This window comes from Engraulis encrasicolus, unplaced genomic scaffold (assembly GCF_034702125.1).
Source record: "Engraulis encrasicolus isolate BLACKSEA-1 unplaced genomic scaffold, IST_EnEncr_1.0 scaffold_133_np1212, whole genome shotgun sequence".
In the NCBI taxonomy this organism is placed as follows: Eukaryota; Metazoa; Chordata; class Actinopteri; order Clupeiformes; family Engraulidae; genus Engraulis; species Engraulis encrasicolus.
The window spans coordinates 63389-127528 of NW_026944834.1; the positions used below are offsets into that span (position 1 = coordinate 63389).

Here is a 64140-nt window from a genome sequence, read left to right on the forward strand (position 1 = left end):
ATTCAGATTCTTGAGGTTGGTTGGAGAAGCCTTTAAATAGTGTTCAAATTCATACAATACCTTGGTAAAAACTTAAAGCAACACTAGATGGGAAAAGTCCAGATATTGCAGATTGAGTGTGACCTTATAATATGCACCATATGCATTTTTTGCCTGCCTGAATTTGATACATATTATTATGGTTACCCCACCCTCTGGAAGATGAGGGCCCACAACTTTCAAGCTATAAGTGAGCTTATTCCTGGTAATGAATGGGCATTTAATCGCTAGAACCTCATCTCCATGGCATACTGCTGTATGTATAGGTGCTGTGTGTATATGATGTGTATTACAGAACAGTATGTGTGTGGTTGTGTGAAATGCCTTATGGCTAAATGTGTGTTACATGTTAAATATGTTGTGCAATAATATGTATCATGTTTTGCATATCTATTTATTTATGCTGCTAGAGACCTTAATTTCCCTCAGGAGTGATAGTTATGTACTCTACTCAACAGTACACACAGTGTATCTTTCAGAATTTTGAGAGTAGTCTAGGCTTTCCTCTGGGTTACTGTGCCTGCAGATGGCAGAAGGTGTTGAATGGTAGTAATTCTGTGGTCTCCCCCTTCAGTGAAAATAGCTCACTGTCACATCCACAAAGTATGTACAGAGTGTACGGGTGATGTACTGTACGTAGTAGTACATACGTTGTGGGGGGTGTCACCTGGGATGCAAATCATTGTAGAATCCCCAGATTACTTGTGTGCGTGTGTGTGTTAGAGGATGTATGTCATTGCTAAGTATACAGTGTGCTTTTCAGCATTTTGATTGTAGCCGGAAATCCTATTGAGTTTCCGGGCCTATTGATCACCAACTGGAGGTGAAATCGCACAGATCCATTGATTTTGGTTGTATTTTTTTTTTTTTTAAATTGCGGTGGAATCAGCATACTGCTTAATAAAAAGAAGGGCATATTGTTTGATGTCAAAACATGAAGAAAAACTTGATTGCCAATGAAGAAAAAAAAAAGTGAAACAACGCCTAATTTTAGGTCATAAAATTGAGCCAAAATCATGTACAAATGTGGTTTAACAATATTTTCTTTATTGGATATCATCAGTAGATGTGTCCTTTGCACATGGAAAGCCTTTATTGACAGCTTACCCAAGCCACCAAGGATTTCAGGTCATTTTTCATTTTTCAGAAATTTCTCTCTAAAAATGAAGGGTACATACACTACAGTCATCACAGATCCATTGATTTTGGTTGTATTTTCATAATTTTTGTTGTGGTATCACTATACTTCTTAATAAAAAGAATGGCATATTGTTTTATGTCAAAACATGAAGAAAAACTTGACTGCTAATGAGTCAAAACCCTATTGAAATGTGATATAAAAATATTTTTTCAAGTGAATGTTGTCAGCATGTATGTCCTGTGCACCTGGAAAGCCTTTATTGACAGCTTACCCAAGCCACCAAGGATTTCAGGTCATTTTTCATTTTTCTGAAATTTATCTCGAAAAGTGAAGGGTACATACATTAAAATAGGCACAACTTTTTTTCGCGATATTTCCGCCCGAGCAGACCCTCCAATTATTTGTCCTAAGGGATAGAACTAACAAAAAAATCACGAATAAAAAGTATGGCAGGCCATGTCAGGTTCCTCCCATTTTAAAGCACTTTTGAGAGTTTGGCTCCCCGGCTATTACAGACCCAGCCAAATTTTTTGGGCTATATATCACATCACAGAACAAGGGTAAATAAATAGCCCATTCAACCATTCTCTATCCCCTTTAAGGAAACTATCAACGAACTCCTCACTTGTTAAAAAAATACTACTGTTAATAAAAGATGTCATGACAGCGGCCGGGCAGTGACAGTTTGCTTTCTTGAAATAACAACACTCGGACAATAGTGTAGACTTGTGCGCTACACGCTGGGGTGGGGCAGGGCTGCTGAGCTGTCTGCTGCAAGCTGTCGTGCCGGGACGTGGACTGTATCCATTGCGTGCGGCCGGTCGCTTTGGGAACTGTGGGTAAGTTGCATTTGGGTAGGCTATTGCGCGTGTTATAGTTGAATTAAGTAATTGACGAGCCAACGTCCGGCAGCAGTGGCTGAGTGTGTAACTTAACTTAACTTTTGTAGGCTACTATCGTCCGAGTGTCTCCAGATTGTGATTATTTATTCATTTATTCAAAGACGATAACAGTTTACAGACGTTGCTGGCTGCATGGATATTGTGGTGGTTTTCCCTCCTAATTGTATTTTATGAAATTGTAAAAATAAAACTACCATAACATTTACTCCTGTTGTCTGTCGTTCCTGAATCGTGGTCTAAATTTCACCTCTTACAATAGTGTCAAGTCCAGTGAAGGATCCTGAATCCATGGATAATTGGATAAAGCATACTAAGTGGACATGAAAGAAATGCGAAATTAAAACAACAGCGTGTCAATGCAAGCACTTTATTTATCACATGTGAAACGAGAAGGCAAAAAGTGCAATTAGTTAATAAATGAAACAGTGTACAGGTCAGTGCTGGTAAAAAAAAAGAGTTTTAATGACTTGCACAAAGTTGATGCTCGTTTGGTGAACTTCAAAACCTGCGCTGTATTCAATAAAAGCTGGGCATAATGCACATAAAGGACTGAAAATGAAAATGAATCAAATCCCAGGAAAAAACAAACCGTATCCCGGGAATCCCGGGAAATAAGTGATTCAAAGTCGTAGTTGGCCTATTGAAATTTGTCCTCAAATTGCACCAAATCTGGGTGGTAATCCCCTATATGTGGTACATATTCTATGTTGTAGCCCAGTGGCGTAGCTAGAAAAGAAAATCTAGGTGTTCCCAAGAAAATACAGGTGTTCCTTATTTATTTATTTATTTTTTCTAACACAGAGTAAACACATCATAATACGTTCGTACGGATCGGCCTACTATCACGGTGCCATACTATTACGCATACTATTACGAATGAATCATGATTGGCAAACCCAACCTAACTTATTTGTTGCTATATTTGCGCTGCAACTGAATTCAAAGGGATGTATATTGGCTTTAAATATACATCAATTATCTCATCAGAGTCCATTCCTCGGCAAACTCCTTTTCAAACATTGACTGGAAGTGTTGCCAATTCTTGAAAACACGTATTGCTGTAACGGTGGCTCTGGTGTGTAGGGCTACAAAATATTATTAAGGAAATGTTGAAACTAACAGAAAACCAATCCACCAGTTGGGCTGCGTTTGAAACGTTATTTAGTGTTCAATTTATATCCCGAAATTGGGAAACAACAAGGACAGCCTCCAACGCAAGGAAGGCAAAACACAGCCATTCTGGCTAGTAGCAGAAGTTTTCACAAACCCAAAAGGCCGACCGGCTTAACCAAAACAAAGGAGAAAAGAAAAGGATGGGAAGAGGGGTACAGACAGGGCTGGCTGGAAGAGGCGCGTGTGTGTGTGTGTGTCTGTGTGTGTGAATGTGACGTGGGTAATCACAGTTAGCACGAGCAGCAGTCAGCTTACCGGTAGAGACAATCAGAAAGTGAAGGAAATGTCTTCACGGTACCTGACCTGTTCCGAGCGTCCCAGCGTTTCACAACTCCAAACGAAATACACAATTCACACTTGGTAGCAGTCCGAGTTGGTAGTCAGTCGGCGTGTTACTCTCTCCGCAACTAATGCTACTCCTCCACCAAGAACACACCGTTTACAGGCATCTCCATACTGGCATTCTTAATGAGAAATCTCCCCTAAAGATCATAATGTGATGTTGTTTAATCCATTTCGTGTTAGTTATGCTAGCGACTGGGCTTCTTTATGGAGCGTTCATGCTGGGTATCAGCTGCATCAAAATCTTCAAACTTGTTTTTAAAACTACCGCGTCTGTACTGTCTGTGTCTGCGCGCGCGTTATCGTTCACGCATGGTCTTCTCTATGGGATGTACTATATTTATTTTAGGAGCAACGTAAGAATGAAAGGGTTGAAATCCATACTCGTCGCCTACATGTGCGGCCTTTTTATCATTTCGTGTCCATAATAATTTTAGGCACATAACGCTCACGCCCTCCGCAATTTAATATTGCACTCCAACCAACTGTATCGGGCAAAATCATTTAGCTATCCACTGACTGCTTCAGGCATGGCGAAAGCTTTCAGATCGCTCTGGCATTTAGGCACGTCTACAGAAGAGAGATCTGGGATCCCCAAGCTAACTGTATTTTGGTTCATCTATAGCTGCATCATCCTCTACTCGCGCAGACCCTTAGTGCTTCGTGCATCTTCGTTACACTTCCTGAATATACATCTGCGTGAGAACCAGGTTATCATCCTCTCGGATGGTGTGGGTAATAAGGCTAACTGTGGGCTCACTTGGTGGTGTCGTGGACCTGCTTTTTGAAGGGAGAACCTCTGCGATTCTGGAACCTGAAGTCTGTTGGACCTAAAGCCGTGGCTTTTTAAAATAATAACTGCGGAATGGAATCAGAAAAATTAATTGCATCGCGCTCACCATTCACCGGCCTGAAGTCATTTGGGAGCGATTATGCTTCAGTGATATGTAGACCGACAGTTGGTTATTGCCTTTAATGTAGGCGGATTTCGGGGGCATGATTTTGTTGACAAGTACTTATTTAACGACTTTAATGAAGATGTCATGTAGACTGTTTGACGGCCCCTTCCATAGGACAGCATCCATCCATCTATCCATCCCTTCCTCATCTTAACGCGCAACGGTATTACCATTACTTTTCTTGTAGACGTTGCGCGTAATATTTTATTCATTATCGACTTATTTCAAGCAGCATTCCACTGTCCACTCTGTGTGGCCCTGTTGAAAGGGTTGCCTTGTCTATGCGGGAGGGGGGATGGCTTCCACTGAACACGGCAGGTCATTTGCATGACAAGACTTCATGCCCATTAGCGAACACTTTGTTCTCAACAACTTCCCATTAAGAAATGTGTATTCTGAATGTGTTTGTCACCGTTTTCAGCAAGCCTGGCGTCGCCATGAGGACCCGATGTTTTACACAGAAAACATGCATGGTTGCAACCACTTAAAAAAATAAAAAATAAAACCTTCTCACCGTTTCACTGAATTTAAAGACTCACTGCTCTGATGTAGCCTACTCTTTATTATTTGGTGTTGGAACTGTCTATGCATCGCGTGGCATGGGCAGACGTTGGTAGGCTTTACGCATGCATACACGCACACAAAACGGTTCAGTTCAACGTTTATTGACCAGCAAGCAAGCGGCGCAGTACCAGCTGATTTGCTCCACACTCGCCTCCAATAGAGTTGTCGCCTATCCATCTGTTTGGAATAACAGCTAATAACCTGACTAATGACCTGAAGAATTTGGAAAAAAATACATGGTGCCTAAAGTCAAACATGGGAGGGATACAGCTCTTATGTGGAGCTGCATGCATGCTGCTGGTGTGTGAGGGCTTTTATCATTGATTACATCATGAAGTTAAACATTTATTGCTCTACGAATAGCAAATATGTCACCATCTCTCATTGAACTCCATTGATTTTCATTGTGTTGCTTTCCATGATTACAATGACCCTAAACATACACCTAAGGCCAAAGTTGATTTTCTGGAGAGGTGTGAGTGAACCAGTGATTAAGTATGACACCCGATCTGCGTATTTGAAGTGTTTTGAAGTGACTTATCTGCTCATTTTCACATTATGTTCGATAGGCGACAAAACTTTTGTCTTGTCAAAATCTGCCCTGTCTGTGTTCATTAAAGGGTCAATCTTTCTTTGGTGCATGAAATGTATTTTTATACATACATTTTCATTCGAGAGGGTTGTAGCTTTCATATGAGTGACTTCTGAAGCCAAGTGATTAATTGAAAGTCAGGTTATTAGCTGTTATTCCAAACAGATGGGTAGGCGACAACTATTTTGGAGGCGAGTGTAGAGTCGCAAAGTGAAAACTGACTTTCAAACCCACATCGCAATCACCTTCAAGCGAGAGCGCACGCTAGGAAGAATGTTCCATTCATGTTGATGTGGGCAGGGGGAAAGTGTTGCAAGAACATTGGACTCATTCAATATCATTGTGCAAAGTGTGTGTTGCAATATTGTGCTGGGGATATGTGTTGGGGATTTCTCGTGTGTCTATTTTGTTTGCGTAAAACGATTCCACCAATAGTGCAAATTACAAGTAGTTCTAGGCTATGTCTGACAAGTACAACTATGGAGGAATTCTAACGAAACCTAAAACAAAATAGGCAGTTAGCTTATTTAATAACGAGGCCAAAATAGGTAGCTACCAGCTTATTTAATAAAGAGGCCTAATACAAATAAAATAATTGCTCAAGACTATTGCCTTTACAGTTAAAATGAGCGTGAAAAATAGCTGAATTACATTTTTAAATCAACAAAAAACGTTAAAAACAGCTGATTTAGGCCTACATTTTAAAACATTTACAAAATAGGCAGCTTGAAGGGATTGGAGGACGATTTCCAACAAAAAAATATAGCAGCCTGAAGGGACGTTCTCTCTCTCTCTCTCTCTCTCTCTCTCTCTCTCTTTAAACCGTAGCATGGATTTAACATGGGTGCATTCTGTAGGCTATGTTTTCCGACACTGTTGTATCTTTTCTGGCTCATGCGCGAACTATTTGTTGTCATTCAGAATCAGAAACATCAAAGTGTCGGCAGACAGCTTTCTCTCGGGCGCGCACGGGCGCGCGCACATACACATACACACACACACACACACACACTCTCTCTCTTTCTCTCTCTCAGTCTCTCTCTCTCTTGTTCATATCAGATAACCATAGCACAGAGTGGTGAAGAAGCGCAAATGTATAGGCAACATTTATTACCATATGGAATATTTTAGACGATGTTGACAGCATATTAATATAGGCCTATGCTCATATTCACCAGCACGCACCGATTCAGCGGATAACAACATGCCTAATTAAATTGTGTGAGAACACCTCCAGGAAGTAGGAAGAGTCATAAAAAGAATAAATAGCCTAATGAATTTTCTTTTCTTTTTTTAATGATGATCGGATGAATTGCCATTAATGTGCAAGCTCTATGTGTAGACCTAAATTGAGTGTAGCCACAAGCCCCTATACCGATTCTCGCATCGCAAGATTTGAAACGTCTAATATTGCAACTTCAAACTTGTTTTCTGGATGTGGATACTTTTTTCGTTTGGTAAAAATTACGGAGAGTGCAATAGGGGGCCTAAACCTCACTGCAGTAACCTACAGCGCCGCGTTTGAGCGTTTAAGCGTTGGCTATTTATCTTACATCGCCAACAGCTGGGGCGATAACCTAACCTACACTTCCGTAATGAATTTAATGTTGTCACATTGGCAAAAATTAGCAAGCGATTGATATTGCTGTTTTCGTGCTCAAATTAAGTGTAAGCAACTGTCGGGGTACAGGCGCACACATGCGGAACTCTGGTAGCCATAACCAACAGAACAGATGTCACGTGTCAGATGTCACATCCCCACCTGCATTTTTTGCTGTTTGCTATGACTAATCAATGCACCGAGTGTAGTGTAGGCCTATGCCATTAAATTATGCCCAAAAAGTATGCCTATGCCAAAACATTTTTAAACTAAACAATGTCTGCGCAGCCAGGGATTCTCTCTCTCTCTCTTTCTCTCTCTCTCTCTCTCTCTCTCTCTCTCTCTCTCTCTCTCTCTCTCTCTCTCTCATTCACTCACACACACACCCGCGTGTTCATATAGGCTAGGAGAGGACGTTAATTTGGCAACTGCAAGAGACTACTAATTTGTGACTTGACGTGATGTGTGAATAATTAGCCTACGCTATGCAACAGGCATATTTAGCCGCCCATTGAAAGGCGCGTACTCAGTCATTTTTGTGCTCATCTTATTGTGGTAGCCTGAATGTGACTGTCATGCCGAAAAGCGAGTCCCTGCCAGAACAAGAGTGCCCTCATTGAAACCAATGTCATTTTTTGAGAGAAAAATATTTTTGCAGAATGAATTACATAATATATTAACTAAAATATGCTTATGAAATATTACTCGTCCTCCACTTAATATGAGCTATTTGACTGAAACCGCAACATTTGTTATGACAATTATTCGATTCCTTTATGGAAATAATAGCCTACTGAAATTGTAACCAGCTCTTTGTAGCCTAATTCTTCCAGAAGGAATGCAGATGCTTTATGGATATGCTTTCCATCCATGCACTCTCCGTGCAGGGGTGGTGGAAAGACACCAAACGTGCCATCACCATCCCCCCGGACCCACGAAACCCACTGCGCTCCGAAGTTGAATTCCTTTTACTACTTTATTGCTATGTGTGCATAAAGCGCATGTTCGATTTGCTGTAATAGGCTACGACCAGTAGCCTCGACGTGTCTGTCTTTTCTTTTCATTCTTTCAATATTTAGTAGGCTAACATATGTTTAAGCCGAAAAATATAATAAATAAATAGAAATAATTTGGTATCCATGTCTGGTTAGCGTCTGGGCATTTGTGGTCTTTACCTGGTTCTCCGCACCATCTTATGACAATGTTGAACAATGTTGAACAAAAAAAACGGATGCACACACGTCATACTCTTTTATTACCTCATATTGTTTTTACCTCATATTGTTTTATTTTTGTATTGATTTTTAATTCTGTGTATAAACAAATAAACGTAGGCTAAACTTGAAATTTCAGTAAGAGTGTAAATTTATTTTACAAGTAGGCCTACAGAGTTTTAGTAGACAATGCCTACACAGCAGCCTTTACAAGTTGCCTAATGTAGGCTACACTGCAGATAAAGACAGCAGAAAACATCCTTTCTGCCCGGCTTAACCAGAATTGCGTTCCGTCCCTTTCGCTGTGTCTCCTGCGACTCGGCCTGTTGTTTGTGCAGTAGTGCGCTGTTTCCCTTCACCTACCAGTGGGCTCACCACCTAGATCGATGATTTGGTCGATGACTGTAGGCCTATCCAGGTGACTGGACACTTAAAAGACTTTGTAAGGATTTATTTTTAGGCATAGCCTACTTAGATTTTGTTGAATGCCGCCTTTGTCCTGGGTGAATTCTGAATCAAGACCAGACTGCGTTGCTGCACCCTTGTTGAGTCACTAGCCAACTGCACTTTTTGCACCATGGGATTTACAGTATGGACACGGGAGTAAGGACATAAGTAGGCTAGGCTAGGCCTACACCTGGACACTTAAAAGACTTTGTAAGGATTTATGTTTAGGCATAGTTAAATAAACATTCAAACAAACATTCTAACTTTTGAAACAATATCCATACTCTGCCTTGCATCTCTCGTGTGTGTGTGTGTGCGCGCACGCGCTCGTGAAAAAAACTCTTGGCCGCAAACTGTTAAACTCACACGGCTTGGAGGGGCGCTTACATAAATGTCAACTGACTACAGTCTTCAACTGTGTGACGCTATGAATGTTTGTCTGTGGGGGAGGGGGTGATTAAACCCCCACGCGCACACAAAAGAGCTCGTGGTGTGACAGGTTATCCAGCCTCCGAAGAAGGAGTCATAGTTCAGAAGTGTTCACAAGCACTAATAATAGCCTAATAATAATTAAAAAAAAACCCGTCTTTTTTATTTTATTTAATTGTAGGTAGGCCTATGCAAACTTGATTGGGAGACGGTGAATGCAAGACAGAAAAAAGTGAGTTTAAATTCACATGGTCTTGTTTAGGGCGCACACTTCTGTTATTATCAAATGCCCTATCAAATGCCCAATGCTAAATAAAACATGCAATTTGCTGACTGTATTTCTACTACTACTAAAACTGGGGGATGGACAAGCACGGAAGCACAAACAGACGCACACAGGCAGACGCTTGGAGGGGCGCTTACATAGATGTTAACTGACTACAGTCTTCAACTGTGTGACGGTATTGTGGTCAGATTTTTTATCTTATATGATTCATATGCAGATTATTATATGTACATGTATATGCAGGAATATTGAGATATGTGTATATGACTATATGTATAGATCTGTGACTGTATCTACAGAGTTCCAGTTGTGTTAAAGGCTGTCTGTGGGTTGAGGTGTGAGTGAGCTAATTAACATCTGTAAAGGGCCTGGCAGGGCCAGGCTGGGTGTGCTCACAGTATAAATGCGCTGAGAGGACACAGCCGAGCGCGCATCCCACCTAGGTAGATCAGCAAGACTGGTGTATCATTAGGATGTTGCCCTGTTCCATATTTTCTATGGGGCAGTAATGAATAAAGAAATCTGCAGAAACTCACCGAACCCAAAGTGCTTGTCTGACAGTAATAGAGAAAAAACCCACATTTAATGGTGTCAGAAGTGGGATGATGATGGAGCTGCAGACAGGGGAAAGATGGACTATTCCAGGAAGGACAACATCTCAAAAAACTTGGCCAAGTAAGAAGTGGAAGGAACCTACTGGAAGAAGTTCATCAAAGACCTGCCGACGGCAAAAGTCGGACCGCATTCTGGGCCCGGTGAGTAGATTCCAATAACGTTAATTATTTCAAATAATTGTATTATGTTAGCTAAGGAAGTGGGAAGTTAAGCTGAAATGTACAGTTGTTTGAAATGATGAGGTTGGGGAACATAAAGAAACCAAAAATGGATGATCCAGATATTACCGAGAATGAGGGAGTGTTTGAGTTATACAAATGGCGGACACTGCACACTTTTATGTGGCCTATTAGAAGCGGTGTACAATATGAACGGCGTATGTGGTAGGTGGTCGATTTCAAGGTCTTAGGTTGGACAGGCTCATTTGTGGATATGAATTGGACGGTCAGCAAATTTAGATGCTCAAAATATTGTTCTTTGGGTGAGGGAGAAAAGGTGGTCGATCCCAAAGACGTATGATGGGCAGTCGTATGTTTGTGAGAATCGGCCAAATGGAGCGCTGAGTGATGGATGGATGATCTTATGTAAGGATATGATTGAAGGGTGTGTGGCGAATGACAAGGTGGCTAGATCATGTATTTTATGACAAGAAGCTATGATTTATGAACGAGGTTTGAATTGGTAGAAGGACTTTCATAATATCTTGGATGTAAGACAGGCACAGTTCATTACGAGAGATCTCGGTGTGTATGAGTGTAGGCCTACTGTGTGTGTGGTATTACTCAAGGAGCAGAGGAATAATTGTATGGACAAATTTAAATACTAGGTGAAGATGTTTAGCTTTTTCCCCGTCGGAAGATGAAAAATAATTTTAATTATGGATCAACCTCTGGTGTAATTTTAATAGTGGAAGTTAATAATTTTTGCTGTATGTGAATTTGGGCATAGAGGAAGAGAGAGAGAGAGAGAGAGAGAGAGAGAGAGAGAGAGTATGCCAATGTGTGTGAAGTGTTAGTGTGTGTGTGTGTGTGTGGATCCACAGAATGTATGTGTGTGTGATTTTGTGTGGCTCTGTATATGGTGTGATATCAGAGAGAAGAAAAGAAAAAGAGAAAGAAAGGAGAAAGAAAAAAGAGAGAAAACATTGATTGGCTTGTAGGTAATGATTGGATTGAAAGATGAGAAGAAAGTACAGAGAATTAAAAGGTTTTTGAAAGTGTGAAAATAGATGGAAAGAATTATTTCTTTTGGATGGAGATCTCTAGTGTAGAAGGAACAGGTCAGGTAGGGATGAAAAGCAAAGGGCTGAGAGGCCATATAGACTGTGTTGGCTGGAATTATTTCAGTGTATAATATACATGGCAAGATAGAAAGATAGCCTACTTTGAAACATAGAATAAGAATGGAAGAAGGAATGAAGTGGAGCAACAAGGTAACTAAAGAGTGGGAGCTAACAGAGTGGTGACATGGCGAGTAAATTGGTTGGTGGTTGCGGCTGTATGACATCTGTTCAATAAGCTTTGACTGGGTTGAATGTGAAATCATATAGGCTAGCAGGAAGTGTGGAAGTTAGAATTGCTATGCAGAAATTTGAATTGGGGTGAAAATACATGCATGTGAACTGATAAGGTATTTCAACATCATACGAGGAGAAAAGGTAAATTTCTGTGGATGTGTGTTACTCTGTTTGGCCACTAGGGGTTAATTACCATGGCAATGGGGAGAGAGATGGAAGCTGAAGTGACTGTTTGGAAGCTGGAAGCCGGAACTAGCTTTTAAATTTTCATTTGAGAAGAGCGGAATGGAATGGAATATTCCTTGTGGGAAAAATAAAATAAAATAAAATAAAAAAGGAGAAACATGGGAACAGAAGTCGCTGAAAATTAAGGGTACTTGGCTTGGTGACAGAGAGCTGCTCTGCCCCAACATGGAGGGGGTAGAGATGTCTTTAAGATTTAAATGAATGTGTCAAAGAGAGGTGCCGAGGAGGCTGGAAGGAAAACATTAACATGTCTGATCTTGAAGAATTAAAGAAAGCAATGGATGTTAATGTGCTGGCAACTGGAAGTTGAGAATGCTTAACATATATTTGCAATGCATTGATGACCAGAGGGCAAGGAGTGGTTGACAGCCTATGAGGAGTGGAGACCCAGTGTGATTTCAAAGGCGGTGGGGGAACTCCCAGACTGCCTGGGCCCTGTGGGCAATTGGGTTGTCACTGGTTTGAAGTGGTTCTTAGACTTTTAAGTTGGCTTATAAACATTTGAAAGGAAGAAGGAACTAAAACAGCTCAAAGTTAACAAACAATTTAGCATGGAGTGAATGAAGAAGACAGGAAGGTCTTAGCCTAGATAGGATTATGATAATAATAATAATAATAATAATAATAACATGGTGGGCTGCGATGAACAAAGGGTGGAAGTGTTTGTCTGCTGGAGAAGAAAGAATGGGCCAACTTCAAGGCTATGGTCATGGTCAATGCACCAGTGTAGACAAAAGGTAATTAACAGAGTCAGCATTCCTTGGCAAGAAGAAAAGATCAAATAGGCTAGTGACACATTGGTAATGGGCGTAACAGCATTTGGTGGTTTTAAGGTGCAAAGACATGGAGTGATAGAGCAAAATACTATAGAGTTTCATGGGTAGCATAGAGGTGCATTAGGTAGCACAAATTCAGGATACAATGCTCAAAATTCAAAGTACTTATTGTCTAATAGGTTAACATGTTAGATAATGGTCTGAGATAAGAAGCTTGTATGTATGAGAGTGGGTCAAATGCAATGAGTGAAAGAGTGAGAATGACTGTGGTGTGTCAGCAGAGAGAGATGGATATTTCTGTGTATGGTTGTATTAGATATGCCAAGTTTAAAGATATCAGGAACAGAGGAGTGTAATGGCATTTGTATATCAATCGGTAGCATAGAAATTCTATGGAGAGAATGTGTGGAATAGGTGGCTGAGAGAAATTTGGTTTAGAAAATGGAATGCAAATATGAAAGTGAGTGAGATTGAATGTATGAAGTACAATTTGAATTGCTCAATGGAGTATTTGGAATTAGCGGATATTTATCTGGAAGAAGTGGAGGACAGATTGGTGAAGAGATTGGTGAAGAGGAGTTGACATTTTAGCTAAGAGCGGAAGAGCTTCCCCCAGGGAAGAGGGGTTTGCAATTGAATATTGAATGGCCACAATGTTAATTGAGAACCCTGATTAACTGGAAGAAGTCACAGAAGTGGTGTGAAGTGGGGCTCCAAGAGGAGGTAAAACCAGTTTGAACTAATAAATTATGCGAGCAGCCAGGAGGGTTTCAACTGGTGGACTATTCAGACAGACAGAGGGATCTCAGAGGGATCTCAGAGGGATCTCAGAGTGAACAAAACCTTGCAAAGGGAATAGTTGATCTGATATAATTGGTGAAAAATAAAAATAAAAATCTGAACGGTGCAGGAAACTTTGGCAACTTCAAAAAGGAAGCAAATTTGATTGGGGAAAACGAAAAGAACAAAGGGGAAAACATTTTGGAAATACAGGGGTGTGTTTGCATAGGAAAAGGGGGTTGGAATCATTTCAATGGAATCAATTCAAGCAAGCAATGCAGTTGGAAACGCCCTAGTGCATGTCATCTCTTTGCATGAAGCTATGAAAATATCTAACACTGATTAACCCCAACTAACATCTAAAATTAACATACTGATGTTTCCCCACTGAAACTAACAATGGGTCTGTTTCCAACCGCTGAAAGAGAATCATATGAACCGTATTCCAGTGAGAAGGCTGGAGAATTGGGAGTTACAAATGTAGTTTTCACAATTGTAGCTTAGGCTACAAAAGTGAAAAAAGGGGGGTGCATAGGTTGATTAAACATGGAAAGATAGGTTGATTAAACATGGAAAGAAAAAATAGAAGATTAGAAAATTGGCAAAGAAAAGTGGGAAAATTTACAGGATTTAGAGAAAAAATTAGAAGAAATTTGAAATTTATAGTTGAAAGAGGTTTTCATAATTCAGGAGGTAAGTTAAAGGAGAGAATTTAAGAAAATTGCTATAGAATTTGACTGGAGAGTAGAGAACAAATTGTTTAGATTGATGATAAAAATGAGTAGATGAGATAGGAATTAAAATTGTTTAGAGATTGAATTGTGTAATTAATTTGATTGTACAGTTAGATTGTGTATGTCTGAGTTTGCTAATGAATGAGAGTGTGAAATTGAAATAGTCTATCCAAAGAAGAAACTTCACACCTGAGGCAAACTAGGATGGATGCAAAGTGAATTAACAAAGCATCAAATAGACTGGGCACATCTACTGTCGAAATGGGGGAGCTGTCTTCGAAGTGGAAACGAAGGAACACAACATCAGACAATGCATACATTTCAAAGGACTTCAGAAATCCTTACACATGAAAGCAACCGAAACACAACACTTTGGAACACAAATGTTCAACCTCGAAAGGAGCTAAGACAGGATTAAAAGTCATTAACATCTTGATAACAAAAGACGCAACAAACAACAGCAAGCCAAATTGCATACATCACAGAGAACCAGAGCCGGTTCTGACCTCCATGGGGCCCTAGGCAAAAATATGCCAAGGGGCCCTCATAAAGCGCGCAACCACCCCACCGACCCCCACACACAGCTTCAAATCTTAAGCGCAAAACCAAAATCAATGTCTGTGTATGTTGATATTTGTTTCTAAACAATCGAGAGGCAGCCACGCATACAACAGCGCGCGCTCAAACTCACACACACACACACAGAAAGGGCACCGCTTCTCTCACACTCCCTCCGTTGCTTCGACTGCACTGACGTTTCATGGGCTAAACGAACGGCTCGTCAGATTATGATTCAACTAGTACACCTTTCGAAACAACAGTAAAACGTTGACAACACCACCCTTTCCTCTCACATTCTCTCTAGCCTAGGCTACATGTGTTGATTCAGTTGAACTAATTGCAAAAGCTAAACGAAACGCTACTCAGCTTGTGGTTCTTAACAACTTCTACCTTTTAAAACAACTAAAACGTGAATCCCCATTTTTACAACATGTGACTGTATCGAAGACCTGGGCACTTTTTAACACGGCATTGTTGTGCAATCCAAAGGCCCATTGACACTTCTGCTCCATACGAAATTAGCCACAGAAGAAGGATCACAATGAGTGGAAGCATACGGAGTTACGTTGCCTACCTGAGGGAGTTACGTTGCCTACATTGATGGTTGCCTACCCTACCCTACCCCGAGTTACGTTGCCTACCTGACTGCTGTTCTCGTCGCTCATTGTCATGAATTTTCTTTTTCTTTTTGTCGTTTCCGCAGGGAAAATGTCGTTTCAAGTTGGACGTTTCACGTTTTGAGTGACGGAATCAATAATAAACAATGAAATCAGTTCGCGGCTTTTTTTTTTTAAACTGTCAACGTCAGTAACGTAACGGGTCGCGCGAGGCCTTACGCTGAGAGCGTAGTGAGCGTATTGGGCGCGCCGGCTCTGCAATAGACTCTTTGCGACTGAGCCATGGAGGATGGCGCAGTGAGAGAAAGCAAGAACATGGACATACAGTATCAGTGAATGAAATTGAATAACTGTGTTTGAATTTTGAAATGAGCACAATGAATCAGCTAGGAATGTTATGATGAGAAAGTTGATTAAGGTCTGACAACAAGACAAATTGCCATATCATTCAGAGTAAAGGTACAGAATGTCAGATTCTTGCCACTTACACAACTTGAATAGTTAGCAATGTAAACATGAATCATATAACAACAGAATAATTCATTAGAGGTCAAATCACGGCAATAGCTGAGTGGAAACAGTGTGATATTTCATATTCATTGATAGGATGACAAAGTGTGTGCAATGTATTTGTGAAATGATATGATTGGATATTCCGGGTAGTCTGAAGACAGTAAATTGATAAGCAAATAGCGAAGAAACATATAACTAATCAAATATTTAGTGTAACTCAAGACAATGTAGAATGGTCAACAGAATCATGGGTTAATCATAGATACATAAACCATAATGTAATGTGTAACACTGTAACACGGTTAAGGGTTGCAGATGGCCTACAGTACCCAGTTAAAATTTAATGCAGAATGGTTACAAAGTCATGTTAAATCAATTCTTAACTGAACATGCAGGGCTGTCATATTGAAATGAAGCCATCGTTGGAATTTTCCCTTCACGTCTTGTTTTTCCCTTAAATTGGCAGAATGGGGTTTTTGCAAGATGTAAGGTTTTCGCCAATGATTTAAGAATTGAAATTTGAAGATTGAAGATTGAAGGCATATAAGATAAAAAATTGTAACCCTTGTGAGTCTTTTTGAGACTCAAAATGGGGGAATATGTGGTCAGATTTTTTATCTTATATGATTCATATGCAGATTATTATATGTACATGTATATGCAGGAATATTGAGATATGTGTATATGACTATATGTATAGATCTGTGACTGTATCTACAGAGTTCCAGTTGTGTTAACACTAGAACTACCACGGAGGGGTCAATTGACCTTTTTACCTAAAAGCCCCACAAGAGGGTCATTTGACCCTTTGGACCCCCTGCGGACACTCATTTTGTTGTGGAAATGTGGCTGTTAGCACCTCACAGCTGTCACTTGAGACACAGTGTGTGTGTGTGTGTGTGTGTGTGTGTGTGTGTGTGTGTGTGTGTGTGTGTGTGTGTGCGCGCGCGCGGCGGATCATTTCCAATGCCTGTTGAGTGCTGTGTTTCTGCATCTTCGTTCCTTGGAGAGGAGCTTCTTTCACCACAAAAGTGAAGCAGTAGTCCACATGCACTGGTGTTTATCCATCTAACAATTGCCAGGTTGCATTCACATGAGTCGTTATGGTCACATGGCATGGGAGATTCACACGTTACAGTTTTTCTCGATTGGTTTGGCTAATTTCTCGAAACTGAGATGACATTCTCAAAACAACACGGACAAATCCCCAAACAAACTTGCAATTTCATTGCTTTCATCAGATACCAAATGCTTTGTACATGTCTCAAATGTTTAGTACATCTCTGCAGATGGATATGTAGAAATACCTTTCAGTTGACACATTCAGCATAGATTTAGCACATTTTCCAAATAAATTGACCTTGCTTATCTAAACGAATTAGACAATTCTCAGTCTAATGGTTGCCCTCTCCAAAACACGTCAGCATTATTTCATTGTGTAAGTCATCATATGCAAAGTGGTCTACGCAATTCCCAAAACAGTCAAGGACATCATATTTTAAGAATTTCATTACATAGTAAATGTTCAACAGGTCAGATGGTATTGTAACTTTACTAGTTAGTAGAAAATAATTTTACAACCGTGTATACTACAGTTTCCTCTGTTATTTGGCTAATTTCATGAAATTTTTTCAAACGACATTCTGTTTTGAACAATTGCTAGTTGCTTTGGCATTTTTCCATGTTATTTTGTGAATGCTATCTCTGTTTTGAGAAATGAGCCAAACCCACGAGAAACCTGTGATATATGGGCATTACTTTCTCTATATGAATTTACAGTAAAGAAAGTTACTGATAAATGTCCTTGGTAAATTATCTGTGTTGTCAAACTTCAATGGTTTCACTCACTTTTTAATTTTTATACATAGTCGAAATCCGTTAGCTGAACATAGATAAAACACCTAACCATTTTGACTGGCAGTGCTTACACAATGGCAAAGGGACCATTTATTTTGGGGGTACTGATATATGTGGGGAAGAAATTTAGTTTTGACACATGGGTAAACTGTTTTTGGGGTGATATGAGCGAGAGTAGAGTAGAGTAGAGTAGTAGAGTAGAGTATCGTTTATTGATCCCAGAGGGAAATTAAGGTGCCAAGTAGCATACACACATAAATAAAGACATTACCCACAAGACATAATACACATATTTACACATAAAATAATCATATATAGCTTACTGTTGCATACATTTTGCCAAGGCATCTCTCTCTAACACACACACACACACACACACACACACACACACACACACACACACACACACACACACACACACACACACACACACACACATGATGTGAGTGATGAGGATCCATGTAGTTATGCTGAACCATCCAGTTTATTTTGACAGAAGGACTAAATGAATGCAAATGAGCCAAAGCAATTGAGAAGGATCTATGCCATTTTGATGGTACTGACTATTTATATGTGAGACGGTTTAGTGCTGATGCAAGAATGAGGTGTTTTGGGAGGTATATGACATTTTGCTAGTTATCTGAACTGTTGTGCAGAGGAACATTTGGTCAAGTGACCCTCGTTATAGGAACGTTATCTCAGTGTCAAGAAATGAGCCAAACCAATTGAGAAAAACTGCAATTCAACCATTATCTGGTTGCAGTCATATGATACGTCATGATCACATGGGACATTCACAAGTTCATTGATGACTTATATGAAGAAAATGTGCTGACATGTTTTCAGGACAACCATTACACTGAGAATCAATTGAGATAGATCAGCAAGGTACATTCATTTGAAAATTCTACTAAATGTAAGCTGATTGTGTTAACTGTAGGATACTTGTACATAGCCATTTGCAAGGATGTACTAAATGATTGAGACATGTACAAAAACATTTGAAATTTGATGAAAGCAATGATAAATGCCATTCTGTTGTGAGGAACTGCAAATTAGTTTTGGGATTTGTCCATGTTTTGAGAATGACATCTCAGTTTCAAGAAATGAGCCAAACCAATGGAGAAAAACTGTAACACACTGTCCGCCAAACTGTGCTATCTGTCTTTGCTGCTGATATCTTCATGCAAGTTGCTATTTACCTGTGGTGATTTTGGAGGCTGACAGCCCTTGAGAAGAAGCTGTCTGTCCCTGTTTGTCTTGGCTGTTAGCACTGTAAGGTGTGAGCCCCTCACCCCTCACCCCACACACGGCCCCTAACAGCCTCATTACCATAACAAAATGAGTGATTAGTGTATTAGGTAAAAGCCGCCGGGTCAAATGACCCCTCTCTGGTACTTCTACAACCCCTGGCAAAAAGTATGGAATCACCTGTCGTGGAGGATGTTCATTGAGTCGTTTTATTTTATAAAAAATAGAGGGATGAAAGATGCAACACAAACCTCAAGTCATTTCAAAGTGCAACTGTCTGGCTTTAAGAAACACCAAAAGAAATTTAAAAAAACATTTGTGTTAGTAAGTAATGGTTACTTTTTTAGATCATGCACAGAGAAAAAAATATGGAATCACTCAACTCTGAGGAAAAAAATATGGAATCATGAAAAACAAACAAACAAAAAAGCACTCCAAAAGCTTTTTTGAATCACTTTTGGATTTTAGAACAACTTACAGTCTCTGAGGCATGGCATTTACGAGGAAAAAAACATTCCCTTCATTTTTGCTCCATTTTATCTCTGATTACAGTGCCAGATCATCTTAACGGATTGGAGCCTTGCCATTGACCATGTTTTTTCAAATTTCCACCACAGATATCGTCTTGGATTTGAGTTCAAGGCTTTTTGTAGGCCTTGACACTTGACCTTGTGTTTTTATCTTTAAGAATGTATTCACAGGTTTTGCCAATGGACAGGTACATTACCATTTCGAGAAATGATTTCATCATTCCGAAGCATCCTTTCAACTGATTGGATCAGAAAATTGTCAACATTTCAATATAAACTTGAGTATTTATTGAAAAGGCATTGGCAACCATCTCCAATCACCTAAAGCAAATGGGCTTTACATACAGAGACATTCACGGATATCTGAACTTACACATGCACCCAAATTGGAAAAACAACAATGCAATGGCCCAAAAAAAGCATTCAGACAGTTTGACTGGATGGAAGTCTAATTAATTGACAAATTGTGAATCCTCTTTGAACAATTTGATGCTGGAAGTGTTGTCTGGTGCACTTATTACATGGGGTTGATGAAAAATGAAAATGAGGATGACTGACTAATGAAAACGTACAAATGTCCACTGTCATTGACAATAGCCTATGGGGCTGCATGTCAGGTGAAGGCACTGGGGGGAACATGACTGCATTACATTTTCAATAAATGCACAAGTTAACGTTGTTGTTTTGGACACTTTTCTTATCCAATCAATTGAAGAGATGCTTGGAGATGATGAAATCTCTTCTTGGGATGTTAACGGATCTTTACTTGTCATACTGTAAAATCAGTGATGTCATCCATTGAAGAAAAACATATCGTCAGCTTACAAACAGTTTGGACCTCAACCAAATGAAAATCTGAGGTAGACGTTTAAGAAAATGGTCCATGACAAGGCTCCAACCTGTAAAGCCAATGTGGTAACTGCAATCAGAGAAAGAGTGAGTAAAATTGATGAAGGGTATTGTTTTTCATCCATTAATGCCATTCCTCAGAAGCTGTGGGTTGTTAAGAAGCCCAGAGGTGGTGCAAAAAAGTCTTGAAGCGTTCTTTTGTCTGTTTGTTTTTCATGATTCCATATTTTTTTCCTCCGAGTTGAGTGATTCCATATTTTTTTCTCTATGCATGCTCTAAAAAAGTAACAATTACTTACTAACTTAATTGTTTTTCTTGATTTCTTTTGGTGTTTCTTAAAGCCAGACAGTTCCCCTTTGAAAATTACTTGAGGTTTGTGTCGTACCATTCATCCTTCTATTTTTTATCAATTGAAACAACTCAATGAACATCCTCCACGACAGGTGATTCCATAGCCTACTTTTTGCCAGGGGTTGTAGGTAGGCAGAAAAATCCTGGTAGTTCTAGTGTGGCTGTCTGTGGGTTGAGGTGTGAGTGAGCTAATTAACACCTGTAAAGGGCCTGGCAGGGCCAGGCTGGGTGTGCTCACAGTATAAATGCTCTGAGAGGACACAGCCGAATGTGCATCCCACCTAGGTAGATCAGCAAGACTGGTGTATCATTAGGATGTTGCCCTGTTCCATATTTTCTATGGGGCAGTAATGAATAAAGAAATCTGCAGAAACTCACCGAACCCAAAGTGCTTGTCTGACAGTAATAGAGAAAAAACCCACAGTATGAATGTTTGTCTGTGGGGGAGGGGGTGATTAAACCCCCACACGCACACAAAATAGCTCGCTCGCTCGCTCGCTCTCTCTCTCTCTCTCTCTCTCTCTCTCTCTCTCTCTCATGCTTGGTTGCCATATTAAAATCAGGTTTTAAGAAGAGCACACACAATCGAATCGAAAGTAGCCTATAGCCAAATATTTTAATTAAATTCGGGCGGTTGGTTGAATCATTCAAATAGCCTAATTAAAAATAGCCTATAAAGTAGCCTATATAGTAGCCTATATAGGCCTACCACCAACAAAAATTATGAAATAATGAAAACAAATTATACTCTGTAGCCGCCTTAACAATTATTAATTAATGAATTCGTTTGCCAAAAAAAAAATAGGCCTAAGCAAAAAAAAAAGAATTTCCCACGGCACTAGTGTGCCATGGCACAGTGGTTGGTAAACACTTATCATACGACTGCTGTGTTTAAAAAAAAGAAAAGGCAGTGCACAGCCTTTTGTGACACATCGTGGTGTGACAGATTATCCAGCCTCCGAAGAAGGAGTCATAGTTCACAAGTGTTCACAAGCACTAATAATAATAATAAAAAAACCCGTCTTCAACCTATTAGGCCTATCCTGAGGATATCTGTTCCTGGCATGAATGCAGAATAATAAAAACAAAACACCGTCGACTGGCGGTCTTGTTTAGGGCTCACGCGTGTGTTATTATCAAATGCCCAATGTTACTTGCAACAGAATGTCGTCGCCAAATTTAAAATTCGATCTCTCTCATGCTGGCGTTACGGGACACACTTAATTACAATGGTGTTCCTGTCTGATTGAGTCGGTTTTAATTGTCTTTACCGATTCAAATTGTAGGTATGCAAACTCTGTATCCTGAGGATACCCGTTCCTGACTTGAATAATGCCGAATAAGTTAGGGACGGATTGGGAGACGGTGAATGAAAGACATAAAAAAGTCGAGTTTAAATTCACATGGTGGTCTTGTTTAGGGCGCACACTTCTGTTATTATCAAATGCCCAATGTTACGTGCAACAGAATGTCGCCGCCAAATTTAAAATTCGATCTCTCTCATGCTGGCGTTACGGGACACACTTAATTACAATGGTGTTCCTGTCTGATTGAGTCGGTTTTAATTGTCTTTACCGGTTCAAATTGTAGGTATGCAAACTCTGTATCCTGAGGATACCCGTTCCTGACATGAATAGTGCCGAAATAAGTTAGGGACGGATTGGGAGACGGTGAATGCAAGACAGAAAAAAGTCGAGTTTAAATTCACATGGTGGTCTTGTTTAGGGCTCACACTTGTGTTATTATCAAATGCCCAATGCTAAATAAAACATGCAATTTGCCGACTGTATTTCTACTACTACTAAAACTGGGTGATGGACAAGCACGGAAACACAGACAGACGCACAAGCACAGGCAGACACTGCTCTGCAAAAGCAGTGCTATACTGCCCCCCGCATTCCGAATGGCCACAGGGTGTAATGATCACGGTGCGCTGCCGCGGCACGGCACGGTAATGAGCAGATTGAAGTTACACCATCTGTACCAATTAAAATGAGTAAGTACATTTTATTTATAAAGCACATCTAAAAACAGCAAAAAAACAGCTGATTTACATGTTTAAATCAACAAAAAACAAAACTGACCAAAATGAGCATTATAAACAGCTGATTTACATATTTAAATAAACAAAACCCGTGAAAATGAGCGTTAAAAAAGCTGATTTACATTTCTAATATAGGCAGGCTGAAGGGACGTTTAGTTCAAACCTAAGGATCTTTAGTTCAATTTTAAGGACGTTTCGTAGGCTTTTGCGGTAGACGGAACGTCCTCGACGAAAGATCCCCTGCCTTATACGAATGGTCCAACGTTTTGTTCGAATGGTCCCCTCTCAAGAATCCATTCGACGAAAAGACCTGTACCCGATGAAATCACATTATTTTCACATTTTTATGTTGTTCTAGGAGTAATGTAGGAGTAAGCAATGTTGTCAACATTCATAAGTGTAATATCTATTTAAAAATAATAATAATTTTGCCGTGTCCTCCGAGTTGGTAAAAGGAATGACATTGAGATAAAGAAACCCCTGTAAATTAATGGTTCATTCCCCAAATTACACAATTTTCAAGTGGTTACATCACTCACAGGAAAAGGATTTTCACCACATAAAAATAAGTAATATACAGTCTTATTTAGCTTGGGATTTTGTTATTTTATTGGACTTTTGGGGTTGGTGACTTTTACAGTGTCCTTCCTGTTACCAATTTTAACCCATTATTTTAAAAGATAGTTTCTATATTGATGTTGAAGGTACTGTAGCCCAGCAGTCATTGAGCAGGTGTTTGCACTCAGGAAGACACGAACAAAAGCGCAAAAAAATGTTACACTGAAATCGCGAAGGGGGAATTCTGTAGCCTACATTTCGTGTGCCAAAGACACTTCAGTCACTCACAATCCTAAGCGCACTAACCCTAGAAATAGCCACCGAGTGTAGGCAGAGGGGGCTTTCAACGTGTCGTCCTCATGCGTTGCAACTTTCTACAAACTTTTAGTCAGGTCATACAAATTCATTGCATGTTCAGGCGCTACTCCACCCATTCCGTCTGCCTTGACAGTAGCCTAGATTTACGATTAAGGCACAACGGTTTCATAGCCTAATGTGCAGACAGAAATACTTAAACAATTTCAGTAACTTTTCTGCTCCATTTTAAAGCACATCCCTTCCTAGAGCACCTGCTTTTTTGCCATTTGCATTCTGCATCCAATAGGCACCTCAGCGAGAGGGCACAACGCGCACCTCCTCTGCGGTCTAACAAACCCCGAGGAAAGTGATCAGGACAACTCTCGCAACATCTGCCTACTGTCGGCGCGTCTTTTTGCATAGCCACTCAAGAACAGTCGGGAGTTGGAAGCAAAGTAGTCTATTTCAAACCAAATGTCTTAAACATTTCCTTTGTTAACATTTCCTTTGTTAGCTCCCCCACTGACGCTGCGCAATGCAATGCAATGCGCCCCTTTTGCGCGCCTGTTTGTAGGCATTAGCCAAGTAGTTGGGTAGGTTGTTTCCTATTTGATGGTCCATCAAAAAAGGACTAACTGCTGCTTTGGCGTTTCATTTTCGCAGGTCGTTTGCATTAGCGATATGTTACTAATTCCCGTAGGCCTACATAACGCAACTTTCTTGCACATGTGCTGTTGAGTCCGGGACCTCGTAAACATCAAAGCTTCCACCACGTCGGGCAATTTTGAAAGTGAGTGCAATGTAGACTGCAGAAAAGGGTCACAAGTTGCCTGTCATGTCAACATTTTTGTTAGTTTATTTTGATAGGCCTATTTGCGAGGATATTTTTCCAGCAAAGATAAAAACCAGAAGGGGGGATAATCCCCCCCATCCCCCCCGGCAAATCGCACCCTGGCTATAATTATGCTAGCAAAATAAGTAAGGGTTAACGTTCGGCGAGAAGGTCGCTATCGTGGAATAGCAGCACGACAGAGAGAATCTTTAGACCCTGACGCGGAGCAGAGGGGTCTTGTTCTCTCTGAAGTGCTGCTATTCCATAAAGCGACCGACTAGCCGAACGTTAACCCGCTTATTATATGGATATACTTAAATGATTCACACATGGCGGGGACATTTCTTTATTTAATGTTAAGTTTATTATAATTTTTCATGTCAAAAGATTGTTGCTGCGCAAAACAAAACAGTGCCGTTGTGGAACACCACTAGGCAACAGGTAGCCTAGACAACAGGTGTTGTCTATCACAGCAGCTGATTAGAGTGACAAAAGACCGGAGCCCCTGCGGAGTGATATGAAACATTCGCTTTAGCAGTGAAAAGTCTTGTTGCCATTGACAGTGGTCTGATATAGACCAACCCGTCCGTTATCTCAAATATCAGACGTGCGAACGTTGGGGAGCCCCATTGAAATGAATGGAGCATTCGACCGATGACGTCACACCATATAATAATAAAGTATAATACCTCGGAGCTTAGAGACGCACGTCTCTTCACCAGCAGCTCTCTTGTTAGAATGAATCCTACACCATTTCTACACACTGGTCTCGTGACCGAAAATGGACAATGGTCAATACAGAGGGGCAAATTGTGTGATACTCTACAAATAGCTTTAAACAGCCATTAAAGAACTTATCTAAACATGACATCAAAATGTAAACACTTTAAAACACAGTCGCTAAAGTTCCTACTCCTTATTTAAAGGCATCACAGTAACCTCAGCAACCTAATTTTTTGGGGTAAAAAATATTCATTTTTTGTCAGTGAAATGTACTGCCCCTCAAAATCCTTTTTATCAGTGTAGTTGCAGTAGGCCTACCTTGTTTGACCATTTCCTGCACAGTGTAATTTTAAATATAACCTATTTCATGTCTGTATGTGCTTCGGAGGCTGAGATATTTAGGATTTAATAGGCAGAGGGCTCCCTTTCCCAAAAAGGGCTTAGGACAAAATGGGTTAAACTATAGTTTCTCTGGTTGCTTACAGCTAAACTCTTTGAAGGTTGTGTGTATAACACAGAAATTACAGCTATCTCAGTCTCTGAGGAAAAGTATTCAACATTTTCACTTTTGTTCATGTTCTATATGGAGCAAATCACATAAAATCATCTGTTTGGTAAACGTTTTATTTGCCCCTGCTGAGATCTAGCTATGATGTGACCGTTGTCACATGTCAAAAAAAACTACAAAAGCTGCTTCAATGCTTAAGGAGATTGCAGTACAAATGCTATTTTCACATATCATTGAAAAGTGCTTTATCACAAAGAGACGCAACAGAAGACTGTAGGATTAATGATTAGCCTAACTAAAATGAAACTTCAGCTCTGTACATATCATAGACCTAGGGCATTAAAGATGGACTGTGGTCTTTGGACAACATTTTATTTTATTGTACCTTGTCTCTTTTTTCAGTCAATGGAATAACCAGTACTATTTGTGCCAATTTTAGGGCCTGCAATAAAACCATTAAAGATTAACCCAACCGTGGTTATGGTAGCAGGTGACTGTGTGTTTTAACAGTCACTTACTGTACGGACTTGTTTAGTTGTATTCCTGTCTAAATAAGGGCGCAGTGTGTGTCCTTGTTTGAGTTAGTGGTGAAGATTTGTGGAGAGATTATCTGCAGACTTTGGTGACCTACACAGCAGAGTTGACCTTCTGACAGGTGATGCATGGGAAACTTGTGTTGAATTAAGTAGTTAAAGGTCATTTATATTTACAGGAATATTATATTGTACAGGTAGTTACTATGTTTGTCATTGCTTATGTTTAAGTGAAGTTTTATTGAATTTCAATGATTATCCGATTATCCTTCAGACCTGAGGTGGAGGGATAAACAATACAGCACTTGTGTTCAATTGGATTGGCATGTTCTGCCTGTCAAGCACTCTTAACTCTTTGAAAACATTTGTGAAAGAAAATAGGCCCTAACCTAATACACAGCAGCAGAAAGTACATAAAGTATGCCTGGGGTCTAGTACTGCACCAGATAATGTATAACATCCATCCTTTTATCTTTCTATGACTGTCAGAGTCTCTTTCTCTTTTAAATAGTAAGTCATTGGGGAAGGCTTCTGGAGCTATGGCAATGTTGACAGAGTATTAATGGCAGTTCAAAAGTTTGAATTGGTTTGAACCTCAATGGTTTGAACGCCAACTGTTGATTCAACAGCTTATGATGCAGTGCCACACTATGGGCAGCTTTTCATAATGACAGCATATATGTAGCTTGTCAGGATACATAGGCTATACATTTCACAGCACGAGTTGCCACTATATGAGTGCATGTTCCTGCTTATTCACTGCAGGAACTATGGGGCCACGTCATACTCACCATCACCATCACCACCATCCCCCTCCTCCACCCAGACCACAACCAGCACCAGCACCAGCAGCTGCTCCTCCTCCTCCTCCTCCTCCTGAGCCCTGTAAGTCTGCTGGAGATAGCCTACCTGTATTGTATATTGTACAAAATGTACTGACGTATAATCTATTGGCTCTCCTCCCCCTTCTCTGGTCTGTTTTTGTTGTGTGTGTTGTAATGATAGTGTACGAAGAAAACTGGAGACCTATTGACTTTGATGAATCGTAAGTACTTACAAGACTATCAATATTGCATCATTCCATCAATATTGCAATGACCTCTCTATAAAATACACTTACAGTAATTAATATACCAAATTAGCATGGTAGGGATTTTTCTGCCATACATATTGATTGACTGTTTTTACTGATATCACATCAGCTTCCCCTTTACATGAGCACTGTTCTTCTTTTACATTACATTACATTACATTTAGCAGACTAATTTGACCAAAGCGACTTACAGTACAGCAGTATACAAGTAATTAGTAGCAAAAATGGAGATGATCTAGTCGCAGTGTACAGTAGCAACACTGACAGCATTGTCCAACATGGTAAAAGAAGATGTAGCATGAAATAATATGATACAAAAAAGTATTAAAAAGCTAAATGTAGATAATAAACAAAGACATCTAGGGGCAGTGTAGGACTACAGTTAAAACACTGACAGCATAGTCCAATACATGGTAAAAGAAGATGTACCATTAAAGTAATAGGGCTAAGATACATACAAAAGTGTTAAAAAGCAAAATTTAGATAATGAACAAGACATTGAACAGACCCAGGAACACCGTCAGGAGTTCCAGGTAGTTGATGTGACATGTGGCAAGCTGGGATCACCAGACACCACTGACAACACAACCATCAAGCAACGCCCCCCCACCCTCTGAGGGTTGCGTTTGTACGGAGAACTATGCGAGAGGGTACCGTCCCCAGAGGGGACCCTCTACTTACAGGGGTGGGGCACCTATGTATCGAGGGCCATTTGCGGCCCTTGAGGCAGTTTTATCCACCCGCGATGACATTTTAACGTTATGCAGCGTCACATGAAAAATGGCATATTTTGTAAAGGAATCTTAGAAATTACATTTGCAATACAATTAAGTTATATTCAGGGGACCAAGAGAAGGTGGGGTCTGTTTTGAAGCTGGCTGCCTTCAACATAGGCCTAAAGTGCAGGGGAAAATCCTGGTTTGTGTTCATAGTGCAGCCCTCGGAGGACTTTGACGGCCCTTAGAGTAATTTGAAGTGGCCCCACCAATGAAAAAGGTTCCCAACCCCTGCTCTACTAAAGCCGGGCATACACTGTGCGATATTTTCAGTTGTGGGTATTAAGCTCCTGCTCACACTGCACAAGGAAATTTTGCGATTTAAAAGTTCATATCTCACGACTCACGTCCTCACACTATATGAGCCGACGGTTGGATGCGAGCCGAATGGTCCGACTGTTTCCCGGGGCTGCAGAGGAAGGAACATGCGCACCTGAGGTGGAGATGAGGACGCGCTCAAGAGCGAATCGCACGGCCCAATTTATTTGTGCATGTGTAGTGTCAAATCGGGTCGTAGCACTGCTTTAACTATGCGATTTACTCACGAGGCACGACCCGGATTTCAAACAGTTTTGATTTTCTGGCGACCCTGCGATTGCACGATCGTGAGGCGAAATCGCTTGTCGTTAACCCATGTACACTGCACGATGCGGGACTCACGATTGACCTGCGATTGAGCAAGAAATCGGCCCGACTCTCAAAAAGTCGTGCGAGTGCCAAATCGGGGCAAAATCGGGCAAAAAGTCGCACAGTGTAAGCCCAGCTTTAGGGTGAATCCCATTACACCCCTTAGCCCTACGCCGAACCCCAGACAGACAGATGGGTAGGGGTGCGGCGAAGGGCTTTCCACTCCTCCGCGCTGAGATTTTCAGACACCACACTCCGTCTGCGGAGGGCTTCGACAGGTTTCCCTGAATGCATTGCGAATTCATTTAAAAACTTGCGGCAAGCCGCGGCACCCACAACAGCACACAAGTTTGAATATTTTCGCCGCAATTGACGGTTTTGCAGTGGTAATAATCATTCCATTGTACTAAGTTTAACATTGTCCTAATGTGTGATGGCCGTTTTCTCCGCAAAACGCACATGACAAAAAAAAACGCTATTATCGTCAACCTAAGGGGTCTTACACACCAGGGCGGTAAAGCATCGCGGAACGGCAGCGTTTTTTACCGGCGTCGGTGAAAATACATTGAAACATTTCTGTCCTTACACACCAACCGGCGGTAGTCGAGCGTCAGCGGCGCAGGAGCCGGCTCCGCGCCGCACTGCATTTGGAAAATAGAACTCGAGCGTATTTTTCACGCCGGCGACGTCTCATTCAAATGAATGGCAAAGTAGCATGCTAGCTTTGGCTGTGGGGAGGGTTTTGAATAGGACTGGCCGCGCACGCCGACGCTGTCAGTGTGAAAGGCAGAGAAAAACACGCCGGTCAAAACTAAGCACAAAGACTGCGTTCGTCCCGGGACCGTTCCGTTCCGCCTTTGTATGTTTTGGCCCTAATGCATGGAATTAGTGACAGCTGTGAGCGTCATCCCTTGATTGTTGAAAGGATATCCCACTTCGTAGCGATTGCGTTTCAAGCCCTACACCGTACAGCTTCGTTGGAAAGCATAAGGGGCATGGGGAAGGTGTAGGGATAGGGGTAGAGATTAGTAATGGGAAAGGCCCTAAAAACATTCCATGGCGCCAAGGAGGTAAGGCAGCTGCCAGACACATCACCCGACGGGACCTGTGGTGGACTGGGCATAGGCACAGTTCACCAACCCACCGCTGAAACTCTCTCATGAAGAGATGGCCAAGGGGAACACATTGATACTTGAAGCCATGAGCCCTATTAAGTGTAAAAGCATGTGGAGTGGAAGCTGCTAAGAATGGCGGAACCGCGCGAAGCAGGCCTGGAAGGCCTTCACCCTCGTTGGAGACAGGTAGGCCCTGTACGTTACCGAGTCGAGGGACATGTCAATGAACACAATGTGCTGTGCCGGAAGGAGGGAACTCTTCTGCCAGTTAATGGTGAATCCCAAACTGTGCAGGTGAGTCACCAAAAAGTCTGTGTGTGCTCTAGCCTGGGGCTCAGAGTTAACACAGGCCAAAAGATCATTCAGATAGGCTAAGACCCGTACGTCCCGCTCACCTAGCGGGAGAAGTGCGGCCTCCAAGGAAGTGCTCAGGGCTAACCCGAAGGCGAGCACCATGAACTGGTAAGACACCCCCTCAAATGCAAAGCGTAGGTATTTCCTATGCAGAGGGTAGATGTGAATTTGAAAGTAGACAATTACGATACACCCATCGCCGGAGTCATCATCTTAAAGATTTTTGGGGGGTCTTTTTTGACAGGACAGTGTGAGAGGTGGACAGGAAGCGAATTAGGAGGACGGTGAGGGGTCGGCAAAGGACCCGGGCCGGGAATTGAACCCAGAGTCATCATCTTAAACCGTAAGACTCTGAAGAAAGAGTGAAAAGGTCTTACAGTAGGTCTAGGACTAGGATAGGCCATACGCCCATACCTGTCAACTTTGAGCTCCCAAAATCCGGGAAAAGTCACATATTTTAAGCCAAAATCCGGGAAATTTTCTAAAGGCCAAATTTTGACAGTCAACAGGATGACAGAGACAGATCGGACGGTGCGTTGTACTCTGCTTTTCACAACAGCGCGCGGGCAAAGACAGATGCTGTCTAAAATCCCTCAGCAGCACACGTTTTACAGCGTGGAGAAACAATGCAATGAAAACTAAACAATGAAATGAGCGCAACTTGTTGTTTTGTCGCACAAGTTGTCTGTTCGTGCAAAACTTCGGGCTGGTACAGGTTGTGATTAGTTCAATCGCATGATTCGCTGTTCCGAGGCTGTTTTAAGCGTTGCATGAACTGACGGTTTCTGAGGAAAAGAGTGGGCGCACAAGCGCTACGGAGCTCGAGGTTGACAGCTCGTATTTTTAAGGAACTTCAATTCTTGGTGGTATCTGGCATACCGTCTTCTGGCAGGTAGCTTGATAAGCAAGACCCCCTGTCTCTCTCTTCAAGAGGGGGTGTGGCTCATCGGACAGGGCCGTGGGTAGCCTATAAATAGCCTACTGGACCGACTGTGTTTTTTGATAATGTGATATTTCCGGGAAAAAAATCAAATCGGGAAGAAATCGGGAAATGGGTCAAAATTAGGGAGTTTCCCGGGAAATTAGGGATGGTTGACAGGTATGCATATGTGGCCTGCGTTATCTCTTTACCGTAATATTTTTTATATTTTTAAGATGTTTAGTGACTACGCCACTCTCATTTGTTAGGGTGAGAGAACCCAACCATCAAACACTTGATTTGACTTTCCCCGCAACAGGTTAGTGAATAACAAGAGATACAACTGTCATACAATTCAGAGTTCTTTTTATTTTCTTTCTTTTCGTAATGAGTCTCTGTATCTGAAAATATGCCTCACGGGCTCAGTCAAATATAAAAAATAGAATATGAACTTTTTACAGTATTTATAGGCACGTCATCTCAATATACAAAATTGTGCAAATGTGCTAGTTATGCAAAAGTGCTAATGGCAATTGGCAATTGCACGAGGGGTAGACCAAATAACAAAAATTGCACGGCAAACAAAGTTAGTAAATCAAATTATACAAAAGAAAACAAACTGCCAAAAGGGCAAAATTGGTAATGGCCACCACACACACACACAAGCCTGTTAGACACACGTCTTTGGTCTCCCCCTACAGCAAGTATAGGTTCCAAAAGGAGTCTGAGATTTAAGATACGTCTCCCAGTAATACTTCAGTGTTCATACCCTAATCATATACGCAAACTCCGTCTTGGCGGTTACTAAGTAGAAACTTACACAAGCCCCTTCGTCTCGGATGTTAGAGTGAAACTTACACAAGCCCCTTCGTCTTGGACGTTACAAAGTGAAAGGGTTGCACAGGATGAATCACTCACACAATAGGACAAAACAAAACAAAAGGTTGGGAAAAGAACAGTGATGCCCCCCTTCTCTAGTGACACTGCATCAGTGTAGTCGAAGGCACCATCTCCTCCTATGTACATTTAACGAGAAAGTTACCATTAGGCACGGCATTTATAAATCGATTAAACAGGAGTCGTGTATTGTGGAAATTCACAACTCACTACACAAGTCAAGAGCTAAGCGTCGAGACTCTTACAGAAAATGCCGGCATTAGGCCTACCTCTGGTTCTCTCGAAGCGGCACGCAAGCAGTCAACCCCAAAGGACACAAAGTGGAGACACGCCACCAGCGACACTTGAGTTTGCCCAGCTCGGCACACCATCCCAGAACAGCAGCCGACCCCACGCCAGCCGCCGATGGACAGGGCTACGATTAAGTTAAATGGTGTCAGTAACCAACAACTAAGTACATTACAATGCACCAAAAAGAGCAATAAACCAACCGAGAAGGACGCCTACCTTTCCTGTACGATGGCTCAACCACAAACGGAGGGACAGAGAGAGCGGTGTACCCACGCTACACTCTGCAGCATCAAAAACATAGCGTCTTTGCTAGCTAGTTACCACCGCAATGATATATGCTACCCACCGGAAGGAAGGGGGAGCGTCGTTACCCCGTCAGAATAAAGGTTCAGGATAACCACCGGTTACACATACGCATACGCCATCATCCTTTTTAGGCACCAGGAAGTATCTGCTATAGACACCATCCTCGGCCTCCAAGGGGGGAGCAACAAGTGTCGCTTCTTTAGCGAGTAACGTCGCAATATCTTCCCTTGAAGCGAGCGCCTGTTCACCAAGGTCCATCGAAGGGATCACAGAGTGAAAAGCAGAGTAGAGAGTAGTCAAACGAATTTGACATAAGAAAACTTAACCCTTCCCTCCAGCATTTTGGACATCGGCTATGGCATTTACAGACGCCATAGGCTCAACGTTTCCTTTTATGTTCACGATTAGGCTCCTCTCCCATAGACCTCCTTTTATCAAATTGCCTTGTTTGACTGAGGTCCCAAGCTTAGCAACCGTTGCAATGCTATGATTGGCCGTTTTTGGGGTGCGGCTGCGGAAAGGCGAATTGGATGTCTCAAAATGTTGTCCAGCTGAACACGGATAAAACTGAAGTAGGCCTAATAATATTTGGAGGCTAAAGATTACTACTGCCTTTGAAACTATAGGGGATGAAAGCAAGGGATGCAGTCAGAAAATTTAGTGTCCTTAATGACAGTGACCTAAACTTGAAAGCACATGAAAGCCATTACTAAGTCTGCATTTTACCACCTAAAAAGAGAATTATGTTGACATGTTAAGGTTTAAGTATCAGTGGTCATGTTGAGATTGAGATCAACATTTGTTTTCAACCTCATTCTAGACATCTTGAGATTTTGACGCAATTAGGATTAGGAACGCTATCACATTGATATTGCTGCCTTCTGCTGCCCTGAGTCTGCCTTTACACCCTGAACGTGCACCAGATAAAAACTATTTAGACGCATGACATTTGAATAATTATATATATAATTATTAATCACTATTAATACTAAATCATACTTAGAATTATAACAATAATACCAATAATTATATATATAATTATATTTGATTGGTATTATTGTTATAATTCTAAGTATGATTTAGTATTAATAGTGATTAATAGTAATTATTAGTAAGTATTATCAGTAGTATTAGTAATTACAATTATTTTTTGTATATCATTTTATAATTTATGATTATTATTTTGATCCATTTCCAAATGACCCACTAAAATGTCTAGAGATATTCATACAGGAAATGGGGTATAGTCTCATTTATCAAATTTGAAGTAATCACTTGTTTGAGTCCATTTTTAAGGCCATGATTCTCTTACAATCCTGTGTCATAGTTTCATAGTACTGTTTCAGAACCATTTACAGTGACTCAGATAAAACTAGATGAAACTAGAGTGTGTTAGCTTTACAAATATATGCCTACCAGTCTCTCTACTGCAAAAGATTGAGCTTCAGTGTTCATTTCAATATGTGTGTTTTTTCCAGGTTTCCAGGAAAAACAATGTTCATAGGCTTTCTCTGTTATGTTTTTGACATGAACGTCCTATGAACTTTGACAGATTTATTTTTTTCAAAGGGCTGTGGGGTTATGGCCTGCTTTAATGTATTTGTGGTTGTTTGAAGGCAAATAAACTTAAAGACAAGACCATTTCTGACTACAGCATTATATAGAATGTTGCATTGTGATTGCATTCCAAAATATTCTGAATTCAATTTCTTCATATCCACAGAAACAAGAAAAAAATTATAGAGGAGTTAAAACATTTTGACATTGCTCACCCCGAGGTTCAACAATTGCGTATTCTTGTGCATGGCCCAGTTGGTGCAGGAAAGTCCAGTTTCATCAGCTCCATTGCAAGTGTCTTTAGGGGTCGCATGGTTCAAGCAGCTCTGGTTGATGCTGGCTCTGGCACAAGCTTCACCACGAAGGTGAAGTATCATTCTAATGGATGTCTCAGAATTTCACATTTTAAATTGTTCATGGAAGCGTCTCTGCACTGAAAACAATATATCTTATATCATGTTTTCTTTTCTAGTTCAAATCAGTAAAGTTCAAAGATAAAGAAAGGAACGTCCTGCCTTTTGTCATCAGTGACATCATGGGACTGGAGGATGCAGAAGTGGCTGGGGCTCCTACTGATGACCTTGTGATGGCTCTGGAGGGTCATCTCAAAGATGGCTACCTTGTGAGAAGCACATGCACAAATTATTTAGTAGCCTACATTAGCTTCAAAATGAAATAATAATGCCCATGTCCTTAATCCCCTTCAAAATCAACTCTACCATCTTCTGTGTTATTCAGTTTAACCCTGCAGGCTCTGTGCAAAAAGAAGACCAGTTCTACAACAGTTGCCCGACCCTGAACGATACAGTTCACTGTCTGGTCAGTGTTCTGCCTGGAGACAAAATTGGCATGATGAATGATGATCAGGTTCATACTGTCATCCAAAAACTCCGGGAAATCAGACTGAAAGCCTCTGCGTTGAGTATGTACTGCATACCCTCTTAATTTACTAGCAATCAGTATAAAATGTTTTTTTTTAATTAGTAAAACATTTGAATCATGAAAATGTATGTCTTTGATATGTGTGATTATATTTTAGTGACAAAGGTAAAGACATAAACGAAATAACTTTGCCCTTACTTCCTGTAGCAATCCCTCAAGTTATTGTGATGACAATGGCTGATAAAGCCTGTCCTGAAGTAAACAAAGACCTGAGGATGATCTACAGGAGCAAGAAGATCAAAGAAAAGGTGTGTGTGTGTGTGTGTGTGTGTGTGTGTGTGTGTGTGTGTGTGTGTGTGTGTGTGTGTGTGCACTCACCCCATATGGTACCCCAGAAACCAAGGTTCGAAACCAAATTGCCCAGCTCCCATCCCCTTCTCTACTCTGAGTGTGCCGTTGTTTCTTTATTTGTGGGATACATCTTATTGTTAAAGTTGATTGAGACGTTTGAGAAGTTGAGAGTTTTTCAGAAGTATTAAGAACAAATATTTATCATACAGTACACTCTAAGAGATTTCCCCTGCAAAATAACGGCAGTTACTGGCAATTATATTTACAGTACCTGTAATTCTACTGTTATTTCACACTAAACATCAAATACAGCCCAGTACTGTTTAATGTACCACAGTATATAACTATTTTTCAGCAGCAATTGAACTGTTAAAATAACAGTACTCTACAGAACGTTCACAGTATTAGTATTGTTAAACTAAAAGTGCTCTACAATATTTATACAATAGTATAGGTAAAATAATGGTACACTACAGTTAAAAAGTGAAATATGTACTGTGAGATAGCAGGCAATTACTAGGTCATAGTTGCATTCATGAATATGGCCATGGCAACTTCCTTCCCACCCATCATTCTCCATACCCTGCATGTTACCGCCCCACCGTCCCATCGGCCACCATGACTGAAGTGACTTGAGCATGATACCATGGCACCACTATGCTATATTGAGATGCTGGTTTGCGGTGGTCCTTTGAATGTGTGGGGCATGAATACAATTTCAGTGTAGGCCTACGCAGTGCTATGTTACAATGGCAATGGGAGTGTGTGAGGGGGACTTTTTAATGTATCAGCTCTTGATGAGCCAATGATGAATATAGCATTGGTCAGTCTGTAAAAACGTATTTTGCACCAAGTAGCACAGCAAAAAAGCAACACTACAAGCTAGCACTCAAAGCAATGCCTAATTTGCAGCAAGTACATTACATGCAATGATGCCACAAATGATGCCACACACAGCAAGTGCCACAAAGCAAGCTTTCACAAAGAGGAAAGTATGCAAGCCTGTATGCAAGCCTGTAAGCAAGCAAGTACTATGCTGTGCCATGCAGGCCGGCCAGCAGGCAGGCAAGCAACTGAAGTGTTGATAGTCCAGATTTATATACAGGTGCAAGAGTACCATGTGACCAGAGTCATCAGGGATTTTGGCAGGTGAAGGGCGTAATTGGATAATGGCATAACAGCCCTTAGTACTCAGGTGAGGCCAGGCATTGATTAACAGATTGGTTTAGATGGGACTGCTTGTTGCAAGAGTGTTACAAGCAAAGAAACTCAAGAGAAAGAACAATCTCTTGGCGGGGAATGCATTGGCCACGGTGTAGTACGGGGGCGTTGCCTGAGGACACGAGTGGATGGAAAATTAACTCCCTTGCGCATGGTCATTGGTCAGTGGGTGCGATGGATGCCATTTTCGTACTCCCTTGCACATGGTCAGTGGGGGCGACACCATGATGGATAATTTGTGGCCAAGTAACGGCAGCTGTTGGTCAGCAGTAATTGCTGGGGGTAATTAAGGACAGCTGACAGACATTCACGCTGTCCTATGACCTGTTCCACAGTGAATAACATTTCCGTACTCCCCTCGCCATCATTTCCTACTACGCTGTTATGACGTGAGTAAGCCCTCTTGTCTCAAGTCTCTTTGGTTACAAGTTCTTAAAATGTTTCAGCCATTCACACTTTCATCACTATCAAAATGCATGTGCTACTCATACTTTGCTGCATCAAGCACTTTTTAAGTACCGTATTGTAGTTTCCTTAGAAATTGTTTCATCATGCTTGATAGTATCAGAGAATCTTTAACCAGTGAGAATGACTTAAGCTTGATGGTGATCACGGACGGGAGCGTACCTATGTTCCCAGGGTTGTATGTTCCCCGGGTCCTATGTTCCCCTGTATTTGTATGGGAACGGGGAACCTAGGACCCTATTTCTAAAAATGGGTTCTATGTACCCCGCATTGTATGTTTCCAAGTTTTCAAAGTGTTCCCTTCCCAAAACCATCCCTAAACCTAACCTGTCGTAATGCAATGTTTCTGAGTTTTCAATTTGTGCCCTGACCAAAACTATCCCTAAACCTAACCTGTCACAGTTGCAACAGCAACCTGCACTTTGCCATGCGGCAGCAGTCTACTTTGAAGCAGTGGGGAACATAGAACCCTTTTTTGAAAAAAGGGTCCTATGTTCCCCGGTAGAGGGGAACATAGGACCCGGGGAATATAGGACCCAGGGAACATGGGGATGACCACTCTCGGACAAGTGGAGGATGAATGGGTTTCAATGGTGCTGCCTAAAATAACTTGGTTGTTTCCACAACGGCGAATGCTGCTATTGTGCAGTACTTACTGTTTATGCTCAATATGTGACTCAAAGTAATCACAGTACCTGTAGTTGTACCAGTAGAATGCTGTTTCAGAATTACCCGAAATTAACAGCTATTTTTTACAGTTGGTACGTTTACATGAGGCATTTAAATCCGATTTAACTCACTTTAAATCTCATTAAAACTTAATTCCACTTTAAAAACATCATGTAAACACTTACCGAACAGGATTTAAGTTTATTCCGATTTAAACTTAAGTCCGATTAAAGTGGGTGGTTTATTCCTCTTTTAAATCCGATTAAACACGTTCCTCTGTCATGTAACCTTTTAATCAGAATTACAATAAATCCGGTCGTTCCACGCATGCTCGTTGACCACACGATGGCGCCAAGAGCCCGTGCTCTTTGTCAGTGAGAAAAAGATGGCGGTACTTCCTGTTGATTTTCACATGAAAGTTTTGCTTAATTTAAAGTCCCTAAGCGACTATAAATGTTGTGGCTTCCATATATTGATGTAAAAGTGCCCCACGAAGTAATTAAGCACAACAAAGTTACTCCACATCACCCTTTCACCAGTTCGTTTTTCTAAGCTAGGAGGGTGCTAACTAGCATTTGAAAGAACCAGACCCAAAGGGGATTTTACCAGCCTTGAGTCCACTGAGGGAATTCTTTTTCGGGCTGAAGATAAGCTTGTGTCCCAGTAGTTCCCCGGAGGTTTGGCGACCACGCCACCACGCCTTATTTGGCTCACTCAGCACGTGCGTCCTCAGTCCAATCGCAATGCTTTATTTTCCCCAGACGTTTAATCGCATTTAAGTGAAATTGCCATGTATACACGTCGCAAAATAACTCTTAATCCGATCTACTTAAATCCGATCTATTAGATCCGATTCAAAAACATCATGTACACGTAGCAATTGTATGTCACGTGCAGCTAAAATAATCTATGAGTCGTGTGTGTGTGTGTGTGTGTGTGTGTGTGTGTGTGTGTGTGTGTGTGTGTGTGTGTGTGTGTGTGTGTGTGTGTGTGTTCAGATGCTGGAGTGCCAGAACAAGCTGGGTGTTACCACAAACTACATTTACCCAGTGAAGAACTACCATGAGGAAACTGAGCTGCGTGATGACGTTGATATTCTACTTCTCTCCGCTCTCAAAGGCATTCTCAACTTTGCCAACGACCATGTGGAAGAAAAACTGGATGACTGAAGCTATTACTGTAACAGAACAGACTGTGTGTAAACTTTAGCCTGCATTAACAGCACATACGTATGCAGCACAGAAAAAGGCAAATGCAAAACATTTTTATTGAGTTTTTGATGTAGGCTAGATTCATCTTCACAATAAGTAACATGGTTACTGTCAGGTTAAATAATCCCATCAATGAATACTGTGATGATTGATCTAAATAAGGGGTTCACTGATGCACTTTGAAGTTGTATTAAAGGGTATCAATATTAATTGGTGTGAATTAATTTCATTCCATTGCTTCCTGTGTCTTCAATATGATGACAATTGATAGTGACTATCAAGTTCATCAGTTTAACAGACACATGCTTTACCTGAAGGGGCGCCCTACGTATCAGTACTGATATGAAGGTGTTGGTCCAAATCAACTGCTGTGCCCTCTCTCTCTCTCTCTCTCTCTCTCTCTCTCTCTCTCTCTCTCATGACCAAGGATGGATTACTGCACGGGTCTACCAGGCCTAGGAACAGGTGCCCAAGAAGCTTAAGGCTCTATATTTCCATTCTCACATTGCGTTAAATATCTTTACTTTCAACATAAGGTCTCTAACATATGGCCTAAAATTCTTAATCGTTTTGGAAACTAGCAACACCTATGAGCAGGGTATAGGTATGATGATTATAATGTGTGTTCATGTACACACATAATATCAATAAATGTCGGTACACTGGCAAAAATGAGCCCGCAAAAACAACATGGACGAAGTTGCAGTAGAGAGATCGACTGATCGGCCGGTTTTAGCTGGAGTGAAATGAAATTGTGCAAAGACACTTTAGTAGTTTAGTAGTTTCACTTGTGAGGGTAAACAATGATGTGCCACCCTTACCTGAGTGAGTTCCCGTGTGAGACAGGAAGTGAAGCTGTACCTCTCACAGTAAACACACGCACCCACACTCTGTTGCTTCTGTCAAGACGCAGCATCAGCACGATGCCCTGCGGTCAGAGTAAGGTCTTCAAAGCACCTCAAACGGGTACTGCACCCCAGCACGTGAGCTAGAGCTGAGCTAGATTTGCACAGCAGAACCGGCAAAGGAAGTAACTCATTCTACAGGAAATGCCTGGGCACGTACAGTGTATGCTATCACATGATTTATTTTATTGTGCAGAAAGTGAAAGTGCCATAAGAGTTTTGTGTTTATGCATTTGAGTCAATCTAAAAATGTCAATACTAGGGATGCACGATGTATCGGCCAGATGTATCGGTATCGGCCGATGATGGGTAAAACTGGGCCGATGTTAACGCTAATGATTTTTTAATATGCTATAGTTCTAAAAGATTGGACTTGACGGTGACTTTCGGGGGGGGGGGGGGTAACGACTACTTTTTAAACTGCTTTGGTGAGGAGTTGTTTATGGAGCTTGTGGGGTTGTTTTTCTTCCCCCAATGGAAGTGGGGGTGGTGCTACTCTACCTCAACCAACCATCAAAACAGACCAAAAGCTGGTACACAAACACTGGCATTCAAATCGGACCACCCCCTGCAGACAGGTAAGACTGATAAGAATGATGTATAGGTGATGCTACTGTTTGCACATAATATATGTATAACAAATATATACAGCATATATTACGTGTAATAATGCTGAAAAATAGACACACTAGGCTTATAGTGTCCTTACGAAGATATACGCACGTATGGAGGACATCTTGATTAGAAAAATAATATACTTTTTTTTTAACTACATCTTCCTTCGCTTCAGTCTTCAATACTTATTTGGTTTTGCATACATCTTTCAGGCCAAGACCAAATCTTCACATTGGTCATTGTTTTCTTCTGCAGATATGGGAAAGTCACAGTCAACCCCTCCTGAACCTGTTTCTGACCATTGTAAGTTTGTTGCCCACAATTACCTATGATGCACACATAGGTGTCAAAAGTAAAGGTACATTCATGGCAAATGATAAAAGTGCATGATATTGGCTGTACCTGATGAGGTAGATAGTGTTGTTACTGAATAATTACACACTAAAAACCCTAAAAAGAATCCAATTCAAATTTGACCCGTCACCGAACCAGCACTAGTGAGCTGATCGTAACTGATCTATGGGTTACTCAGTGAAGTTACATGAAGGAAACAGTGTTTCTTTTTTTACTTTTACTTTTGACATCTCTGCAAAGGCAAACAAAACCTGCAAGTGCACACTCATGCACGCATGCACGCACGCAAACACACACACACACACACACACACACACACACACTTTATTTCTTAAAGATATGTTAAGATTTCATAAAAAATGCCCCCCCCCCTCTCTCTCTCTCTCTCTCTGTATGTGTTGTGGTATAGTGTTTCCAGATAACTGGAGGACATTGATCTTTGATGTGTCGTAAGTTAAGTTCTTAAGTTTAAAATATAAAAGTTTAAAATCACAATTTGAGGACTTGTCATGGCAGCAGTACTGTGTTAATTGATGGATAGCTTATTACAATACAGTGGCATACAGTAAATCATCTACAACCAGGGGTGCACATAACTGGTACGCAGGTGCGCATGCGCACCAAAAATTAGCAATGCGTACTGCCACCTCGGTCACTACAGCGCACTTGCGTACTGACTATCTCAACAGACTGTTGATGTTGGTGAATGGTCAAACATGTCCAAAAAGAAACAGACAACAGTAGCCTAATCAGTTTCTTTGGAGTTTCGTCAACAGCAAAGAAAATTGAGTCAGAGATTTAAAAAACAAAACTTTCCGAGAAGTGGCTCCAAGTGCCGTGGCTTGAGGCTAATAGTGATGAGCGGACAGAATTGTAGTGCCAGTTTCCTGAACGATTCCGCATTTCAAGGGACTGGCACTACTATACATTTGTGGTAGTGAAAGCATGCGTTCCGTGTTGAACAGGTAAGGGACGCGATGTGTCCCGTTTTCTCATGATTGCCTAAAAATAGACATGTCACTCGCATATCAACTGTAAATCTAACGACAGTCAGCGCGAGCTCGACCGAGTTGAGCTCCTGGCTCTCTCCTCCTCCCTCCATCATTATGGAATTGTGCCGTCTGTTACTCCCAGAATGGACGCGCACCCCCGTCATTCTCATTGGCAACTCCGATGCATATAAGTTAAAAACGGAAAGCATGCATCCATGCGCGTGGCTTCTTAAATGCACGCAGTTCCCGGCCAGCTCCACTTCTTAATTTCGTCAACTTCCTCCCACCATATTCCAAACGGACACCGGATACAAGTTTATTTCCCCTCTGTGCATCAGTTAACAGGCATGACGGCGAAATCGGCCGTAATAATCACTTAACTTGAAGATTACATCATGTACCATATGTAGGCTAATTAAGATTTAAAGAATATCAAACTAACAACACATTTGATTAGGCTACCTTTCACCAGTTGCATTAGCCTTCAAACGTGGTTATAATGTTTTATCCTTCGACCCTGCAGACAGTAGACTTTTTTATTTATTTATTTTTACCGCGGATGAGGTGCGTACCAAAACATATTTACTGGTGCGCATATGAGTAACGGCCTAAAAAAGTTATGTGCACCCCTGTCTACAACCAAAGCCCTAACCTGTAACAACATTACTCAACCGCATATATCAATATAGCGTATATGTAGGCCTAATACAGTATAGGCCTATGCATAATTTTCTTTAACAGTATAAGGTATTCTATTCTATTCTATTCTATTTATTCTGTGTAACCTGTCACCATTCTGGCGGTAGCCTAGTATGCCTAATAGATTATTTCACAATTGGAGCTTGATTGCTCACATTATGTAGTTGGTTGAAGCTTGTGGGATCATGTCAATATATAGCATATTGTATCTACAGAAAAAAGACACAGCTCTTAGAAGAAGTGAGGAATCTGAAACTCCGCCACCCGAAGGTGGAGCACCTGCATCTCCTGGTGGTGGGACCCATTGGGGCAGGCAAGTCCAGTCTCATCAATTCCATTGGGAGCATCTTCAAAGGTCGCATGTGTCAAGGGGCGCTGGCAGACACCAACAATTACACAAGCTTCACCCAGAAGGTGAGGTGTTGTTTCACCACAGCCTCTGCTCAGCCAGCTCAGCCTCTGCTCATGCTAATAGGCGGTTGGTCCAAAGACGTTCAATATGCCAAACAATGGTAACACATAGCATGCATCACCAATGCAACAAATTGTGGGATCAACTCCACTCTCCTAAATGGTCGTGACTTTTCCATTGAACTCCATTCATTCCCAACGGGGCATGGCTACTATAGCTTGGCAGATTAGAGGCTTAAGTCATATGAATTGCGGAAGAAACTTCTTATAACCTGTCTCCTCCTTATCTGTCCTTTCTGGTTGGTCATGGAAGCTGAAGGATGCATATTTAAATCCCTCCATAGACGACGTGGCCTTTTAAGCAAGACATCTAACCCCCAGTGCTCTAGGGCCTGTAACCATTAAGCTGTACCTAATAATCAACAGTCACTTTGGATTAGGAGTGTTAGTGTGTAATGTAGGCCTACCTACCTAAAGTAATGTAAAAGATTCACAGTGACGAAGTGTACCAGAGTTAATATAACTCTTAAATTGTTAACTTTTTTATTTGATTTGATGATCCCAATTAAATTAGTATTCATTTTACTCTGTGATCAGTGTAATATTATCAAAGTAAATTCTACTCAATAGCATGTAAATATTAGGAGCTATAGAGCACTCTAAGGAGCCTTTGGGGAACTTTTAGATTGCTCAGAGAACTTTTAAGTTCCTCCATGACTCAACTGAAAGCTATTTGAGGAACCTTCCACTTACAGTGTACTGGTAAATGACTCAACCCTTTACATCCACACAACTCATTTATAACCACCTTTACGCAAGGAAAAGGGGAAACACAGTGAAATTTGTGGTCAAATACTTCCTACAAAACATAGGATTTATAAAGAATTTCCATGCGTAACGGTAAAGACATAGACGCAAATGTGGCCAAGAGAAGGGAACTTCGCCATTCATTCCTATGAGAGAGGCGAAAGCAAGCGAATAGGTGCGAAGCGAAGCAAAATCACTCGGCCCAATCAAATCAACAACATAACTGTTCCATTCCATTTGATTCGCTGCGACGACCTGATGATGGTGGAGTTGTCAGAATGGAACACTGAATTTCGCCTCGCTCGTTTCGCCTGCTATGTGTCCCTAGCATAATGAACCCATGGGAGAACAAGACCATGCTACTTTCAGATGGTACACTATCTCAAAATCTCAAATTATTCTTGCAATGATTTGTTGACAAAGGCTCATATACACTTGCAATATTCATTGACTGATTAACATTACCTTGTAACATGCAGCGCATGCTCCTCCCAAGTTTGTCCCACAGTAGTCCTTTGCTGTGGGACAAACTTGGGAGGAACAAGTGCTGCGTGTTTTTATAAATCTCACTATTTTTAATCATTCCTTTGCATAAGCAATATTTGTTCGTATGCTACTGCAGGTCCTTGGACAACAGTGTCCCACTCAATATATGGTAACTCAACCTTACCACAGCAAATGGTAATGGAGAAGCATCACTGTTGTTTGTATAGTTCCAAATTCAGAAAATCAGAGATGGTGACGGTGAGAAATTCCTCCCTTTTGTCATCTGTGACATCATGGGACTGGAGGGAAGTGCGTCTGTTGCAGGGGTTTGTGTGGATGACATCATCATGGTTCTGAAGGGACATGTCAAAGATGGCTACCAGGTATGAACCGTGTACACACAAACATTCACAATTACAGTACATACACACCCTTTAATTTCCTGAGATGTGGGTATTCGAACTCAATGGGGGCGGTCGTGGTTAGGGAGTTGGACTGTAGATCATTGGGTTGCATTTTCAATTGCTATCCTTACCAATCCCATCCTCCCTCCATGGCTGAAGTGCTCTTGAGCAAGGCACCTACTGTATCCCCTCACTGCTCCAGGGTCTCTAACCAATACCCTGTAATAGCTGTAGGTCGCTTTGGATAAAAGAATCAGCCGAGTGTAATGTAATGTACGTAATGTAATGATTTAACCCCTGAAACCTTGACTGTAATTTCTTCTGTTCAGTTTAATCCATCAGCCTCCCTGAAAGAAGACAACCAACACTATTGTCACCTGCCTACTCTGAATGACAAGATACACTGCTTGGTGGCTGTCCTCCCTGCTGACAAAATCGCAATGATGAATAATGAGAGTGACAGTGTCATCGGCAAAATGCAGAAAATCAGGAAGGAAGCTTCTGCACTGAGTGAGTGAGCCCCCTAGTGGCAAAACCTTAAAAATACCCGGCCATTTTGGCCTCTGACTCTCGCTAGCTCAGCTCTGCTTTGTGAGCTCACAATAGGAATTTCGGATTTGCCCAGCTCCCAAACCAAACTGCAATGGAACCAATCAGGTTTTCAGAGTTATGGGAGTCATGGGACATTCAATTCCAAATTAACTCAATTTAATTCTAAAACTTAATTCCGCTTTAATACTTAAATTCCGTTTTTTACCTGCCATGTCGTTTCACGCATGCTCGTTGGGTATGTGATAATGTAAGACCCAGAGATGCAGACCCCACACACCTGGATTTTTTTTAAATGGCGTACCTCTATGCGCTTTCTTACATGAACGGTTTTCCTCAGAGGAACAGTCCAACTCATTTCAAGAAATTGATCATATGTAGTTAATCCCTGTAAAATATGAGAATACATAGGATTTTTTGTCTAAAGGCATATGCATTGCCTAACTCAGTGGTTCCCAAACTTTACCATGACCAGGCCCCCCATTTACCGATAGATTCCAGCCAAGGCCCCTCTGACACGGGCCGTGCTATACTATATTTTTCTGTGCACTCTCTTTCAGAACAATAGTCTCGGTTTGTGTTTCAGTGCCCCATCAGGATATATAAAATACCGAAATTCAGAGATAAAATAGATTATTACAGTATAATGCAGTTCTCAACTAATGTGAATATTGTTAAGTGTATTCCTGCATATTTTGGTGTACATTAATTAATCAATTATTATTATTCTTGCTAGCCTACAATTTTTCTTCAAACCTGCCGCGGCCCCCCTAGCACCCCTTCGCGGCCCCCCAGGGGTCCCCAGCCCCCACTTTGAAAATTGCTGGCCTAATTTAACAGTAGGCCTATAGCCAAATTAAGCGTAGCAATGCAAGTCTATTGAAGCAAACAAAACATCATCAAATACACTTATATACTACTTTGAAATTAATGTAAAATTCACCAGAGTGTAAAACATATTTAATCCCGTCCTGTGATCACTTGTGGCTTGTCAGAAGTAAATATTTTGAGGCTGAAGATAATCTGTTCTCCAGGTAGTACAGGGAGCTCAAACATGTGCATCCTCTATCCGATCAAAATCCTTTTAATCTCCCAGACGTTTCTTTGGAATAGAATAAAAGTGTCATGTAAACTTGAGAGAGAGAGAAACAAATTAGTAGCCTCTTACTGCAGCTTGGGTCGCAGGCGACCCTATTCACTTGCTGAAAATGCTTAACTACATCATAACATCATTGCTTTGACATTACATAGAGCCATAGTGCTGCGCTAAGGGGTTAAACAATTATAAATACGGAATTAAAGCCATCATGTAAAGGTAGCCATAGACACATTTTAGATGTAGTAGAGAAGGGGGAAAAGTGAAACATGACCGTTCTGACATCAATGACTGCTCACATAGACTCACTCATAAACATTGATTGTGTAATTACAATTGAATTTCAGGTTTCCCGATCAGGTGCTAGATTTTTGTTTTTGCATAAACCCGCACCTTCGCAAACCTTCCCATATATGGTGTAACTCCAGATGTCCGTGAAGCAAGGCAGAATTAATTTATCTGGCAAGAGTTATCTCACACAAGCTGTTTTCGTACTGAATTCGTCTGGACTCAGTCTACTATACACAGTGTTGCTTGAAAGTATGCAAAGATTCTAGACATGAGAGACATTTTTCTTTATTTAGTTCAGAGAGGGTTAGCAAGGGTTAACTCTAATACTAATGCTCAGCTTATGCTATGCTAAAGCTAGCTAATGCCAAGGTTATGCTACTTCTATTTAATTCTTTAACATTAGCATAGCCTTCCTTAGAATTAGCTTCGTATTACTTAGCATTAATATTATTATCATTACCTAAATACTAGCATGCTAGTGTAACATAGTGGCGGTACGCGCCCCTTTAAGTCACGGCAAGTAGTTTGATGCGTCCTGGGTGTGGCATGTTACAGGTGCGCACCATTCGCCATTACCTGCACCGGTTTTAAAAACCATGGCACTGGTTACCCGTGGGAAGATGCTGCTTTAGTGTTTGTGGCGGTGCCGCCAGTTATATCCAGTCGTCTGTCCCTTTTGAGGCTCAGGCTCGTGTCTGCGCTCACAAAAACGTGGCTGTTTCGTGAGGGAGATGGTCCTATGGCTGAGCGTCTTGTGAAGCGAGACCGAGTTCTCATTAGAACGCTGGATTTTGGATCAACAAGTCGCATAGGCTTGTGGTATGTATCTTCTATATGCAGTGTCTCCCTCCCTACATTGAGTGTGCTATAGTGTGCAGTGTATCTCACCTGCCGTCATATCTTATTAGGCTTTCATATGGGCGCCGCGCGTCTTGCTGCCAACTGCTGCACTAGGCTTATGGGCGCCTCACCACCAGTTACGGTATGTCTTCAAATTGCTTCCTCCATTAATATTGAATTGTATAATGACTGGTTACTCATTCGCTTTGGTATTTTGTGTGTGCAGGTAGCCTGGTGGTTCCTAATACGCCGGACTGTTGGATGCGAACAGGCTGTTGTTTTGCTTTACTAAAGTGCACCGAGTGCGCACATATGAAATGGTTACGGTAGCGAAGTCATAGTCGCTCGCTGGAAAGAGAGCCAGCCGTGGTCTAGTGTGTGTGTGTGTGTGTGTGTGTGTGTGTGTGTGTGTGTGTGTGTGTGTGTGTGTGTGTGTGTGTGTGTGTGTGAGTGCGCGTGTGTACACCTTTTTCATTTGTTTGTTTTAATTCTGGGTTGTACACCATACCTGTAATAGGCCACCCTATTGTCTGGGTACCCCCCACGACCCAAGCTCCTTGTTTGCAGTGTTATATAATGTAAATTGTGTGCCATACTAACAGTGTGGGTTGCCGTGTGTGTTTTATTGTAACTTTGCTGTTCACTAACTTTGGAGCTCTAAGAGGGTGGGAAACCAGGCCATATTGGCTCAGACGTGGGTTTGTGTACTTAATCTCCTTTAGTGCATGTGTAATTTTAAAGACTTTGCATCTGTACAGAAATAAAAGAAAAGAGCTTAATTGTCCCCAGTCACCCTGTCTCCGTGATCCTTTACGTACCTGCGTGCCTTGCGCATCACCTTTTTAGAGGGGAAAACACTCTTGGCGTAGGCCTAGTCGGAATTCAATGATTAAACTTGGTAGCCTAATTAGTATTTTGATTAATGACGAATTAAGGTCCACTTGGTTACACTAGCATGAAGCATTAACATTGGCTTATCATTCTGTTAGTAGGCTATTTGCTAAATATAAATTAGCATTTGCTTAGCATTCACAAGCATTAACATTAGCTTTGGCAAACATTGCCTAAACATTATCATAAGTTTCACTTTAGCATTAAGCATTGGACACTAGCTCGAGGGCAGTAACTAAATGTCCCCACAGTGGCCTGGTGTTCAGAAAGAGCAACTGTCCAGAACAATAGTTGGTTACTGTGTCCAGTGTCCGGGACAGCATCTACGGTAGCATGTCATTTTTCCGATGCCTCTTTGGTCCAACGCGTCAATAGGGCCTATTCCGAAAATTTCCCATTGATCCTACAGCCAATTAACTCTAAATAATGAAATTAAACCCTTTGCTCCGACAGCTCAATGTTCCGACCAATGGCTGTTTGAGGTCGGTCATCATAATTCCCCAGGTCGTATGTCCTGCTGCTCCTGTTTTCCTCTGTGCTTAAGACTTTAGCTGCATGGGCTGCGACGAGCTCATAGATAGCGCTTGGTCAAGCTATGCCCTTACCAAAACCACCCCAAACCTAACCTCTCATTAATGCAATGTTTCCAAATTTTACAATTGTGCCCTACCCAAAACCATTCATAAGCCTAACCTGTCAGTATTGTAATGTTTCGGAGTTTTAAATTTGTGCCTTGACCAAAACTTTCCCTAAACCTAACCTGTCATAGACAGCTGCATGACTGTGCGCATATCAGAGATGACGGTAATCTAAACTAAAGCAGCGTTCGGTCGGAACATTGGACAGTCGGGACAAAGGGTTTAATTTTATCGGGTAAAGGGTGTGTAAGACTAAGTACTGTAGGATCAATGGGACATTTACGGAATATTGACGCATCGGACCAATGGTGCGTCAGAAAATCGAGCAGTTCCCGCATCTATTGTAGATGTCCCTGGACAACAACTCTGTGTCCTGGGACAGTGTTCTGGTGTCCTGGGGCAGGGCTTAGTGTCTCGGGGTTACGTGGCGCTATTCCGTTAATGTGTATTGTCGGAATACCGACACGTTTTCCACCGTCCGCCGCTATTCCTACATGCCGCTATTCCGACATCCCTAACCTTAACCCTAACCCTAACCCTAACCCTAACCCCTAAAAAGTGTCGGAATAGCGGCATGTCGGAATAGCGCTATGTCGGAATAGCGCTATGTCGGAATAGCGATTGCCCCCCGTGTCTCGGGACATTTCAGACGACACCAGCAACAATACAGTACAATTCAGACTGTGCGTGATAACCTCGGTTACGACCTGGATGAGAGTGAGGTTTAGGGGGAGGAGTGTAACAGATGCCAACTAGAGGTTTGAGGTAGAACGTTGGTAAACCTCCCTCCTGATGGCCTGATGAAGGTCTAGTACCGTCTAGTACCGAAACGTCGTTTATTAAAGAAAGAACAGTGAAATGGTCAGTGTGCGGGAGTTTTTTTAAACTAAACCTCCCTCCTGAAACTTCACACAGTATCAGTAGTGCTGAGCTATTGGTCTGGACCTTCAGCTCAGCAGTAGTGCTGAGCCTCCCATGCTAAACTGGAAAGTCACGAGTCAAAATCCTGACTGTCTGGCGGACTGCGCAGGATGACCTTGGTTACCCAATGCTAAATGGAACACCCTTTTTTCCAGAAATTCCTCAAGTTATTGTCATGACGATGGTTGATAAGGCCTGTAATGAAGTCAAAATGGACAGGAGGGTGATCTACAGAAGCAGGAAGATCAAAGACAAGGTGTGTGTGTATGTGCACGTACAGTGTGTGTGTGTGTAGAGAGAAAGTGTGTAGGTGTGGTTTTGTGGGGGACATGCCTATGAGTGACGTGTGTGTGTGTGTGTGTGTGTGTGTGTGTGTGTGTGTGTGTGTGTGTGTGTGTGTGAGCTCAGATGCAGGAGTGCTCTAACAAGTTGGGTGTCCCCATGAACTGTGTCTACCCGGTGAAGAACTATCATGAGGAGATGGAGTTAGATGATGACATCGATATTTTGCTCCTCTCTGCTTTAAAACCCATCCTTGACTTCAGCAATGACTATGTGGGAGAACATGCCAATGATGAAGGGTAACCATTTTCCTCACATGATAGCCCGATTGAGTACACTTCTTACACAGTCTTTCTAATACTCTTTGTCATTTTCACCCGTTCACATTGTATTTTTATGTTTCCAACTAGATACAACCCCCCTGAAGTAGCTCCTGAAAACTGGAGGTTGATTGATGTGTCGTAAGTCTTTTTGTCTCTTACTGCAGATGGGGTCGCCGGCGGGCCTATTTATGATTTGCTGAAAATACTCAACTACATCATAACAACATTGCTATGACAGTACCAAGAGCCATAAGCAACTGATTAGGACACAGCCATTACAATTTTGGTGACAGTAAGATTATAACATAGCCTCTGCGCTAAGGTGTTAAAGAATAGAAAAGAATAGAAATAAAAGTATTTTTGTCGTTATACAAATACAGTGAGAACAGAAGATTCACCACAAAGTGCATGAATAAATAATATACAATAGAACTACTCCTGAACTACTGACTAAGCCCAATTCAGACCTCCCAGGAGTACTTAAAGTGATGGTTCGGAGACCCCGCACTGATGAAGGCTTGTTAGCCGAAACGCGTTTGCTTTTTGGACATGGTGGTAATATAAATAAATAATGAGACGCAGTTTGTGAGTGCGGATTTCTTCTTCCTTAAGTTGACGCTTTTTATCTCGCACCCAAAAGCTTTTCAGTTTTCCAAGAAGTTGAGCGCGTCCTCTGCCAATACTNGGAGAAGATTCACCCTAATGCCATTTGAACCGTGACATCCATCCAGTAGTACATCCGAAGTGTTTTCTATTTTGGGCGAACATTAGCAGAGTTACTGAGTTATTCCGAATAGCTTGGTACATCGTTTTCGGAACTTGGCAGTATCTTCAAACTTACCACGCTAAAATCATGCCATGACTCCCAACTACAGTAGTACAAATATGGTCTGTACTCACAAAATGATGCATTTGGAAGTTTGCACATAGTCCAGGGGCCTCATGTACAAAGAAGTGCGTGGATTTCCTACCAAGAAAGTGCGGGCGCCAAAATCTTGAAAGTTACTTACGGACAAAAAAATCCGGATGTATCAATAAGTGCGTAACCAGGTTTTGCCGTGAAATCTTGCGCACATGCACGAGCACACACGGGACCAAGTCTCCGCCTTGCCTCCTCCCTTAAATATTCAATATGAATATTCTAATTAGTATGAACAGACCCATTCATGTGCATTCATTGGTTGAAAGAATTGGAAAGGGAACGCGGGAAGGGGAACGCGGGAAATATAGGCCTATTTCATGATGCGAGGTGAAGGCGCTGTTTCGGAGGTAGCCAATTTCAAACGGAAAAAGGCTGCGCGCATAGCCTAACAAAATTACTTTTGGCGTGTAGGCCTATAAAATCAGGCATTGGTAGCCTAATAGCCTACTTAATGTGAGGAAAAAACTGTCATGTTATACTGCAGTACAATGCAGGTTTCCCAACAATTGATATTTACAAGGCATTACGTCAAAACACATTGCATTGAGGCAGTCGCCAAGGCTTCCGAGAAATAAACATTTATGTCGGGTATAAATATGAAAGATGACACATGTAGGCTACGCCACATGTAGGCCTATACATAACTTGCAGATCCAGAAAATATTAAATGGTTAATAGCTGCCAAATACTTGAAATAATTCTGCTGAATGGCATCCAATATCGTTGTAATTCTGGAATAGTTTCAGAGTCCACTTCATTTTAACCAGCTGCCTCAACAATAATATGGTTGAGGTGGTTTTCTTCTTCTTTTTTAAAAAAAAACACGGGCCTCAACATTAAAATCCACGTTTAACTGGCTGCACCGTTGCAATATTTCCAACCGTGTACAACACATGTAGTTGCGCTGCATGCCTCAGTGTGCCGCCAAAAAGACGCAATGCATCACTTACGGCAACTTCCACGCTTATGGAAACTTCCACAGCAGCCCTGTAATTCGCATGGAGATCCGCAGTTTTCCACGTCTAGTCTGTTTTAGTACATCTGACCGTGGCCGTGGAAAACAACTTAAGTAGCTTTTTTGTCCGTAAGTGAGCTTCGTACATGAGGCCCCAGGAGTTTACTATTATCAACACAAGCCGAATAGCCTCTCTGCTTATACAGCTGGGTTGAGGTTACTTCCTTCATCTGGGAGGAGCCCGTAAAAGTCCTCAAGAAAGTTCCAGATGAGAGTATTAAAAAAAGTTTTCACTGAATTGTGATAAAGTCTTATATTTTCAAGGCAACACTTAAAAGATATTTCAAATGTTACCTTCTCTCAATTAGACACGGATTTTAGTTATCAATACTGATGCTAAATTCACTTATACGGGCTCTTCCCAGATGACGGAAATAACCTCGACCCAGCTGTATAAGCAGAGAAGCTATTTGGCTTGTGTTGATAATAATACACTCCTGGACTACATACAAATTCATGCATCATTTTGTGAGTACAGACCATATTTGTACTGCTGTAAAAGTTGGGTGTCATGGCATAGGATTTTAGTGTGGTAAGTTTGGAGATACTGCCAAGTTCCCTTAGCGCTTGTACTAAGCTATTCGGAATAACTCGTAACTTGGCTAATGTTCGCCCAAGGTAGAAAACACTTCGGGTGGACTACTGGATGTGTGTCATGTTTCAAATCACATTAGGGTGAATCTACTCAGAACCATCACTTCAACGACTTTCAGCTTGACAACCATTAAAGGGGTATGCCACTATTTTGGGGCTTAATACAGTTAAAATCGTTGGCCAGGGTTTATAAAGGTGGTAAAGTGTCTTATTTTTCATGTAAGCGTTGTCTTGCTTTAAGATAAGTTAAAAGAGGGAGTATGTAGCTAAGCTTGTGAAAGTCAATGAATCACTGTAGCATGTAGCTACAGATGATAGAGGCAAATGACAGGCCGATTGAGTAAACTTCTAGCACAGTCTTTCTAATACTCATTGTCAGTTTTGCTATTTCAAATTGCATGTATTTTCTTATGTTTCCAGTTGCCCTTTCACATTATATTTCATGTTTCCAACTAGATGCAACCCCCCTGAAGTGTCTCCTGAAAACTGGAGGGTGATTGATGTGTCGTAAGTTTTTTTTTTTTTTTTAAAGAATAGAATAGGAAGTCTTTATTGTCATTATGCACGTACAATGAGAATAACAGCTCCACCACAGAGAACACAGATAACATATACATACTGTGCAATAAAACAATGCAATGAAGACAAAATAAGAACGTTCAAAAGAGAAATCACTAACTCAATGTAATTTGTAAATAATGATTCAGTGGTATCAATTGTTGCAATTGCTCTACAGAAAAAAAATGGAGATGATTGAAGAAGTGAGGAACCTGAAACTCCGCCACCCAAAGGTGGAGCACCTGCGTATCCTGGTGGTCGGACCAATTGGGGCAGGCAAGTCCACCCTCATCAACTCCATTGGCAGCCTCTTCCAGGGTCGTCTTTACCAAGGGGCGCTGGCAGACACTGCCGGTGACACAGGCTTCACCCAGAAGGTGAGATACCACCAGTTTTCCCTGAACCTGGTCATCCATAATGTGGATTTTGTGTTAATAGTTGTGTTTGTCATGGAATTTGACATTGAAATGAAAATGTGGCAATTACACGTAAATATTATCACAATGGTTTAATTGGTAATGAGTACAAGATACCTGAAGAGCGTTGCGTCCTCCTTACACAATGAATCGTAACCATTGAGATTCACATACGGCAGTCAATACAAAAAATTCACAGTTAACCATTAAATGTATTTTCAAAATGCCTAAATTGGCTACTGTTGAACTACAGCTACTATTATGAAGCATGGAAAGTGACTGTAACATGGAAAATGTAGCAATGAATCGACAGGCAAAACAAAAAAATGAGTTGCACTTTCTGATGAGTTTCACGTTCAGATTCTTCAGCCATAAAAAAAAACATTGTTTGTTATAGTGTTGCTGTGCTGTATTTTTATTGTAGTTACAGACTCAGAAAATCAGAGATGGCGAAAGTGAGAAATTCCTGCCTTTTGTCATCAGTGACATCATGGGACTGGAAGGAAGCGCGTCTGCTGCAGGGGTTCGCGTGGATGACATCATCATGGTCCTGCAGGGACACGTCAGGGATGGCTACCGTGTATGAAACATCAACACACACTCATGCAGTTTGAGCTTATGGATGAGAAGATGTGAACTGTAGATTTAAACTATGACAATTTCTGAGTAGATTTGTTTTCCTCTTCAGTTTATCCAATCAGAACCAATAAACAAGGCAGACATCAGAAGCTACCGCAAAAAGCCTGATCTGAACAAGAAGGTCCACTGCGTGGTCTTCATCTTCCCTGCAGACAAGACGGCCATGATGGAACATGATGAAGATGGTATCATTGCTAAAATGCGAGAAGTCAGGAAGGGAGCCGCTGAGCTGAGTGAGTGCACCCTCTAGTGGCTGAACATTTCAGTTGATTTTAGTAATGCGGTACCTCCATCTAGAGAAATGGAATTCAGTTATGAAAACCAGGTTACCCAGCAGTAGATTTGCCATTTACTTATTTTAGGATATGTGCTATACTACCAAGCTTTAGAAGCTACTTGGCACTAACATAGCAGGAAGTGAGCACCATGAGCAACCCTGAGCCATAGAAAAAGTGGAACACAGCGGCCAATGGGATAAGCTTGACTCTACATGGTTCTGCCTCCATCAACTCAGTTGATGATAATTCATCACAGGCAGTATATTACATGGTAGAGAATTGTGATATATATGAGAGTTTAGAAATTAGGTAAGTAACTACCTGAACTATTTTTTTTCTTTAAGAAATCCCTCAAGTTGTTGTCATGACGATGGTTGATAAGGCCTGTCCTGAGGTGAGGAAGGACCTGAAGATGATCTACAGCAGCAAGAAGATCAAAGAAAAGGTGTGTGTGTGTCTGTGTGTGTGTGTGCGTGTGTGCGTGTGTGCGTGTGTGTGTGTGTGTGTGTGTGTGTGTGTGTGTGTGTGTGTAAACAAACAACTAACAACTATGAACAATTAACATATACTGAACAAAAGTGTGTGTGTGTGTGTGTGTGTGTGTGTGTGTGTGTGTGTGTGTGTGTGTGTGTGTGTGTGCATGTACTGTATGTCACTTTAGATGCAGGAGTGTTCTAAGCAGCTGGGTGTCCCCATGAACTATGTGTATCCAGTGAAGAACTACCATGAGGAGACTGAGCTGCGTGATGACGTCGACGTGCTGCTCCTCTCTGCGCTGAAACAGATTCTTACCTTCGCCAATGACCATGTGCAGGAACTGGACAACAGTCCAACTTTCAATCCCTTGAAAAGATTGAGTACCATCTTTTAGATCTTATATCCTCTCCTCTCACTTTTGAACAGGCACTGTATATGTAATGTATTTCCATTTCTATTTTGATGATGACTATTTCAGCCGGTTCGATGACACATTTTCCACAGCAGCATATTGTGTACGTACATAACATATAATCCTGCATCATTGGCTATAATCTGTTTACTATTACCAGTAACATAGGATTTAAGAGGCATTGCTCGATGAATTACAAGTTTTGCTACATAGGCTGTATTAAAAAAGAAACTGACTCAGCAGCTACAATACTGTATGTGCGTTTGTTAGATGTAGCGCAGTTGATGCGCCTGGCTGGATAGAGAAATTAAAATGCAGAGCACATATGCTGTAATGTAAATGCTGTAGTGTGTGTGTGTGTGTATGAGCAAAAAATTGTATTAAAGCCTCTCGTACTGATCTGAATTGGTATGTTTCCTGGGATTATCTGAGTGGCATGACACAGAGATTCAGATAGTAATTTTCTTTACTGCATCCACTGGGTGGCACTACCCTGCAAAAAATATGGATAATCCTACACATACAGTATTCCATATTCTCCACACACACACATGCACACACACAGTATGTACAGTACTCTCTCTCTCTCTCTCTCTCTCTCTCTCTCTCTCTCTCTCTCTAAAAAAAACTCTAAAAAGCAAACTCTGTCATTACACATTGGGCAGCGGAATACAAAACGCTGTCCTGTCGACTGAATTCACTCTTTGTCATTGCTAGCCCAACTCCAGCCTTTTACCTCTGCGACTCTGTCTGTTCTGCAGATTGGATGGGCTGGGAGGATTAAAGAATGATTTGTAATTATCCTACCCTGGGCTGAAGGCAGATTTAAAATTGAATAGAAATACAGGCAAAGGTGCAGCATTCAAAAGGGCAGCTGTGGACGAATGGTTAGGGAGTTGGAGGCTTTTCCCACTAACTGCACACTGCTGCAGCAGGCTGTCCATGGTCTGCCCCTAAATCTACTGCAAATTGGCCCTGCCGTGGCGCTACCTGCAAGCCGATAGTCTGTACTTTTCATCCAATGGCGATCCCTGCTCCACCTTTCAAACACCAATTAGCATGTAAGGTCTATCTTTCTACTTCCAATCGCAGGGCCAGCTCTATCTTTCGACAGCGGGCCAATCAGGCCATGGGAGCCGTCCAATCAAATTAATAAGTACATATTTTGCAAAAGAATAGCTATGCGCTTTCTATCTTTCTGCTGAGCGAGCACGCTGAACGTGACGTCACATGATGTAAACAAGTCCACGTTGGTCGCCTCGCACTGGCAATCCCATGTCGGAGCTGTCAGAAGTTGCTAACGAGACCAGCGAACTTGTTTTGGATTAAAGAACCAGAAGGTAGAGAAGGTGCCCATCTTTATTGACTCTCAGTCTCTACACAGTACACAGAGATAGGGTGTTTTTGTTACTGCCAACTGATGCACCAGAACAAAACCAGCACAACATTTGAAATAGGCTACATGAGAACAGCTCAAAGCAGAGTTCAAATGCAGCATCTCCATGTACAGACATACAAAGGAAATTAATAAATACTATACGTGCATAAATATGTTTCAATCTGCGGCTATAGATAAATAATGTCATGTTTCACGGGAGAGTAGAAGGTAGTGGGGAGTCTGCAGCCTTCTACAGTGTGGGCTGATGTGGTCAATAGGCTTCCCAACAGATGCCCTCTCAGAGGGAACTGGAGAGCAGCACTCGCACTGGGCCATCTGCATACATGTTTCTTTCACAAGCTAGATCAAGCTCTCCTGAATGGACCAAGAATGAATGTGTGTGTGTGCGTGTGCGTGTGTGTGTGAGGGGCGAAGCTATAGGGAGGACGAGCAGGGCACTTGCCCCTGGGCCCAGGGCCCTCTCGTATTGGTGGTGGGGGCCCTATTGTAAGCCTGGCAAGCTGTACAGGCGGCCCTATAAGTGTCTTGCCCTAGGGCCCCGTGTGCAATTGTTCCGCCACTGTTGTGTGTGTGCACGCGCGCGTGTGTGTGTGTGTGTGTGTGTGTGTGTGTGTGTGTCAGTCAGTAGAGAAAAGAAACACTGTATATCTCTGCTTGGCGTTAAAGCCAGTGGGGGAGTGTTTGGAGATGTTATCTAGCGTCTAGTGTTATGTGTGTCATAAGTTGCTGCTGTAGACCCACCTAGACAGTCTCAGTCAGTCAGTCAGTGGGGTGAGGGGGACTCTGCTTATGCCTCAAGGGGTCAACACAGTGCAGTGCCTTCTGGCTCTTACAGTAATTAATTTCTCACCATTCTTCTGAAGGAGCTCACACACACTCTCTCTCTTTCTCTCTGTGTGTGTGTGTGTGTTTGTGTGTGTGTGTGTGTGTGTGTGTGTGTGTGTGTGTGTGTGTGTGTGTGTGTGTGTGTGTGTGTGTGTGCATTTATGCATGCATGGAAAGACACATGAAAAGAGGAGCTGGTTCTTGTCTTTCAGCGTCCTTCACTGTCCCGATGTTCACAGATAAAAGGAGAGAGAGAGAGAGAGCAACAGTGAGTGGTGAGGGGGGTGGGGGAGGGGGCTGCAGCTAGGCACCTGAATTAGAAAATAAGTAGGAGGAGCCATAATAGAGAGAGTGTGGTCGAGAGAGGGGGAGAGAGAGCAGAGCGGAGGGATAGATTAGGGACAGATTTTAACTGTGCGAGAGAGAGAGAGAGAGAGAGAGAGAGAGAGGCAGATTGCAGGAGGCAGAAAAAGCAGAGATGAGCAGAGAGAACACAAACTAGAGAGAGAGAGAGAGAGGCAGAAAGAGAGCTAGTGGGTAAATGTGTCAGTGAGTTGTGGGCAGCTAACTTGGTAGCAGAAGGCTGCTCTTTTACAAGAGAGACAGAGACAGAGAGAGAGAGAGAGAGAGAGAGCAATAGGAGGAGTCAGAAGATAGAGAGAATAGAAGAGAGAGAACGAAAAGAAGAGAATAAGAGGGAGTTGTGGTCAGGAGACTGGATAACAGAGGACTGCTCTCTATCGGACTGACCTGAAGCCAGCCCAGCCTCACTTGAGACTGGACCACAGGAGAGAGAGAGAGAGAGAGAGAGAGAGAGAGAGAGAGAGAGAGTAAAGGGGACAGAGTGATGGAACCCCTTCTGTCCAGCGAGATGGAGGGAGGAGAGGCGAAAGAAAGGAGGAAAATCCAGTTCTCCGTTCCCTCTTCGGTACCGATTCAGCTGGACCCACGGCAAGTAGAAATGGTAAGGATAATATTTGCCTGTATGTTTCGTTGTGCGTGTGTGTGTGTGCGTGTGTGTGTGTGTGTGTGTGTGTGTGTATGGGCATGTGTGTGTGTGTGTGTGTGTGTGTTCCAGTTTCCAAGTCACAGTTTCTCAATTAGTTCAGGATTCTCTTTCTAAATTGTGGTCTCATTCTCACACACACAAACGCANATGCACGCGCACACACACACACACACACACACACATACACACACACACACACACAAACACACCCACAGAGTTACCATGCCGACTACTTAGGAACTGTTTTCTCCTGTTTCTCACCGTGAGTTCTGTTGACACCTAATGACTTTTAAATTACATTAAATAACACAGGGAACAAGGAATACTCTTGTTAAATGTGAGTGTGTGCGTGTGTCTGTGTGTGCGTGCGTGGGGCGGGGGGTAAACGTGTAAAATAGTGAGTAAACAAGGCACCCGTGCCTTATTGGTTAATTTTCTGTGTGGGGAACAACCCGGTGTTACACAATTCTGTAAAATGGGCACAGCCCCTTGAACTCAAAATATGTGTCAGTTTCAGGATTTTGGCCGTAATTCTGTGATAGGCGCATGGCAGTTTCCAGCAAAATTGCCTGTAAAATTCACGACAGTGGTGATGCAAACAAGATGGATGTGATGGAAAATGAAGTGACAGACAGAGAGAGAGAGATGAAATTAACTTGTAAAGCGTGTGTGTGCACACGCGCGTGTGTGTGTGTAGAAGTCTTAACAAATTTTCATTTTATTACCCATCCAGATGTTAGACCTCCCCCCACCCTGACAGGGGAAGCAGCTCTGTAAGAGCACCCCTTCCCCACCTAGCTGGTGGAGCTTAATTAAAGACTCCTACTTAACGTGACTGCTGGAGCTCGATTACAGAACATCCCTTCCCCCAACTGGCTGTTGCTCGATTAGAGCACCCCCCCTTTCCCACTTGTCTGTTGCTTGATTACAGTACCCCTTTTCCCCCTTGAGTGGTGGAGCTCTAGAACATCTGACAAAACCCAGCCATAAGGGCAGTCATGGATAAGGGGTTAAGGCGTCAGACTTGTAGCCCAAAGGTTACCAGTTCGAATCCCGATCCACCAGGTTGGTGGGGGGAGTAATTAACCAGTGCTCTCCACCATCCTCCTCCATGACTGAGATACCCTGAGCATGGTACCGTCCCGTCGCCCTGCTATCTTTTGGGCACCATTGGGGGATACCCCCTTGCGCGGGTGAGGCATAAATGCAATTTTGTTGTGTGCAGTGTTCAGTTGTGTGCTGTGGAGTGCTGTGTTACAATAACAATGGGAGTTGGGAGTTTCCCAGTTGGGCTTCCACACCTGACTGCTGGAGCTCGATTAGAGAGCGGCCCTTTGAGCTCGATGGTGGAGCTCAATCTCCACCTGATCTGGGAGTTCAATTAGAAATGCCTTCTCCCCAATGATGTATTATAATACATATTTGTCTAAATTGATAAGTTAATACTAGTCAGTGGAATCTTTCATCTGCCATTTACGCACAGTAAAGTAAATATAGGTCGCCACAGTCAGCTGCAACTTCGAACGTAGGTCGTGTGACGTTTCCAAATGTGTTACTTTTCTAAGCTTGTGTGGTATCGGATGCGATGCCATGTTACGGCTTGTTGGTTTGGGGTGCCTTGAAATTTTTCATGAATTGAAAGGGTGCCTCGCCTAAAAAAAGGTTAAGAAACACTGCTCTAGAGCACCCCTTCCCAAAGTGGGGAAGCTCGATTATGTCGTCCCTTCCCTACTCGGCTGATGGAGGTCTGTTAAAGCACACCTGTAGACAAGAAGTTGACAGGCTCAACAGGTTCGAACCAAGGCGTTCGGGATAGCAAAGGTCTGACCTGACCACTACACCAAAGACCTGTAAGCGCATTGGTTTGTCAGTCAGAGTGTATCCACAGTCTTGGTGAGTGATGGTCATTCCATCACACTGCCTTCCCCTGTCCTTGACATGTCCTTGACATGGGGGCACTGTGCATGGCGCACTAAGCCCCTCACTTTTGGGCTCGCATGCCCATGGGGACCCAGGTTTGAGTCCAGCCTGGGTCATTTCCCAACCCATCTCTGTCTCCCACTCGTTTAATTTAATCTCTTCACTATCACTACCAAATAAAAACTCTAAAAACTAAAAAAGATGTCCCTCACATAGCTAACGCACCACCTCTCCCATTCACGATGACCCAAAATACATGCTTCAGCCCTTACTGACGTTCCTCACACCATGGGTCACCTATTCTGGGTGTCTGCTGTACGGCACACTTGGTGGGTGCGTCTCCAATGGGGTCACAGCAAGCCATCCTACTCAACTCTACTCCTCACTACTGGCTGGATCAATGGGTTTCTTCCAAATGTATACCCCATAGTACTGTGCTGTGGCGAACCACAACCAATCAGATCAGCCATACCAATTCTCATTAGTGCCAGACTTTTCAGGCAAAGAGAAAGCAGGTTGGCCAGACTGAGGAAAAGACGAAATATAACAGAGCGTCAGAAAATTAAATATCTAATACATATCAGTTAGAGTAGCCTACATAGGCATGACGAGGTTAGTGCAGGACGGTTTTACTTTTACTAGGGTGAGTCTTGTGGCTCTATCATGCCCTAGGTCTCAGAGGTCTTGCAAGCTTCTGGGTAAAGTGATGGAATGACATGAAAACGGAAACTGCATGGCAAAAAAAAGGCATTGGGGAAATATCCCTTAATTACTGATAGTACAGATTAGACTTTTAAAAGCCAATATCCGGCCTGCTTATCGGCTGGGGAAGGCGGCACCGTACACAGGCGCACGGAGGGGGGGTGTTCTGTCCTGTGGATGACCTCTGTGTGACCTTGAAGGTCATGTGAGTAGTGTTAGGGAGGTCAACATATTTTTTGGTCATGATATGAGCTTGACAGCTTGTTTTGATCGCTCTGTGTGTGTGTGTGTGTGTGTGTGTGTGTGTGTGTGTGTGTGCGGGCGTGTGTCCGTAGGGGGTGTAGCTGGAATGTGGCTAACTTGTTGTGGTCATGGGGTGTTAGGGAGCATGCAATGTGACTAAAGTGGTATGGGGGTATCATGCTGTGGTCCTGGGGTGACTAAAGAGGTATTGGGGGTATCTGGCTGTGGGCTGTGCATATTTAACCCTACTCACCAAGTTCACAATCACTCACTCTTTGGCACTATTGCACTTTTACACACACACACACACACTCTCTCTCTCACACACACACACAGACACAGACACACACACACACACACACACACACACACACACACACACACACACACACACACACACACACACACACACACACACACACACACACACACACACACACACACACACACACTTAGTATGAGGGTATCTGTCTGTGAGCATGGGGTAACTAATACAGCTACTTATCATGCTGTGGTCCTGGGGGGACTACAGAGGTACGTATGGGGCTATCTTGCTCAGCGTTGCCAGATGGAAAGTGGTGAAGTATCGTAGCAATACCTCATACACTACACAATGTTTATGTTCACATTATTGATTGGGTAACACTTCACAATAACCTTCCACGAGATGGTTAACTAACGGTTAACTAATATTAACTAATGGTAAGGTATTATTATGTCGCTCCAGAAATTGGGGGTGGGGGGGCATAAGCTCTGCTGGATAAACATGATTAATAATCGTGATCGTGATTTTGATCTAAATAATTGTGATTATATTTTTTTCCATAATTGTGCAGCCCTAAATGTTATTGTCAACAGCAAATGTTTAGGAAGTGTTTTACAATTGATTTAATAATGATATATCAATGCTTATAATAGTATTATAGATGCACAACAAACCATTAGCTAACCATTAGTTAACCATTTTTGCGGAAGGTTATTGTGAAGTGTTACCATTGATTGTACAGAGGGTATATTTTGGTAGAAATAAGATAATTATCGTACATCTGGTGGCAAACTGATCTTGCCATTTTTTTCTGGGGTGACTAAAGAGGAATGGGCTAGAGGAATGCAGAGGGCATCGGGAGCCAAATCTCACGATCAGGACACATCTGCTGCTTACCAACACCTGCTAACACACACACACACTGTACGCACACACACGCTCCCACGCATGCACACAAACACACACAAACATGCATGCACGCACGCACACAACAGTCACACACACACGCACACATGCAGAACGCACACGAACACACACACTCATGCATGCACGCACGCATGCGCACACACACACACACACACACACACACACACACACACACACACACACACACACACACACACACACACACACACACACACACACACACACACACACACGACACTTGACACATTTGGCTAGCTTGCTTCTATTTTCTGTTGAGACTGATTAACTGTTCCTCTCACATAGATACTGCACATAGTGTGTAAATGCCGTGGTGAGCCCCTGTGTGTGGTCGAAGACAGAGGTAGCTGAATCACAATGGGGGTACCAAAACCTCTATTTTTATATATATTGTATAGCGCCTATATTTTGGGGGTCTTTTCCGCAATTAGTTTATGGAGCAAAGTTTCGGTTGCCTGGTTATCACCAGACCTACCTACTGTAAATCCCGTAGAGGATTTGTGGTTTACGATTAACAAAGGCTGTGTATTGGGCATGACGAATGTGTATCATTTGGCATACGCAGCCATAGCGAAATGTGTCAGTTGAATCTATGCTGCAAACCACAATCATCGCCTTTTCCACCCCTCTCCGCTCTCTGATTGGAGGCCATGATCTTGTCCGTTGTGTAGGCTTGGAGTGCGTTTTAATATGCGACCTTGCCTCCTCCACTCGCCTCCTCCACTTGCTTCTCTTCATGATGACATCACTGAAAACAGCATTATATTTCAATATCTTGCAAAAGCTCAATTGTAGAGTCTTTTTCTCATTTGCAATTGGGATGGTGAATGAAAAACAGTCCCTCAAAAGTTGTTGTGGCTAGGCTGACAGCTGGGAAACTTTAGCGTTTTCTCTACGGAGGGG

At 42.0% G+C, this 64140-nt stretch overlaps 2 protein-coding genes across 2 annotated transcripts; both read left to right on the forward strand.

The window, feature by feature from the left end:
- The first annotated feature begins 30223 nt into the window (after positions 1-30223).
- Positions 30224-39283, forward strand: LOC134442252 (interferon-induced protein 44-like). Its single transcript, XM_063192496.1, has 6 exons — positions 30224-30285; positions 34482-34680; positions 34788-34937; positions 35054-35237; positions 35405-35505; positions 38902-39283. The coding sequence occupies exons 1-6, from the start codon at positions 30224-30226 to the stop codon at positions 39070-39072; spliced, it is 867 nt and encodes a 288-aa protein (XP_063048566.1). The 3' UTR covers positions 39073-39283.
- A 10892-nt stretch (positions 39284-50175) lies between these two features.
- LOC134442254 (interferon-induced protein 44-like) lies at positions 50176-56221 on the forward strand. Its single transcript, XM_063192497.1, has 8 exons — positions 50176-50269; positions 50422-50594; positions 53606-53656; positions 53886-54084; positions 54548-54703; positions 54812-54995; positions 55385-55485; positions 55702-56221. Exons 1-8 carry the CDS (start codon positions 50189-50191, stop codon positions 55909-55911), a joined length of 1155 nt encoding a protein of 384 aa, XP_063048567.1. The 5' UTR covers positions 50176-50188; the 3' UTR covers positions 55912-56221.
- The last annotated feature ends 7919 nt before the right edge of the window (positions 56222-64140 follow it).

What these genes read in the sequence shown, in the direction of transcription:
- LOC134442252 (XM_063192496.1), top strand. Translation starts at nt 30,224, where the DNA reads ATGTGCTGTGCCGGAAGGAGGGAACTCTTCTGCCAGTTAATGGTGAAT. An exon ending in GCACAAGCTTCACCACGAAG is followed by an intron (nt 34,681 to 34,787) that starts GTGAAGTATCAT and finishes TTTCTTTTCTAG; the next exon opens with TTCAAATCAGTAAAGTTCAA. An exon ending in GCAAGAAGATCAAAGAAAAG is followed by an intron (nt 35,506 to 38,901) that starts GTGTGTGTGTGT and finishes GTGTGTGTTCAG; the next exon opens with ATGCTGGAGTGCCAGAACAA.
- LOC134442254 (XM_063192497.1), top strand. Translation starts at nt 50,189, where the DNA reads ATGACGATGGTTGATAAGGCCTGTAATGAAGTCAAAATGGACAGGAGG. An exon ending in TGGAGGGTGATTGATGTGTC is followed by an intron (nt 53,657 to 53,885) that starts GTAAGTTTTTTT and finishes ATTGCTCTACAG; the next exon opens with AAAAAAAATGGAGATGATTG. An exon ending in ACACAGGCTTCACCCAGAAG is followed by an intron (nt 54,085 to 54,547) that starts GTGAGATACCAC and finishes TTTTTATTGTAG; the next exon opens with TTACAGACTCAGAAAATCAG.